At 33.0% G+C, this 72,089-nt stretch overlaps 1 protein-coding gene across 1 annotated transcript in view; it reads left to right on the top strand.

Moving 5' to 3' along the window:
• LOC143909826 (uncharacterized) overlaps nt 1-443 on the top strand; it is a 931-nt gene extending 488 nt beyond the window's left edge. Inside the window, exons 3-4 of the mRNA XM_077428040.1 lie at nt 1-159; nt 233-443. Of these exons, the coding sequence (XP_077284166.1) occupies nt 1-159; nt 233-427 (354 nt within the window). The 3' untranslated portion in view covers nt 428-443. The remainder of the gene's footprint in view (nt 160-232) is intronic.
• Nucleotides 444-72,089: the final 71,646 nt, after the last annotated feature.

The following is a 72,089-nucleotide window of genomic DNA, read 5'->3' as shown; positions in this document are numbered from 1 at the left end:
ATTTTGATAGTTATTGAAAAAGAAACTCCTCAAGGAAAAGTTATAGCATATACAATGGAAATAAACAATTTGTGCGATCATGTCAAGGAAGAAGGAATGCCTTGGAGTATATTTTTCGAGGCAATGAATTTAGATCCGTTAGCTTGTCCTATACCAGCTGTGAGTGCAGTTCAATTTTTTATAGCAAATATGTGTTTGCAATTTCTTAATATTTTTTTTGTTTTCTGTTAAGGCGACATATAAAATAGACGAATTGAAATTGGCTATGGCATTTTTGGACAGTATGTTGAATCAAGATACTGTCGGAGAGTATATGGCCAAAGTTGAGTTTCGTCGTAAAGGGGAAGGATTAGACGTCGTAGAACACGATGTGGCGTGTTACAACGTGGGCTTTAGCGTAGACGAAGTCAGAGATCAAGCTGAATGAGAATATTATACACTTTGACAGATATTTGAAAAAAATTGGTTCAATAAAATGTTTAAGATTGTGCTTTTTTATTATTTATTCTGTTTTTCGATTGAATCACGAGTGGTGTGGGAGTGACAAAAGGGCGAGAAGGATGTATTTTTTTTTGCGGAAAACCTGTGCAAAGTTTGCAGGGACATCTAGGTAGTCGATGGAACCTTTCACCCCTGATTTCTGTCGAAGGGCGTCCACTACGGACAAAACGAATCGGCGCCCTCGAGTTTACGAGGCCCTCGAATAAGGAACATGTTTTATCCATTCGTTTTTTAGAGGTCTTCTTCTCTTTCAGCGTACATCCACTCACCTGTTCGCTGGCCCTCCAATCAAATAACTTAATGGACGACAACGACCATCCTCCACCCAACGAACATTTTCAATTCCATTTCCTTCACATTTGATTTATTTATTTATTTAATGGTTTCCACTATGTTCCTTGAATTATATTATATAATTTCCAGGAGTGATTGTATATTTTTCCTTTCTTTCTCAAACTAAATTCGACAATGACGCAAATACATATGTATGTATACGGGTTGATACAAAAATTCATATTAAATTTACATGATTGCATGTTAGTATTTTGTTTCAAGCGTTTCCGACATGCAACCATATACACAATGTATTATTAAAAAATGCACGTTTTATTATTTTATTGCATTTACAACGTGTACAATAGACAGAATTATAAGTGTAACGGTATTCTTATAATTATCTCAGCGGAATAAAATTTTATTATTCGCTTACTTAGAACAATGTTTGCGCCAAGATTACAATGGAGTTTTTCGAGAAACGTTTCAACAATAAAACGTTATCCCACGGGAGACTTAAGGGCTGTAAGACAAAAGCTCCCCCCCATATTAATTATAGACAAACGTGATTACACGTTGTAACCTTTATTCAATATTGCCTTATAATAGAAACGTTTGTGTATAATAAAAATACGTATTAAAAATTTGACTAAACGTATAATTTAAATATACAATGAGATAATATAAAAGAACGGTTTTAAATATATTTTTTGCACAAAAGAAAATAAAATCAACGGATAAAAAAGTTTAAGTGTGATCTAATAGTTGTAAAGAAGGGGTAATTGAGGGTCAGTGTGAGAATTGTTGCCAGTCGTTAGTTTGGAATTGGTGTGGGGGAGATGCGATAGTCGGAGAGGGCGAACAGAATCTATAAAACACTTTTAGGTGACAGATAAATAAGTATATAGATAAAATAAAGCTCGTATCTTTTAATGTAAGTACATATGTACTTTACAGGTATTATGATACAATACATACATAAAGTTGGAATTGATCTTAGTACAAAAATAATTTGAAACCCCTGTCGTAATATGATATTGTTGATTGCAATCGATATACTGATTCAAATGTTTATTTCATTACAATCAATCATGCACAATCGTCTTAACAGAATGGTCCAAAGCGACTAGTGTGGTATACAGATTACGAATTATTAATTGTATATACTGGTATACACCCATACATTTTCATTAAACATGACATACATATATGGTCAAACATTGCGCAGAAGTATTGTAAGTACATACTATACAAGGCAAAAAAAAAAAACATCGATTAAACATTAAACATCGATCCACAGAGACATCTATGGATACATTTGCAGCATTTTTACAAAACAGCGAAATTCGAGATGGTGATAAACTCGAAATTTTGCGAGAAAATGAGTCAAGGTTGATATAAAATAGTGAATGTTCTGATCAAGTGGGTGAAGTAAATGCATTAAAATTGGGTATCGAATTGAGATGGATATTGAATATATGTATGTATTTGATATATGAAAATAAAATATGTGTATTTATAGAAATACAACGAATTGTATGAGTGTGCAGAAATATATTAATTTCTGGAGAATGGTTGCAAAATCGAGCCAGTACTGGATGTGAAATGACAGGCAAAGTCTAGCGTTTGGTATTTGGTCTCACTTCTCCGTCCAATAAATCAAAAATCTCTTGCGAACGACAAAGACAGAAAATGCAATTAATTTGTGTCTAGATCCACTCCAACCTCTTTGTCTAGACCGCAAACGGCGTGGCACTGTCGGAAAAAGCGTTATGAGGAAAATTTAATGGAAAACAATGAAGGCACTTTCCTTATGTCATTTAATTATCCGGAGAAAATTTATTACTATTTATACATATGCATACATATTGATAGTTAAAAATTCCAAGATACGTCAAATCTTTAATTGTCATTTCATGAACGTTCGTTTTATGTCTACCCTAAAAGCATTTATTTCACGCCGTGCCCCATATATTTATTTAATGACATTTGAATATACGAACTTCTACAAATGCATCTGCCAAAAACAACATAATTCGACAGAAAAGGTCTCCTGCGTATGTGTATGCAAATGTTGCATTCATACGCATCCGACGCAGATAAACATCCACATTAACTTGTAAAGCGAAATTGTATGCATTTCATGTAAAATGCATCTCCACATCCGACACGGTCAACTGGATACGAATGGACAGAACTCTCCGATACAGAATCCTATCTTAATTTTATGCTAAACGTGTCCATTTCAAACTGGTATATAGCGAGCAGCTCACGGTATGGTGAATTGTGAAGCACTTTTAATTAAATTTCACCCCATGTGAAAAAATCCTGGCTGAGGTCCAAATAAAAATGCAGCACTATTACAGAGAGAATCAACATAATATAAATATAAAAATAATGCTTTATTTACCGATATTTCTTATGTTGACAATGTGAAGTGCAATCGAAAAAGAACGACGATCATAAAGTCATAAGGTCGGTATTGACATTGCGAAAATAATAGTTGCGTTCCATAAACACGTTAGTGCATACATTATATGTATGTAATTCATGCACTGTTTTTTTATACGGAATCTCTTTGATACCGCAAATGTGCGTATACATATTTATGCAGAACGAGGTCATCGTGGGGTGGCAGCAGGCGATGCAGCTTCTGCAGCGCGTTGCATCGAGCTGAGCTCAAGATGCGCGGACAGTTGCACATTTGAAGAAGGGTGAAAATTTTGGAAAAGGGTGAATGTGGGGTAGCTTATCGCAAACGTTACAAAAAAGGGTTGGAATACATGTAGTAATTTATTGTCAGCGAAATTACAGCTCTTCGACATCTTTATTTGAAATTTGTAAATATACAATTTTATATCATCATTTATATGTATACTAACACACTTTCAGTCATCTATGCTTTGAGCAGCATTCATCCACTCAATTCACACATTTTTCTTACTTCATCCACTAATATTATTCGTGACTTTCTTTGTACTTTTTTACATTCTATTGGATACCATTCGAGTACTTAGATTGGACACTTTACGTCCATTCTACATGACATGCTAATTGTCAAGATGCTACACAATGTCCAATGCATTCAAAGTAGTATAGAACGATGCATGTTCAGCATAACGCGATAAGATAGGAAGTGGAATACGTGGGTGAGAAGTATGACAAGGGTAGTAGATATAGTGGTAAGAGTGAAGTTATTGAAATGGCAATGGGCGGGTCACGTAACTAAAAGATTGGACGAAAAATCGACAAAATAGGTGCTAAAATGGTACCCGAAAGAATGTAAAAGGTAAAAGGAAGATCGCAAAGAAAATGGGTAGACAACATTAGGAACATGTGTGAGGTGATATGCATGAGAGTTGCGTTAAACAGTCGAGTGGAAGCGTGTTGGAGAGGCCTTCATTCGTTGGTGAATGCTATAAATGATAATAATGATGATATCATCATACTAAAGTCATTTCTAACCCATTAGTTTCATTTCATATATTTCCCCGTTACACTGAGTATACAATCAAATTTCTCTGAATGGATGTATTGGATTTTGTGTAACACTTTGGCATTTAATGACCAAACTTTGGATCTATTGGCAAAACACATTGATAAAAAACTTCCTTCGACAAAATAGCATGTTTAATTTAAAAAATAATAGCATTTATTCACCTACGCAAGGTACTGCATCCCAGTTTTATTATTTTCTTTTCATCCTCTTTATTTCTTATGAACAAGGAATTATTTGTACTTGAGACTTTGGAACAAGTTGAATTATTGATATAAATTGGTACTTTGGTAACAGTTTAATTCAAAAGTAAATATTTACTCGTAGTAAAATACAGGGTAGTAAATTGTATCTTCAAAAAGTGACTGTGTGCCATAATGCTTTATATTATATAATTTTTAATTGAATTGTTCATTTTCAAGATACTAATCGTCTAATTGTTTCGACTCCACAATGAGCATGAGATAAATTCATATGACGTGAATATGTTGGGAATAAATATAATTTACATAAACACACACATTATATTATATTAATATCACAGAGTTGTGCAAAATGGTTATCGTCTTCTCACCCTGTACAACCGCACACCCAGAAACCCCAGCACATACGCGGTTTTATTTACACACAGACCGACATATTACTTGTCGTACCGCAGACTTGTCAACAAAACTTTATGTGACAGCCACGTTATTATTTCCCGTCTATGACAAAACAAACGACAATATACAGTCTGCGTGCTCAGCGTCAGATACGAACCCAAAACCTAAACTGAACATTTTAGATGACGGTCGTTTTGGGTTCGTGGCAGAAACGCCGATACGAATAAATGAGCGGACTCTTTGTCTCGAAATTTGTTTGGGATGGGCGCAACAGGCCTCCGAGCTACATTCGGCTCACCATCCGGTTCGCTTGAACTCATTATTGTGACCATAATTGTCCATTGTGCCGGCGGGACGGGCACCGAAAGAAAGGCACAAAAGAAGTTCAAGTGCCGCAAGAGCGGGTTGTGGGGTTGAATGCAATGCGAGAGGTGCATAATGCACCGATGGGGTTGTGAAAATAAAAACATGTTACATTGGTGTGAATGAGAGGTACGTCGGTAAATTTGCATAGTGACGTTGCGTATGCACTGCCAGAAAGTATTGCATAATTGTTGAATTTTAATTGAGGTCATGTGTATTGAATGTCCAATACATGAACGTGCATACGGTAAATTGAGATCTTTATCTTTTTTAAGCGTGTATGTCGACCGGTGAGTTGCCACTGCTAAATTTAATACTGGTTGTTTAAAGTGGAATATAAAGCGTTTCAGTATTGAGTAGTAAATTTCAAAAGGAAAGTGTCATCAAGTAGAGATTTATCAATTATCATTCATTAGTTTGATTTGGTTGATTTAATTGGCTATAGATTTTATTCACCCAGTATGGAAATATAATATCAATTATACATTTATTTCTACCACAAGTGCCATGACAGGTTGCTCCAAGGTGACATATATGGTCAATATTTTGCACAAAAGTACAAAACATTACAATACAATGCAATAGCGTCATCTATGGGCAAATTGGCACAATCAACAAATTTGATATACGTCGAATTTGCGAGAAACACATTCTACATATAATGCATATTTCATTTTAATATCAACAAATTCGATATGCGATAAACTAAAGGGGGAGAATATTACATACGTATGTATGTTCTGAATTATATAGTATTCAGTCGTAATTTCTTTCGTCACGTTTTATTAATTAATAAGATGATGATATGAAATTGTTTCCAAATTATAATAAATACTAATGGTTATTAGTATTAATTTTAAAATGAGAATCAATTTAAACCAATTACGCGATTAAATGATTTGTTGTAACTTAAACGAACATTCGCAATGAAAAAGTGATCACGAGCATGCAAATTGTAATTTTTTATGAGGCAATGTCATGATAATTGCTATCCATATATGTACATATTTATCTATAGAAAAAAATATTTATTAAGGAATACTTGGGAAAAGTGGTATAGCCGATGGACCCAAGGGGTTTGGTAATACATAAAGTACTAATATGTAAATCAAATATAATAAAAAAAAAATAATAATATATATATATATAAATAGATAATTCCAAATTTAAGCCACTCTATTTGAAAAGAAGGATACTCTAATTATTTTGAAGAAAATATCTTTTTGGAGTCTGAGAGTTTGACCTATCAGACGAGTGTTATTATTAAACTTACGGAGGTTTATCATAGGACAATATTGAAATGGTTATTTATAATTTTACCGACTTCAATTAGATCATCTCTCATTCTTATCGTCTCTAATTGTGTCAATTTGTTGAAAAACAAAAGTATTAGCTGTAATGTTAACTGATTTTGATATTCTTTAATCTATGTAAATATATTTTATATTACATATGTATGTATCTGCGTTATATGGGTTTAGTAGATAAATCAGAAAACATTATAGAAGGAGATGGCCTATTCTGATACGAAGAATGTATTAAAATATCTTATTAGAATAAAATTATATGACGCAAATGAAATCTGTGGAGAAAGTATCATAGGTATTCGTTTTTTACGCACTGGCTGCGGAGTAAGCTTGTAGCGCTCTTAAATAGGGATATACGAGATAACACCAAAGGCAAGCATAGCTGCAAAACGACGACATTGTCCACTACAATGCCTCTGAAAACTGCAAATCCAGCTTTAATAAAACTTGGAAACAAATCCGCATTTACTGTATGACACTAAACTGCCTTTGTGCCTTGCGTGCTGACGTTTATGACGAGGGGCAAACGCAATATGTCAACGAATAGTCTTACGGCTTTGCGAAACGTCCTTTAATCATTATAAATTACTTTATGGGTGTCGCAGTTGAGAATTTAATTTCAAAGGAGAATAATTTTAAAATAATAACAATATAAAATTACTTCGTTATTGTTGGTATTAGTGGTAAACGATTGATGAATTCTTTATGTATGGATTACGAAAGATACGGAGTATGTTGTTGGGGGTGAGTCTGCATTATTTCAACGAGAGGTATGATATTCTTTGGACGATAAACTTGGCCATAAATAGATTCCATTTCCTCCGTCATTATTTGATCTCTCCCCCGTTCTCCCGCCTCATTCTCTAGGAGTGTTTTGGTGTATGTCGTTCTGAATTTATTCGAGGCAATGTCGCACAAAAGAAAGCCATCAATTCTTTTGCAAACGCACTGGGGGAAAAGCTTCGCCGCGCTCTTCCGGTATGTATGATTGACGTAAAAGTTCAGACGAACGAAGCGTTATTAATTTGTCGTATGACGATTCCGGAGAAATATACGAAACTCTCAGTAAAAGTTTGTCTTTCAATCTGTATGAAATATTAATGTTATAGTATGTGCATAGGAAAATATTGTTGCGAGAAACATGTATTTGTGTATTTAGAGGAGTCAATTTTTTTTTTACTCCTAACTATGTACATATTTAGGCTCCAAATTAGTTCTTGGGTAGACCTCGATTGAAGAGAATTTATGCGGTGCTGCTGGTCAGACTTCGATATTTGTGACTCCAAGTCGATCGTTTCCTATCAGAGTTTGTCAATTTATCTGATTTCATTGTTGAAACGGTTCCTCATCAAATCGGCAAAACCATCCTACCTATTATTGATCACCACTATGTAAATAGGATTTCAAGTTTACAATCTATAAATTTATATATGTACAAGTTTAATACCATGGGTGTCGCTCTGGGATGAGACCTGTAATAGCATTATGGTAAAATATAAAAAAAAATCACAGTACAGCTGAGAAGAGATATTAAATTATGACGTTGTTAAGAAAGGAATAAATAAAGCAAATGGAATGTTGTAATTTTAAAATTAGAAACACTGTAATGACACCATTCTATTTTCTGAATCGAATAAGCAAATTTAAATTTTTGGAATGAGAGCCAAATAAGAATATTTATGTGCCAGATTGTACATTTTTTTTCAGAAATGTATGTTTATTATTTAGATTTCCGTAAAGATTCTGGCGATTTGAGATTCATTTGACCAGAAAAAGTATTTTGAGTATTCTGTCAACTCTCGATTTAGAGTTTTAAATTAGCATCAGTAAAGTTTTTTTGGCCAATTTCCTGATATATTGGCAAACTGGGTCTGCTCTAGAGTGTAGTCAATCATTTTATAACAGGCTTAAAATAATAGATCGATTGCTAGCAAGTAATTATTTATGTCTTTACTAGTTAAGTAGTTCGATCACAAGTGCCTAACTAATACTACATAATTACTTGTGATCGAACTGCCTAGCTGCTCATAACTACATAAATAATTACTTGCTAGCAATCGATCTCATATTTTTGAACTTGAAAAAAAAACGATCTAATATACTCTATACACATGTAGTATTGCAAATATAGCAAAATGAGAGAAAGATATTATAAATTGAGCTACCACAGCATTGAGATTTGATCTGGTTCGAAAGTTTAGTGTAAATTTGATAGCAAGAAGTCAATACATACATATACACATATAGATGTTGCCAAATCAAAAACACTTTCTTCTCGGTAAGCTCCAGGCAAAGCCTACTTTTAAAATCTATCTCCATTTTGATGAGAATGCATTTTGAATAAGTACATATTTGAATAAGTATGTACGTGCTCGTCATATTTGTCGGGTTGATCCGTCAGGTTACGACATTAACGGTCGATTTCCTATAATTTATTCATGAGAACGCCGATCAACCGTTATATTATAACCATGACGGATTAGTATCTGCTTTCAAGAGCAAATAGTTAATTACCATCCATTAATTACGCGCTGGTCCACTTCACCCTGCGGCTGCAGGTCTCCCGCTCGTAACGGTTAAAAGGGATTTCATTTTCACACCATATTTATAATAATTCGTTGGCCGTGTGGGCAATTTCGTCGGCGCATTGTGTTTGTGTACTTTGGCACAATATGAATCCATAAACAGTTGACGTGTTATGACTGTGAGGAACCGGTCCACGGACAGCGTACATGCCCATTGTCATTCTAATGGTTGCAATGCATATTATTGTTATACGGGGATTAAATGTTCGCATGTGTGTTGTTGTGCATCTGTACAATATGCATATGTCTGTCAATGGTCACTCTAGGGTAGTAAAGTAGAGCCATTTGTGGCGACAACATCGGTCGTTCTTGGGTGACAATTACCTATACACATCTACATACATATGGTTATTATACCCATAATATAATAATTCACTTACGTATTTTAGTTTCATATAATATATGTACATACTTACATCTTACAGTTTTCATTGATCAACAAAAATTAAATAATATTCTAATTTCATAGTATTTTAATTTTCAATATGTAATCTCAGATATATTACACACTCTTATTGTTGAACTTCAATTTCTCACAGAATGGGATTATACTTATAATCTACCCTTTGTGTCACCGTACGAGTCACACGCATAAAGCGCATCAAAGGACAATTTCACGACATAGAATGTTCAAACTTGTGTGAAATCGACATTTAAAAACTGATTAAATGTGTATTTATGTCTACATATATTATATTTAATATATAGGAAGATATTTCAATTTTTTTGGGAATTTTAGATTAGATTTTATTAATAGAAAAATATACACAATAGTATATGTACATATGTACATACATACATATCTATTTAATACTGAGACATAAACATGAATTTTGTTTGATTAATGTTATTTTTTACATATAAACTTATCATATGTTAATGCAGTGTAACCCTAAGGGGTAAAATTTGGTTTTTGAATTTAATTTTAAGAATAGACCTTACCTCAATTCGAAAAATTGCTCATTTTATGATATTGTCAAAAAACACTTAGCAACAAAATATCTCGTCTTTGAGTTACCAGAGCGGAAACTAATCAGTCTTTACTCTATTTGACCCACTTAATTTTAATTTGATAATTTTTGTTGATTCGCTCTTTTTTTCGATTTTGCGGTCTTTATCTCAAATTTTAGTATTGCTGTGCTCAAAGTGATTATTGAAATCTGTAGTTAGACGTGTTTTCTATTTATAGTGATTTTTATTGCTTTAAAATAATTAATTTTCTAGCGAATTTTAAAAGTCTAAAATTTTAAAAGTAACATTTTTTTTCCATGATATATTAATTTTTTTCACGACTTTATCTTTTTATCATGTTTATAAAGATTGGTTTTCTATTTCAATATTACGTACTAATTAGAGTGGCAAATGATTTTGATTTTGTTGCTCAGCGCAATCAATCCATGAGCGGTGCAAGCCTACTGTTACTTGATCTACATACATATGTATTTAATGTATAATATATGAATGTACATATGTAGTAATAAAAGTTTTGTGATTTTTTTTAATGTAAAATATATATTAATTAATTTCATGATGAAAATAAATAATAAAAACATGATACTAATTAATTATATTAGAGTACATACTATGGTAAAAATTAACATACGGCTACTTGTGTTAGTAAATATTGAGATATTTTAATTTTGAAATTGATTTATAAAAAATATAATAATTATATGTATAAGAATATATATGTATAAGAATATATATAATCTATTATTGGACTCGGATGTTACATATATTATTTATTTACTTTTTGTTTTTTTTATACCTATCTCTGTACATCCTGTCTGTTGATTTTTCAATTAATAAAATAAAAATAAAATATGTACATATGTATGTACATATATCTAAAATTTAATTCGACTGAAAAATTACAGAATGAGTAAAAATAATAAAGCCCTTTAAAACGTGTGCGATGAAAGAAATTGTGGGTGGGTTTTGGAGACTCACTACGGCAATCGCGATACGGGCAATTTCACATTTTCTCACTGCGAAAAAAATAACCAAGGGGAGTCAAAAAGACAGCATGTTTTTATACATGTTACAGGTAAGGATATTTTCGTTGAAACGACCGGTAATGTAAGCAAATCCTTACGTTATAAAAGCGAGAAGCGTAGCGGGCAATCATAATATCGCAAACCCCATGCGAGCCGCGTATACACATTTTCTGGTCCTTTTCGCCGGAGTACGAGAGCTCAGGGGAGGGCTGCTTATTGGAATATAAGAAGAGGGCTTTTATTTTTATTAAAATAAACATTTCGATATGTCGAGATTGTCTGGAGAGTCGGTATTTTTCGAATGGAGCAACCCCCGTCCGCCCTGATGGATATTAACATATTCAGACAGCACGAAAACGAAATATTCATATTAAATGCTCGTTATATGAAAGCAGTCAAAAAACAAATGTAAAAAATCTCTGTACTAAACATTATTTCATATCACAAATACATATGTATGTAAAGATAAAACGTTATTATAAATAAAATGGGATACAAATAAAAACATGTATGCAAAGGCATGTATTGAGTTGATCAGTAGCTTTAAGTGATTTTGGTCATTTATAACAAGAAATAGTCGGTAATTGAAATAAATAAAATAGACATAATAGATATAATAAAATACGTAATTATAGTTATAGTAAATCGTCACTTATATGTAAGTATAACATATTTATGTACATATGTAGATTGGTCTATATTTTATAGGGGACAATTTAAATGCGCATTTTATAAAACAAATGCGCCGAAACAAAAAAACGATTTATTTTTTCGGATCGGTACCGGTTTTCGTTCCGGCAAAAAATAAAGGTTTTTCCGGTTTTCGGTTCAGTTCCGGTTCCAAGTCGTGGTTAGCCCTTTTAAATGCATATTCGAGTGCACTCAGAAAAATAAACGCGCTAGTCTAAATTTGTCTGAATTTTTTCCATTTATTTCCCAGCAAAAACGATCATAGAAGTTCTTGCAATTTTGCATAGGAAATGCATATTGCTGTGTGTATTGTTAAATTTATAAGAAATGCTCATTTTTTATTCAGAATTCTGTTTGCAAACTTTCTCCTACCAGCTTTCCACTACGGCGCAGCTTTCTCAAGTTTTTCCGCATGGCTCTGCAATATGCAATGCTACATCTCTTTCCGCGAGCTTTTATAACAAGCTCACTATGCAAACCATTCCGTGAAGCTTTTTAATAATATACACGTAAAATATATTCGTATGTGCGTATCATGCATGAACTTACATATACATACATATGTACATATGTTCCAATAGCTGAAAATTATATTGTCAAAAGCACTCACTCGCAGAAAAATATTGAAAAGGAAAAGTTATATTGCATTATATTAAAATGCAGCGACTGATATAAATTGAAATAAAGCAATGCTTCTAAATAAAAAGTTCTATGATTGAATGCAGACGTCTATTCTCGGTGCGGCGTCAACAAACTATCAAGGCCTGTGAAATATGCAAGTGCTGCATAATAATTTGCAGGGACGTGTACTCCCCCGAGCGTTCTCCCAGGGCGCCGCTTTTAAAGTCGTTTATTTATAGATTTCCACTAAGTTTGATAATGATAAAGCGCGCACTAACAGATAGCTGAGTGTGGGAGATAGAGGGTGGCAATAGCGATGGGAACGGAAGGTGATATTCAAACTTTCTCAAATTGTCTCAGCAAATAAAATTTATATCTAAAATAATTTTTAGTAAGAATGTGATTTCAAAATTGAGCTTTTGTAAAACAAAACTGATTTTAAGAACTTGATTATATCAAGCTCTATGTGTGTACGTACATATATAAGCTTACAACTACAACTAGCCAGCAGCGTGGCTCAGTGGTTGCGTTGATACTAAACACCAAGAGGTCACCGGGTTCGATTTCTTGGGCTGACTTCTGTTGAGAAGAATTTATTCTGAATATGATATTAAAGGTCAGACTTCGATATTTGTGACTCCAAGTCGATCGTTTCTTATCAGATTTTGCCAATTTGTCTGATTTCATTGTTGAAGCGGTTCCTCCATCAAATTGGCAAAAAACCATCCTACCCACTAAGTTAACACTATTTGAATATGATTTCAAAGATTTATTATCTATAGATCTAACATATATTTGTCGCTAATTCCTATATATAGAATTTGTATAATGCTTACATATATACATATCTGTATTCTTATATATGTACATATGTACATATAAACATGTATAAGAATACAGAATAGCCAGCAGCATGGCTCGGTGGTTGGGCTTTTGCTTAGCGCCGAGAAGAAGCCGGGTTCGATCCCGATCGACCTCGATTGAAAAATAATATTTTCTGTAATGCTGCTGGTCAGACTTGGATACTTGTGACTCGTTTCGATCGTTTCCTATCAGAGTTTGCCAATTTTTCTGATTTAATTGTTGAAACGGTTCCTGATTAAATAGGCTAAAAACCTTTCTACCTGCTATGTCACCACTATATGATCATATACACTATGTACAATAAAATTTTATGTAAAAATTCAAAGATGTCTCGTTAATTTCGAGTTTTCAGCGACTTATGTAATAAAATAATGCTGTAATTTTTGTAATTCGCCAGGAAGGCGCATTGGGGTTTACCTGTTAGGCCTTCCTGGTATATTTGTATATATGTTTGTAAAAAAAATAATATATATAGTATTTGTATTATTTATATGTCTGGTCAAAGCGACGCGTTGGAGTATTCTGTAATGTCTCTGTGGCAAAAATATCTAAAAATAAATAAATATATTTAATTAGGTCAAATTATTAACATGTCCGGTACATCTGAAGAGCATATAAAGGGAAGAATCAAATTAAGATGGAGCGCATTTAGCAAATGAATGCTGTTTGCAAATAAAAAATGCCATATAGTATTTGTGTATTGAATACTATGTATAATATGTAGAATGTTAGACAAGTCTAATGCACTCAAAGAAGTGTGGAACGTTTTGTGCACGGTATTTCGAGGAGAAACAGGAAATGTAATACATGGGTGTGAAGTAAAAAATGAGAGTGAACAAAGTAACTTTTATCAATGATCTAGTTTTTAACCTGTGGGTTGTTTCGATCCGACACAAGATTCCGATGTAATTTTTAATGAGTTCGTTAATGATTAAACTCCTTTAGCTTCATGTCGGAGACCTTAGTTTACTTCAATGTTAGCTAACGTTAGGCTAACGCCGTATGTCGGTAAAATATCAAAGCGATCTAGTAGGTGGAAGTGGTTCAAAATCAGGTCACAAATTTATGAAGGGCAGGAATGTCACTGAATTAGCAGAGTGAAGCTGATAAAAACCTTGTAAAAAAGGTAACATTAGTTGCTGAGCAACTTAGCACTACACATACTCTTTATTTACTCTGTCCACTCATTTAATTTGAGATCGTCTTTGCACCTTTTTATACTTTTTTGGATATCATTCGAGCACTTGTTCTCACTCCAACCCATCAATTGTCATTTGAATCTCTCCACACCAACCCATTCATCAAAAAGACTTGTTTGCAAGTTAATGGTAAACGGCCTAGAATATGTGTTGAAACTCTTGGTGGACATCAAATTCGGTTTAACTACAATTTGAATTCCGTTTTCATATTTTTGTTAATAAAAATCCAAAATCAGTCCTTTGTGGTTGTCAATCAGTGGTTCGTGCTGTGAGAAATGTCGATTTAATCTTCCTCCAATGCCAAATTGATAGTCTAAGTTTGATAGTTAAAATTCGCCCCGGGACTTTATGGCATTATAAATGCCCCCGCTGCCGAGCTGTGCACTTGTTATGCCATCAAATTTATAATGATTGCTCCTTTACACAAAGACCGATTGTGAGAAATTCAAATTTGCAAGAGGGGATGCTGGGCGGTGGGAGGATGTAGAAGGGGTGGGTAAAACAAGGCGATGTAGACACTTAGCCTTTCCTCGTCACGTTTCAACCCACCACCCCCTCTATATTCTTTCACCTATTCTCCCTTCAATAACTTATTATGATAGATAATTTATTCCTCAATTTTACAGCGTCTGAGAATTTTAAGAGAGCGAGCGAACGCTCGGAAAAGTCCACTGGAAATTTAATCTTTTTTCTGGCACCTCTCTTCATCATCACGAAAAGTAACATTTTCAGTTTCGATGCTTATAAAAGAAATCCCGTGGAGAGATATTATATTTCAGTCCTTGAAAATTGAAGACTTAAAAACATTTAATATTGATTTTATTATTATTATGTACAATATAATATAAGATTTGCATTCAAAGATGTGATATAAAAGTATGCTTCCTAGAGAAATTTTTCGTAATCCGATAAGTGATAAAACTGATTAATTATGGCAATTAAAAATTTCTGCGCGGAAAAAATAAGAGTTAAACTTTGGATATATTGCTGGTTTTATGATGTGAAGCGACTAATTAAGATAAAGTTTAATTATTGCTAATTGCGGTTTTATTTTTAATCCGGTGCAATTTGCATATCTGCAGGCGCGTTGTTCGTCCCCCTTTTCGCAGATTTCACTCGTTTATCTGGTCATAAATATTGGTAGATAAAGGGAGGAAAAAGGAGTTTGACCGGAAAAAAATAAAACGAATTTGCTAAATACTTGCATTATTCAAGAAGTATACATATAATATAATAAACCTATATAATTAATTACTATTACCGTTTATTAGTTCTGCACAAATAATGAGTTTTAAACAAATTAAAAATCTGCTCATAATGTATGTACATATGTACATACACTTAGATATTCTACATATTTTAAAGCAATAATTATCAAGCTTTTTTAATAAAATTGTACATTATTCATTTTATATGTTTCGCATGCTATAAATTTTCCCTAAAGACAATGTTCATAGGTATTATATTTTTGTGTATTCTTTTTTTGGGGTTTTTTTCGTGAAATATTTGCAGGGCAGGTTTCCGAAATAATAACCTTCAATTAGGGAAGACACGATACTGGTCAGAACCCAGGGTATTTTTTACCCCTTATAATCCCTTTTAAGTTGTATCCCACCAAACGCTAGAGAGCGAAAATTATATATTTTCCTTCGTTAATATTTGCAAACACGTAAAAACTCATACTTGCATACATACATACATAAGCATACGTAAGCCTTGAATTGAACAGATATATGTATGTATGTATGTACTTATAGTGATATAAAGAAAATTTATTACTATTTCTAAAATACACTTTTCGCATTTGCATTGAGTTTGATAAAACAATTTGCTTTAATATAATATAAAACACTACATCAAATCTGCGACAGAGTGCTATGGATATTTTTTTTGTATCGGATATATTTATCATCATACATATGTACATACATATGTATATGTGTATAATTTCATACAATGGAATAAGTCCTATTCGCAATTTCGCCGACCGCAGGACACTCGGGTATAATTTATTTGATTGCGTCGTTGTAGTCTTATAGGCTTATAAGTATACCGGGGCCGTGGAATTCATTAGCTAGTGAAAAAGTTTCTTTTCGCATAAAGCCTTAATAAAAACACCTATTTCTCTCGGGGAAACGACGAAGCGACGGTAAAATATTTTTTGGCAAATTTTATTGCGAATAAATTATTGTTCGGTTCGTGTACACTAACGGCCGCCTAAACAAACCGAACCGAACAAAGCCTTATATATGTTGTTTGGACAATGGTTAATACTTTTATACCGCAATGCATCCACATACAAATAAATATATGTACAAGACGAGCTTTTCATCTAAGCGTTCAGGTCTGTATCCATAGTCAAGAGAGGATGTTTCGGGGGCAGTGTCCTAAGCCCAAATTTTCGGGGGTGTCCAGGTTTCGGAGTATAATATAATACCTACATGTGTGTATATATATATATATATATATATATATATATATCTAAATGACTATTCTATTTATATATATATATATATATATATATATATATATATATATATATATATATATATATATATATATATATATATAAATGATTTTTCTATTTTTTGTAATATAAGAAAAAGTTATTTTTTTTATTGTCAATCATTTATTTAAATGTAGCGAAAAGAAAAAATCACGCTTGGAGACTGACATGATTGAATTTGACTCAAAGAAAATTAAAATGTTTTAGAATTAATTGTGATTCTCAAACTCCTAATATTTATAATGTAAATATTCAAATCGCAAAAAGCATTTATATTCTTTAATAATTGAATTGAAGGTCAGTATAGTAATTGCTTTAATAGCAAGAGTTCAAAATATTATGCAGAAAATTTTATTCATATATTTATTACTTATTTTAGCATTTATACTAATTAAAAAAAAGTCGTCTTATAAAACGATTTATTTTTAAAATAAAATTGTAATTTGTAATCATAAGAACATTTGGAGATGTAAAAAAAAAGTCATCATCCTATTTGGCTTATGAAAGGTATACATACATAATACTGGAGTTACGTAAGTATATATGTACGCAGTGGAAGCCTTTAGTTGAGAAACACTGAGAAAGCTCGGAATTATGGTTATTTATTATGCTTCCTATTTGTGTACGTAAGTTCGTTCGTTTCACTTTGCGCCAGGATTTATTCTCCTTAGAAATATTAAATTGCATTGTACACGAGAAATTTCATAAAGTTACAGCAATTTTTCATCCAGATTGAGAAATAGATTTCAGCAATTTAATTGCCATAAAAAAACATATTAATTTTCACTCAAATAAATAACAAACCAGAATGTACATACATACATATGTATTGATATCAATTTTTTTTATCGTATACTTACCTAGCGGCGAATACATATTCATTACGGCTCACAGCCCTTACGTTGGGGTGGGGTAGTCGGGGGTCCTTCGGGGCCCCCCAGCGCGGAGTTTTAATGTATATATTTTTTGCGGGCCCCCCTGGCCAAAGTACGATCTGATATCCCCGACACCGCAGAGTATCGTATACATTAGCTAATTTGGACGTTAGTCGGCTGCGAGTTCGTTTATTTGGTTCTCGTTTATCCAGGACTGGACTAGGGTTTACTACCATCGTATGTACGTACATACATACATACATACCGCCCCCTATTAGTGTGTATGTGTCGTGGCAAACCTATTGCAATTTCCCTCTAAACGACATCCGCGATAATTCAAACGGTCAAATTGGCTATCTACATTAACGTGATTGCTATATGTATGTATGTATACTTTTTGAAAATATAGGTATATGTACATATATATGTAGCTACAAAATTTGAACCGAAGCACTTTCATTGACAAGTTTAAAATCGGAAAAGCTCAATATGTAGAGACCAGTATCATTTTATAATCAAATCTACATTTCTGTTAATAAAAACGACGAAAAAATTAGATAAAAGTGAGTGCGAGGAAGTTTTTTAATTTTATTATTAAATATGTTAATTATGCAAGTTCGTTTAAGTGAAAAGTAAATAAAAGCTTTAAATATATCAATTTTTTATTTATTTAGTGCATTAAAATTCATTCCTATTAAAATAAGTTTTAATAAAAAAATGTTCGTATTGCGTTGAATATTATTTAAATGCAAAGAAAATAAGGCTTTATCTTCGGCAGGTTTAAAGTATTACAATATAATTTTGATAATATTATTGGAAGATATCAGAGATCGTTAACCATTAAATGAAGTGACTGATTTTCAAACTGAGTGCATGCAATATTTTCAAATATTTTTCTTATAATTTATTATTGTTTTAAGATTGTCATTTTATACAAAAAGAAAAATACATGCATACAAGAAATTTTTTAGACGTTTGGAAAAATTTTTTGAGTGACTTTTCAGGTTGTTTTCAAGTCAATGGTGATGTGGAAAAAATAAAAAATCACCAAGAAAAGTACCGTGACAAAAATGTTGATAAAAAAATTAGAAACCTTTGCAATAACATTATTCGGAAATACTTTTTGATTTATTTTGAAATTTTCTAATTCTTAGAAACATTGTGATTTTTTTATATATTTCTGTATGAAATGATTAAATATTCGTATTTAAAGTACCAAAAACGAATTCAGTAGAATTTCACTCGTCACTCGACGCTCCGTGAGAACGGACGTGCCGAAGACGTACTCTCTGTGCGAGCGCTCATAATACAGCGATACGCCATACCGTCAAAAAACCCACACCTTTTAACATACAAAACAAACACCCCCCACAAAACGAACACCAAACGAACACATGTTGGCACCATGCGAGGATCCAACCTGAAAAAGCGAATTAAGAAGACACTGATAACTACAACCGAAGCTCCTCAACCAGGCTGCTCTCAGACCGCTCAGATGGAGACCGAGTGGCAGTTTCCAAAACATACGGCAAAGAACGTGAAAGATGTTGCTCCTGAATTTAAAATTCAGGAGAAAAACAAATTTGAAGGGCTCTTGGAAGTTTCCGATGTCCCCAGAAGCGGTGGAAGAATCCCGCCCATCATCATGACAGCTACTGGCACTCACGGCAGCATGATCGAGTCGATCAAGAAGTTTATAAAAGACTTCACAATGACTTACATTGGTCAAAATAATGTCAAGATACAATGTAAAAGTCTTGAAGACTTTAAAAAACTTCGGGATGGATTGACACCAGACCGACAATTCCATACCTTTTCCAGGAAGGAGGAAAAGGAAATAAAAAGTGTCGTACGTGGCTTGCCGACATTGCCGGAAGCTGATATTAAAGATGACATCATCAGACAGGGATTCCCTGTAACCAAAGTCATACAGATGAAGACGAAGGAGCCTAGGAGCAACGCCACCGAGCTATACTTGGTGTTCTTCGAGCCATCGGTATCGGCAAAGAAGATTAAAGAAATCCGGTACATCTGTTACACAAAGGTCAGTGTCGTTAAATATACTAGTAAATCACAAAATATTACTCAATGTTTCAGATGCCAAGAATATGGACACGCTGCGAAAAACTGCAATCGGCAGGCCAAGTGCGTCAAATGTGCCGGCACTCACCTCACCGCACAATGCAATAAAGGAATAGTTACCCCTGCTGTCTGCTCAGGCTGTTCAGGATCTCACCCCGCTAACTTCAAAGATTGTCCAAAAAGACAGAGCTATCTGAAAATGCTGGAATCGAGGAAGAATCGAGCATCAATTGTCAAAGCAAACCCTTGGAAACTCCCAGTGGCGCAGCCACAAAATATCCCGGTCGTTAACGATCATAACTTCCCAAAGCTACCGACCATTAAAACTCCTTCACCAAATATCCCAAATATCCCTAAAAAACCCCACCAACCAACCAATCCCAACATTCAACCAACAACAGACCTAACTTCCATGGCGTCTATGACGAAGATGTTGAAGATCCTCCAGGAGATTCGTGCCAAGGCCAGCGGTTGCACCGACAAACTAGAGCTGGCACTCATGCTTGTCGAATATCTCGATGTCTTTGATTAACGGGAGGCGCCTGAACATTCTAGCTTGGAATGCTCGTGGACTTAAGAATAAGATTGACGAACTAGAGTCGGCGATCGGTGAGTACTGTGTTGACATAGTTTTAATCTCCGAGACCTTCTTAAAACCTCATATCCGTATTAACCTACCTAACTTTAACTGCTATCGCGAAGACCGAGAACAGCATGGAGGGGGAGTTGCCATTTTTATAAAATCGTCAATTAAACATTGTCGCGTAATAACTCCGCCACTAAAAAATTTAGAACTAACCGCCATCGAACTAACAATTAACAACACCCATCACATAGTAGCATCCGCTTACAATCCTCCCCAAAAACGATTATTGGCATCCGATCTTAACAAAATATTTAACATTGATAGTTCGGTAGTGGTAGCTGGTGACTTTAATGCCAAACATCCGTTATGGAGTTGCGTAAACACTGACCTACAAGGCACAACTCTTTATAAATACATTCAACTAACAGATACAATCTTACTTCATCCGGATACATACACACACTATCCCACAAATAACTCACAACCATCCACACTAGATCTTGTCCTCGTCAAGAACTGCCCAAAAATATCGACACCAAATGCCCTTCAAACCCTGTCGTCTGATCATCTCCCGATAATCTTCTCAATCGACGGGAAACCCGAGGAAATCATCAAGCATAGTTGGGATTACGGGAGAGCTAACTGGCAAGAGTTCAAGTCGTACATAAATGACCAAACCATTCTAACTTCTACCAGACTCACAAACAAAACCGAAATCGACAGCTCCATAATACACCTAACGGAATCAATAACTCGATCCAAACACCTTCACATACCTAAGACACAATACATTGAACACAAATTAGAGATAACTGACTTTGTTGCAAATCTAATTAAAAGTAAAAATAAACTCCGTAAAATTTGGCAAACATCAAAAAATCCAGCATTGAAAACATTAATTAATAAGCTCACATATCAAATTAAAATTAGAATCAAAGAAATCAAAAATGAAGCTTGGTCTAAAAAATTAGAAAAATTGAGCTCAGTTGATGGCTCTCTATGGAAATTAGCTAAAGCGATTCGCAGGACAAAAAACTCGATTCCTCCATTAGATGATGCAGGAATCTCAGTGACGCGTGATTGCGACAAAGCAGAACTATTATCAAAATCCTTCCAAAAACATCACACACTCACACAACATTACAATCACATACCAACGCATAATAAAGTCAACCGGTCCATTAAAATCATCACAAAAACTCCCACTAACAGTACTAAAAATATAAAATTGGTGCATCCGTGTGAAATCCAAAATATAATACGTAATTTAAAAAATAAAAAGGCACCTGGGCGAGATTCAATAGATAACATCACAATCAGACAACTTCCATTTAAAGCTTTAGTCTCACTATCTAAAATATTCAACGCATGTTTACTAACCGGGTATTTCCCAGAATACTGGAAAACAGCCAACGTAATTCCCATACTTAAGCCCGATAAAAGCTCAAAAAACCCGGCCAATTATCGACCCATTAGCTTACTTTGCACGCTTTCAAAAATTCTGGAAAAAATAATCTACACACGTTTACTTAAAGTCGTAAATAATAAATTAATAAATGAACAATTTGGATTTCGCACTGGACATTCCACGACCCAACAACTAACAAGACTAACTGAACACGTGACGAAGAACTTTAATATGAAGAGAAGTACCGGAATGGTATGTCTCGACATAGAAAAGGCCTTCGACACGGTTTGGCACGATGGACTCATTCATAAGCTCCTTATTAACAAAATACCAAACTACCTAATTCTCATCATCAAATCGTACTTAACTCGTAGAAAGCTAGTGGTTAGCGTAAATAATGAATTATCGTCTCCAAAAATAATCGCAGCTGGCGTTCCGCAGGGGAGCTTGCTTGGCCCACTCTTGTTCTCCATATATATAAATGACATACCTATTCCAAAAAACTGTCACATAGCCCTATATGCAGATGATACAGCTTGCTTCACAAGTAGCAAAAAACCAGACACTATTCTTAAAAATCTTGAATTTGCAATTAAAACAATGACTGAACACTTCACTAAGTGGAAAATTCAAATTAATCAAACCAAAACAGACGCCATATTCTTTAGTGTTAGAAAACATAAGCCAAGTTCAGATCTGAAAAACCCCTCTGGAGAAAGTCTGAAATGGCAGTCAGTAATAAAATATTTAGGAGTAACGTTTGATAAAAGAATGAGATGGGCACCTCACATTGAGGCAGCGAAATGCAAGGCGATGCGGGGTATATCCTCAATATATCCAATATTTAATCGCCATAGTTCTTTATCAACGCTAAATAAAATAAAATTATATCGCGCGCTCATATTACCATTATTAACCTATGCGTCACCTGTATGGAATAACGCCTCGAATAATAACCTTTCCAAGCTCCAAGTAATACAAAATAAATCCCTTAAAATAATTTATAATACACCCATATATACTAACCTAAAAAAACTGCATGCTATATATAATATTCCGTTTGTTACAGACATTACTAACAAACTAACCAGTAGATTCTATGAAAGAATCACTAATAACCATACTAACACACTTGTGAAGAGTCTCGGTGATTACAACAAAATGTCTATACCCTTCAGGTATAAACACAGATTACCTAAACACAATCTGCTTTAGGTCATCGACTTTAGATAGTCTTTAATTAATATTATGTATTAGATGTATTATGAACATTTATAAGGATTGTAAATAGGTTTTTGAGCTCTTTTTCCTATTATGCTTTAGATTAACATTAGAATAATATAATACTGTAATTACTAACCAAATTAAATTAAAATTGTAAAATAGAAAATGATCAGTAGATCAGTAGCTATTAAAATAGATATAAGATGTATTGTGAACATAATTTCGTAATAATAAAAAGCATTTAAAAATCAAAAAAATACAGCCGAAGAAAAATGTGCTAGGCCACAATAGTTTTCACCGAAAATACTCGGGTATTTTTTCAAATACTACAACTACTAGCATCGCATCTAAGAATTGCTATTTTGTTTTACCGATATCGTGTTTTTGGAATTTTTCTATAAAATAAGATGCACTTAATTTAAATAAAACCCAAAACAGAAACGGAAACAATAAAAACAACGCTACGAAACCACTTCTCTCGAAACTCTGGTTTGCATAAAATGGACAATTTAGTATTTTTTTTAAATAATAGTGCAACCAATGAAGAGAATGCAGGATAAAACAATAGAGGGATTCCTAGTAAGCTGTGATGCAGGTAGTGACTGTCAAATATCCGAGTATTTTCGCTCAAAATCATTTTTCAAGTGGGCTTAAACATTTGTCCACGGCTGCATGTAATATAAAACATTTAATTGAAGTATGTATACATGTACAAATAAGGTTAGATATTACTATCAAAATGCAAGGTAATTCATATAAGAAATTTCATTACAACATGGTATTAAATATACAACTTCGTTATTTATCGTTCCAGTTCATTGAAAATCAATCGAACGTGCTTTCACTGTAATTGAATACGTCCAAGTACATATAGAATGCCTTTCATTAAATGTACAAATACGTGCATATTAGGGTATTTATATGTAATATTAAATCTCACGAAAATACGATTGGTTGACAGTGCGGTGATAAATTGCCGCTTTCGGTATTTCATACAAAATAACAAACCGGTGCGAATTTTAATACTGCGAACTCCTCGTACGGCGATTTATCTGCGCGAAAATCTCTTTGTGTCCGCAAATATCCAATACATGTCCGCTGTGTACGTATCAAATGAAAATGTTCAATTTTCGTCCGTGGGTGGGTACACAGTTCAAATTGAACGTCTCGCTCTCAATGGCGATCCATCTCCTTTAGCGTCAATCCCCAGATGATTACCTTATTGTGGATAGTCCACCTCTGTATAATCGAGTATGCTGATAAGCTATCTGGAATCTACATTTATTATAAACCGTTTCGTATTGTAAAAACTGGAATTGAATTCAACGATGAGACGATATTGGCCATCATATAATAATTAACTGTACTTTCACACATCTACTATGTACATACGTACATATATTTTGGATCGATGTTTTTTAAACCATTTTTGATTCATAGACACTTTCAGAATCTCAATTATTTGATGTCATATTTATAGTAATTGCATATTAATTTTTGAAGCCTGATATTTTCCGACGAAATTTTCTTGTGAAAATGAAAATATCTGAGTTTCTTATATAAAAAGATTAATTTCCAATATTTGGATTGTAGTTTGGACCGCTGCATTAGTATCACTGGAATTAACAAACGTTTCATATATTACGATCGTTTATGGGGAAGTTATTAAATAATATCTACTTGCGAAAAGCAGCATAGGTGATAGACCCAATTTTATTTTATATTTTCCCAATATGCCGTTACAGGTCTGTCCCTGAACGACATACATATATGGTATTAAACTTTTACATATATAAGTTTTGATATCATATTCAAATAATGGTGACATATTCGATAGAATGGCTTTTGGCGATTTGATGAGGAACCGCTTCAATAATGAAATCAGATAAATTGGCAAACTCTGATAAGAAACGATTGACTTGGAGTCACAAATATCCAAGTCTGCCCAGCAGCTCTATAGATAATACCCGGAATAAATTCTTTTCAATGGAGGTCAACCCACAGGATCAAACCCAGCAACCTCTCGGTGTTTAGAATTACCGCAATCATCAAGCTATATTTGATGGCTATTTGAATAACTGTGTACATACATAAATAATTAGCCGTTTATTCTTGCTCAGTTATTATATGAGATAATTTCGGATTTATAACTATTTTAAAGTCTATTGCTAAAAGTTTTCGGAATAGTCAACACAGTTCCAAGTCAAAATTATTATGTTGCAGAAGAAACAACTGTTTAAAAACGTATTGAAGGTGATTATTAAATAATAATCCTAGATTTTTATAGAAAACCGTTTCAACTTAAAGGTCGTTTGTAATTCAGAGCATTTTCAATAAATTCATAAACTTTAATATTTAGTCTTTCATAAAATAAAAATTATACGAGTATGTATGTAATTAAAAAGTTGACTAAATTTAAAATTTCCATAATTAAACTTTATTCGAGTATCTCAAATGATCGATTTAACGACCCTCGACCCTTATTAGAGTTTCTCCGGTGAAAAAAGATATGGAAAAAGGTTGTGATTATGTGAAACCCTATTAGAGGGGATTAAGTCGGCTTTCACATATTGGTCCCTGGGTGCTTTCTCTCTTTTAACACCTCTCTACTTATTATGATTCTTGCAAGCGAAAAGAAGATTATACACGCCATTCGCCGAGATTACGCGCTCAGGGTGGTGGGATATTTTTGTGATTAGTAGTTATAAGTGGAGGCTGTTATTTCCTGTGTGGTCCCTAGGGACCGGAAAGGTCCTTGTGCAAGCGTTGGCCTTTGTCCTGGCCACTTCCGCAGAGGACTTAGCGCATATACACACGTTTTCTTCTATTCGGCACAATGGATGTCAAGGAAATATTTCACGTGAATTATGTCACTATCAAAGGGCAGAAAATATGACCCCTCCACCTTTGACGGTATTAAGTAATGACATGTGCAGGGCCCTTTGTGTTGTGCTACCTTAAAAATTATATTAAAAGATTCCGTATAAAAATATAATTAAATTGTATTGGAATTCAATTTTAAGGATGTGCTAAATTAACCAACGTTTTACCCTTCACACGATTAACGTTTAAATAATCGGAGGTATGTTTACTAACGACGGGTTTTCTAAACCACTCACTGAGTTTGTGTCTACATATGTATATGAGTAGGAAGAGTGAGTTTTACAATAATAAACGACCCTTGGTAACGGTCGAAGGATCATCTCCTTTGAAATGGTTAAACGTAGCCTACAAAGCGTTTAATTACAGATATGTTTGAGAGAAAACTCAGAAAAACCAATTATAGGATTGCGAGAGAAAATTATCAAGCTTATATTTTAAACTAAATTGTTAATAAAGATTATGTTTAACAAAAATAAGATTTGCGATTTTTATCATATGGTAAATAAATATTACATGTACATATTTATCAACAACATCATCATCATTTTACACTATTCAATATCCTGTCTTTTTTTGCGCAACATTCATCTATCCCACCCATATGGTAGAAGACACTCAAAAGTTCGGCACGGCACGTCTGGGTAGACTCCTGCTATAATAGGTGTGTCTTCTTGTCATGTTGATTCGAACGATATTATTCTTTAAATAAATCAAATTTAATTTAATTTTATAACGTCATATGTGCCATGATAGGAATTACCCTAAAGTAACACACATGGTTAGATAATTTTTGTACATAAGTACTAACACGTTTTCGAATGTAACGGGTCATAGAATACAATAGAGACATCTATGGATAATCAATATTATTTTAGATACACGTCAAATTTGATAGAAATATATTATGCAGGTAGCATTTTATAAGATTCAACAAATTCGAGATGCTAATAATTCAAATATAACAAGAAACGGTCGATATTTGTTTTAATAACCACAACATCTCGCCAGCAATGTGTTTGGCCGGGACTTGAACCACGACCTCTACTGTTATTAAATAGCATTATCAGTGCACTACGCTGTGGCTGAATCGATCAAACTTAAATCAATACAAGGATATAATATCACCGAAAACATTCAAGTGGGGGTTACTTTGGGAAGGATCATGACGGTAGGCATGCCAGCATGTTTTTTTGATGAGCAATACTATATTAAAACAAAACACATGCAGTATATCACACTGTGATTCTGCGACTTTATACATTCTCTCGGGTACCACTGCAGCACTTCTTATGTCCACTTTTCCATTATTCTAGCTGCGTTACCGGCTCATCGCCATCTCAATCTCTTCACTCTCTCCATTACATATGTATATCAACTACCATTTTCATACTTCACAACCACGTATAGCGTTTTCTATCTTTCCTCGTTATACCGAATATATAGCGTGCCATACTTTTTTGATTGCATTGGAATTTGTGTAGCATTTTGGCGTTAAATGTCCAAGCTTTACATACATACGTCATCAATGGAAAAACGCATTGAAGTGAAAATGGAACCTTTTCAGAAATATTTCATTTAAGTGATTTGATTTGAGTACTTTGAAAGAGTATGCCACATTTCGTCTTGAATTGAAAACTGTAGATTTGCATAGCGTAGAAACGAACAAATTCACATTCAGCTATGATAATGACATTCATCATAAATACGTTTAGGTATTTATCAACTTTCAACTAAGCCCAACTATACGTACATATGTATATGTGTACGTATAATAAAACTATTTTAATAAATTATATACGCAACTGAAGGGATATATATATATCTGCCCATGGAACTTTTAATAGACACTTTTAAACACACTGTACGTATTTGGAAAGATAATATCTCTTGAAAGTACCTCTGCATTCGAAGGTTTGACCTGACTACTGTGGGGCGACTAACCCTAGATCAAAGCACCTCTCGGGAGTTCTCTCATTTTGATAGGTAGAGAGGGCCTCGGGCCTCACTTTAACACTCCTGCCTTCAGATATCCCATCTATTTTCACGCCTCGCGTTTTAATCTACGCTCAAGGGTGCCAAATTGTTTTCGGATCCTCGGCTGGTACGTCGATTTTGATTTACATTAAAATGTACATACAAACATACATACATATGTATTTATGTACATTATATATATATATATATATATATATATATATATATATATATATATATATATATATATATATATATTTTTTTTTTTTTTTTTTTGACGCTTAAAAGCTTTTTTTGTTCATACATAAATAATGTTCAAAATAAATCTTATCTCTATTTAAATAACCACTGCTTCAGTAATCATTATCTATTTTATACACTTTTTTTGTTTGTGCTTATAAAAACATCAAAAAGGATTTCTTATAAATGTTCATAATACATTAAATAGATGCTTTTTAAAGTCGACGATCTGATACAAATTGTGTTTTCATAATCTTTGTTTATAATTACATATTAGACATATTGTTGTAATCACTTCATCATCATCATCTATAGCTATTCACCATCCACTGCTGGATGAAGGCCTCTCCAATACGCTTCCACTCGTCTCTGTTTTGCGCAACTCTCATACTACTCACCCCACACTATCTTTCTATCTCTCTTTCCTGTGGTCTTCCTTTGGTCCTTTTGCATTCTCTCGGGTACCATTCTAGCACTTATTTTGTCCACCTTTCGTCTATTTGTGTAGCCATGTAGCCCGCCCATTGCCAATTCAATCTCTTCACACTATCCTTGTCACACTTCTCAACAACGTATTCCGTTTCTTGTTTTTCCTCATTAAGCCAAGCATACAGCGTTCCATAATTATTTGAGCGCGTTCGACTTTGTGTAGCATATTGGCGCTTACATACATATGTAGTGTCCAAGTTTCATATTCATACGTCATCACTGGCAGAACATATTGTTCGAAGATCTTTTTCTTCAAGCAAAGTGGCATTATTGATTTAAAAACGGCATTCATTCGTCCAAATGCACTCCACCCTAATACGTATCTTTATTTCTTCGTCTTTATTACCGGACATGTATATTATTAGTCCTAGATATAAATAATTATAGACTAAAATAAAATATGTATGTAATAAATGTTGATTTGTAAAAGGTATTAAGTGTATCGCACCGTAGCCCAAAGGAGTTGTCAAATATCGCATAAAAATAATTTCGTACAAGATCGGCTTTTGATAAAAAGTCTCGAGTACGTGAACATTTTTCTGAATTTTTCTGCTAGGAATTCTCTCTTACATTTTCGCGCAGACGCTCATGAGAGGAAGCAATAAGAAACGAAATAAACTTTAAAATTATTGGAATAGAAGTCGGTGCAATATTCTCACCGCCGCGCTACCGTCTGAACGAGTGGTTTTCCTCTCCCCGTTTTCATTTTCACGTTCGAGCGTGAAAATTGTCAGGACAAGCCAAGAATTGATATGTATTTTAATTTATGATTGCGGGGTCAGTCTCCACTTCAAAGGACTCCTTTTTGGCCGTGGGGAAAACTATAATTATAGCCGGACAATGAGTAAGTAATTCGGGGGTGGGAGGCCGGCGGTTTCGGGTCCTTTCCAACTTCACAATTGAAATTAATTGATTTTGCACTCCCGTCCAACGCATATGAGAAATTTGTCTTTATTAAATAACCCCTTCAAAATTGGGGTGATCCATTTCGTGGCCGTACAAAGCCGTAAAATCATCGTGACTATGTATGTATGTATGAATGTGTGTGCGCGCGATTATTACAAAAGATTCCGACCCTTCGAATTACCAAATTATGCATGAATTGAGATGCAATGTTCCATTATGGTCGAATTTCGAATTCTCAAAACGTACGTCTTTATATAAAAAAATACTTTTCAATATAAGATAATGCGGAATATTTCCATTTCGTTGTGTATTTTTGTTTGGTCGAGTTGAGCTACAGCAATAACGCTAAAGCTTCTATTTGAATTTTAGAATAAAACGAACGAATCTAAATTCATAGAAATGTTCAGCATAAAATACTCTTTGATATGCCTGTTTCTATTACATATTCTTATTCATAATTTTTCGAATCTACATAAGGTTTTTTTTATTGCAAAAGAACAATATGTGGATGAATATTTGATTCGATTTTTGAATACTTGGGAGTAGCGGCATAGTTGATGATTTTTTTCATTAAAATCAATTGAATTATTGTTTTTAAATGCATGTATTGATAATATGAATATGTAGTACTATTAGTAAATTTTTTTTTATATTGATATTCATATATATGATAATTCATATTCATGAATTATCACGAAAAAATATTTATATTGCTTAGATCTTATATACAAAGCTTTGTTCAAAGTCTTAATATTCAAATATATTATAATAGAAAAATAAAATAAAATAATGGAACAAAATTAATTCAAATTTCTTAAAAATAAAGTTTTAAAAACGCAGACGCACAGAGTGGTACGCGAGAAGTGTTTTTTTTTTATTAATATTTTTGCTCAAAAAACGTTGGCATGCCTAGTCTGTACCGTCACGATCCTTCCCAAAACCCAACCCTGTCGTATTTTCGGTGATATTTTATCCTTGTGTTGATATAGTGATCGATAACGGTGATGTTGTATGATGTGGAACGAGGAAATATAGAAAACTGGATACGTGGGTGAGAGAGAAGAGATTGAAATAGCAATGGGTGGGTAACGCGACTGGAACAATGGGCGAAAGGTGGACAAAAGAAGTGCCGGAATGTTATTCGAAAGAATGTATAAAAATGCAAGCACACAAAATGGTACGACATGCAAAAGAAAGCGTTGGTATGCCTATTCTTTACCGTCGCGATCCTTTTCAAAGCACACCGCCTGGAGTGTTTTCGGTAATATTTTATCGTTGCATTGACATAGGTTTGACAGTGATCGATAAAAATGATTCTGATATTTGAAGAAATGTAGGAGAGACTTGTCGCAACAATAAGATTGTAAGATCGATCGATATGTTTTATTTTTTCTTATGTATTTGATCTTTTATGTATTGTCTGGCCACAGTGTCATATTGGGGTGACCTGTAAAGACTCTGTGGTATACTTGTATATTAAAATAAATAAATAAATAAAAATGTGTCGTCTTGGGTAAATTCGTGTCATGACACATAAGATGTATGTATGTAATAAAATAACGGTGATTCCCATATTTGGAGAAATGTAGGAGAAACTTGTCAAAGTAATAAGATAATACGAATTAGTAATGACACGAAGACACGCCAATCACAGCTGGAGTCAACTTCGGCGTGCAGTTTTGAGTGTATTCTTACTATCGCGATCTTAAAAAAGAACAAAAATAAATAAATGTATTGCTTTAATAATATTTATATTATATTTAAAATATGAATGTATATAAATATGTACATATAGATATGCGATTATATATGTAGCTGCATTTTCGATATCAAATATCATGTACCTCGTTATAAAAGCTTATACTCGTTTATAAAAAATATAAATTCGAATAAATTTTTCAAGCTTTGTACGGATCCAGCAATATTTTGTTATAAAATATCGATGGGTACTATACAAAGGCCCTTATTTGGATACAAAGCTCTCTGGAGTAGGTACATAAAGGGTTAGATGTATGTATGCATATATGTATCTATGTACATACATATGTGTTGTTTAATGTTTGCCAGTCACTCTTAATAAAGGTAAAGAGCTGCATGGTCAATTTGGCGAATTAGCTTTCAAGTAATAATTCAATTATGGCCATGGAAACGGGCCTTCAGGACGAGAGCTTCCACGATAGCCTATTAAAGGACAGGCCTTTGTTTCGCAGTCGAACCAATTACCAAAACCCGATTATCAACTTTGAACCGTGTCCCCTCTCACATTTCATCAAAGATTCTAAAATTTTTAAAAATCATTATAAACGCATGCACTTTGAGACGAAACGTCGCACGGTAGTCACAAATTGTGCATATCCGGTTTGCAGCATAATTAGGCCTAATCTCAGCTGGACGTTAGATATCGCATTACAGGCTTGAGAGCGTTTCCAAAGGAATGCAACTCCTTTGATATTGAATAATCGTAATAATTGCATTCATAGCGATATGATTCTATGTATGTATGTATATCGCGAATAAAAGGTTTGTCCAGTCGGAAGCGTTATTGTTTGAGCGGACGCAGAGAAACCCACTGACGTTTCTTTTATCCCCAACTTTGTCTAGGACTCGTCTACAGAACGGGCACAATACAAATAAAGAAATGAAATATGATATTATTTCGTTTGGTGAGCTCGCCTTATTATTTTATTCCCTGTGTTGTATTTTTTTTTATGTGAATTCCGCTTTCGGGGGATACGGTCGTATTATTCCCGGGACGTATTGTAGATACTTGTCAAACGGTCAGTCGCGAACAAACGGGGAAAAAGAGTTATGCTCTTTGTATCCGCCTCATTACCTATTATTATTTTCAATATCTATCTTAAAACTTGTAGCCAGGTCAGCGATGACATATTTAGTGCCCTTTAATTCCATTATATGTATAATAAAAAATATTTTTTGGAGTACCTGGATGTGTTTGCATACATTTTATACCAAACCACTTAACTTATCAGAAACAAATTAAATTAGTGCCTAAGCATATTTGAGTGCATACAAATCATTTAGCAAAATTTAAAAGCAATGAAATGTTTTCTTTATTTAAACAGCTGACTTACATTAGATGAAAATTATTGAAATACATATATACATATGCTAGTCCAAGTCTACATACATTTCGTTGGTTCATACAGATACTAGTCTGTTCATAAACGAACTAATATGGCCAGTTATATTGTAGACAAATAAATAAATAAATTAATTAAAAGTTAGTAATAAAATTTTGCTTGAATTTTTTCAATAAAAAAATCTATGTTCTTTATCTAATATAATAAATAAAAGCTTTTTGATGTCAATATACATACATATTTATGTATATGTTACAGTCCAAGTGTAGATTTCGTTCGTTCATAAACATACTAGTTTGTTCATATACGAACTTATCTGACCAGTTATAGTGTGCAAAAATGACGAATTCAATCAGTTAGTAACAACGTTTTTGCGAGTTTTTTTTATTAAAAAGTCTCGCAAAAACGTATAAAAAGCTTTAAAAAATGGAACTGAAGTTACAGTTTGTTTCATTTATAAATGTTTGTGTATTTTGATTTTTAAGCGATTTTTATTAATACTAAATTATGTTCACAATACATCTTATATCAATTTTATGTAATAGCTACTGATCTACCGATCATTTTCTATTTTACAATTTTAAATTAATTTTGTTAGTAATCATAGTATTATATTATTCTAATTTAATATGTAATACAGCATAATAGGAAAAAGAGCTCAAAAACCTATTTAAATGTTTGTATATAATTTCATCTATATACATATATTATATTACTTTTAATGTAGAATACATATATTATAAAACAATATTATGTAAATAATAAATGTGTATTAATAAATTTATAGATGTAATTATTCCACCCACTTAGACACATAAAATATATTTTTGAATACATTCATTTTCTAAAGTATTTTTTTTGTCTAAATTTTATAGTATTATTAATATACATATACAAATTTTGTATTTGAAGCAATGATGTAACTGTATACGCTTGCATCCGGTGCATTCAAAGATTTCATGTTATTTATAATTATTACGTTCGGTGACCATTGCGGGGAGTCAACCGACATATAGGGTGCTTTTTAACAAATGATTATTACTATGTTTCGAGTTGTTCGCCCTACATTGCTGGACAAACGTGAGAATTTATTTATATGTATATTATAAGGGGGAACCCTTTTCGAAAGATTGAGGAACAATGGAAACTCTTCACAATAATCACATATCAGAAACTATTGGACAGAGTTTGAACAAGGATGGGACACTTCCTGATAAAATTGGATTATTATACATGTACAGGGTATCTTTTTGCTGGATAGCGATCTTATGATGTAAATTAGCTACAATTTGACGGTAGCCCGAGTAATTCTACTTAGGATCTTATTAGGCAAAGTTTTGACCCCAGGGCGGTTACCTTGGCTACAAAGACACCCGTGCATATTATGCAATGTCCTAAATTTGGGCCTATTGTGTTTGTTTGATCTGAAGACGTAATCCGTAATGACCGGGGCCGAGATGCCCGGGGGCGAACCCATTTTCCTCCCCCGTTTTGTAATCCTGCACGGCGAAATTTGGGTAGTTCCTCTCCTCCATTATGTTTTGTGTGTGTGTCGAATTTCAAGTATCAATTATTGGGCAGGAGAGAGCTCGTCATCCGTGAAATGGTACTGCACTCCTCTAATGGCCAATCAGTGCCATATTATGCATGGACAGATGATACGGACCTAAACAATCGCTCCGTAAATATTTGCATGTTATAAAACGGTGTTCTCAAGATTGAGAACTTCATATGTATTTAATATTTGCGTGATATACATGTCTTATGTATGTACATATGTAGGTACTAGTATATAGTACAGCATCAAAAGCTTGTGCAATCTTGTACATCTGAACAAATATCCATTAACGGTTAGTCATAGAAAAGAATCGAGTATTTACTGTATGTTTGTACATATGTAGGCTTTGGGGGAAATAAAAAGCTGAGTCTGGTCAAGCTTGCAAAAGCTCCTTGGTAGTGAGCTTTCAGGTCGATTGAGGGTTTTGTTGATTTTCACGTTAACTCCCAAGTGGCGCCAATTTCTCTTTTTTATTTTATATATTTCCATTGTAAAAATGGTAAAAGAAATATAATATTAAATGAGATATTCATAAAATAATTTTCTACTAATTGATATGTAAACCAATTTAAAGTTTCATTAATATAATTTGAGTTAAAATAGCAATAAGACAAATTGATTTGTGCCTTTTCGTATGTATAGATTCGACATAATCCACTTAGCAAATATGTTTTTCATCGAAAGTCCGAGTACATTGGCTTTCCTTCATCCGTCTAACAGGCTTAGTTTGAGCTTTCACCAATTACTCTAAGCTTCGTTTTTTTGGACTTGGGTATTCCCTCTCCGGTGCAAATACACATAATACAGTTCGAGGTGAAAATATACGTATCGATATGGAATGTTTATTGAGAACTATCTCATAGCATTTTCCATTAAACATACATTTAGTATGAAAGTAATTACTTAATATCTATATTTTAATTTTTCATGGGCTATACCAAAATTAAATACGAATGAATATATATATTTTTATTTCTGTTGTTTCATTGAAATAAATTAAATTTAAATTGATGTTTGTATTCAAGTTAGAATCTTGGAATCGCAATGAAATTCTTAAAATATTTTAAATAAATTTTATTTTTACTGAATAAATAAGGCTTCTAAATATAAAGTTTAAATTACATAAATACGTACATATATACATATGTAGATGAGTCGAAGTCTTAAGGTCATGGATCGTTCAAGTGGAGAAAATCGATGTGGTGCAAGGTTGGCTAGGTTCAACAAATATCTAATTACCAATCAGACAGTCTATACCGTGTGTGTGGTAGTCAGGAAACCAGCTTGTTCAGATAATGGAATGTGAAATGGAATGAAAAGCGTTAGTGGTTTGATTCCATTGTGAAGAGATTGCTCGGTGACAAGTGAAGCAGACAACAAAGAAACGAATTTCAAATACACGGAGAATGTGTTGTAAATCTATTAACGTTTACTAAATATTAATTTAACATGAAAATATAAAGTCAAATTTGAGACACAACTACATACGTTTATAAGTAACCAGGACACGAGAATATGTCGTATTTAAAATCACTATATATCAAGATTTATAAAACAATAATAAGTACATATATCATCTGATGCTTTATGCTAAAAATGTATTTTATTTATTTCTTTATAAACTCGCATACATATATTAAATGAAAGATATACCCTAGGGGTTTGCTAATTAAAAAGTGCTTAAAATACAAAGAAGAATAAGAAAAATATTAAAATGCATATAAAAGAATAAAAGTAAAGAGAAAAAAATAGCAGTAGCCCAAAAAGAAAACTACATTAACCCATTAATATTTAGGAAATCATCAAGAATATTTTTTAAATGGTTTAGGTTATTATGTAAAAGTTACCACTTCATTATATACAAGATTACAAATTTTATCCACTTTATTAAAAAAAACTTCATCTATTTTACTACGTACACAGATAAAGTAAAAAAAAAGAATCTGTAATTTTTTTTGTAAGATATATCTACATATTTCGAGCAGGAGAATTTAATGACTTTTTTTAACATTAGGAGGAAGGATGACTATACGTCCCGTTTTGGCCGGGGCAGTCCCGGTTTTTACGTGCTTTGCGTTCGTCCTGTCGATTTCGAAAAATTGTTTGATTTTAGAAATCAATTTGTTTCCAAAAACAAATATTATTATATAAATATACATTTACATACAATATAATGATTTTTAAGTACAATTGAAATATTTTGTTGCATGTGTCTGAAAAAAAAATCACTATGTTCTTATCTTCAACATAATTATTTTTAAATAACTTTAATTTATTAAATATTTAATTTTTAATCTTGTATCGTTTTCTTCTTTTAAAGAAATGTACGTTCTTGTAAAAATTATATTATGTAACAAAAGAAAAATGATAATTAAAGAAATTTGATTTTGATTTTTAAATGCTTTTTATTATTACGAAATTATGTTCACTATACATCTTATATCTATTTTATTTAATAGCTACTGATCTACTGATCATTTTCTATTTTACAATTTTAAATTAATTTTGTTAGTAATCATAGTACATATTATATTATTCTAATGTTAATGTACAACATAATAGGAAAAAAAGAGCTAAAAACCTATTTACAATTCTTATAAATGCTCATAATACATCTAATAAATAATATTAATTAAAGACTCTCTAGAGTCGATGACCTAAAGCAGATTGTGTTTAGGTAATCTGTGTTTATACCTGAAGGGTATAGACATTTTGTTGTAATCACCGAGATGTTTATTAGTGATTCTGTCACATAATCTACTGGTTAGCTATGTCTGTAACAAACGAAATATTATACATATATGGAATGCAGTTTTTTCAAGTTAGTATATATGGGTGTATTATAAATTATTTTTAGGGATTAATCTATTAATTAATTAATTGATAATTAAAGAAATAAAAATCTTCAGTTGCACATAATTTTTAAAATCAAAAGAAAGTGGGAAAATCTTTATGGAAAATTTGTAGTTTTTTTAGTTGTTAATTTTACATGTTTCGGAAAAAAAAAATTTGCCTGCGGCAGATAGCCGTCAGATGTTATATTAATTTTGTTATCTTATTTCTATTTTCCGTGTACACAATAATTGTACATTCTGAAAACAGGGTGGGAGGGGTGGGGGGACAATTTTTCAATCGTTGGAAAATTGTAGTGGTTATATATAAGTTTAAAAAACCTCAATTAGATCGCCTTTCATTCTTCTCGTCTCCCATGTGGAGACATTCATTCTTTTAAATCTCATATCGTATGAGAGTACTTTAAGTTTGAAAGGCATTTTTGAAAATTTTTTTGAACCCTTACATGTAATATCCTTTTAAATTTTGTATGAAGTCATACATACATACATACATGACCGTAATAAACGAAACCATTGTCAATTCCAACAATTTCAATGATGAAATAAATAGACCATTGTAAAAAAAAGCAAGGTAGTTTTATCGAGTCAAATTTTTATACAAATAGTTATTTATCAATAAAGCTTGGAATTTATTTGGAAATGTGCTTGTTATACACATACAGATATAGTACACACAAAATAATGTACATATATATTGTTTCGATTCATATGTACGCAAGTGTAGTGGTAGACAAGCCGGGAAATTACTTTGTAATTGCGCTTAGGCTATTTCGTCTATTTGCCACGGGTGGGCCAAGAGAAGATGGAGGGAAAAAAGGTGACCGAGGAGAAAGTAAAAGGAAAAGCTGGAAAAACTAATAAGAAGAAGCTGGAAAATGTAGTTGGGGTGGGGGGGAGAGAGGGTGGGCTGTCTCTGCTTGTTGCAGCGTGAAATAAAATTAATGATTTGAAATTCTCAAGCGGGACAGGTTATTTGTTTGGTGGCGACAGTGGTGGCCTTTGTTTACCATCGGACAGAAGGGAGATTCATTGTCCTTGGATGTCCACCTGTCGATTGAAAAGGACTCTTGTGTTCTCCTGCATCGCCCTGCAAACTTTTTTCGCTTCTAATTTATTAACCATAAATATTTTTTAATCTATTTTACACCGGTGCGAAATTGAATTGAATCCCGAGAAATGTCCAGTGAGTAACGTGCGACTGAAATAAAATGGACGTGTAGTATAAATAAAGCTTCTTTTCGTGCAAATTGTCAACAGCGTCCATACGTTCGGTCGAAGATCAATCAAAGTATCAACAAGATGGATGGCCTTCGTCCATTTGTGGATTAGAAAATAATTTCATCGATGAACGACCTGCACTAATCCGGATTAAAGCGACGGCCGTAACTAAAGATCGACCGATACTTGATACGTGTACGCTGTGACATTGAGTGTTTACATTTTTCATTGAGAACATTCAATTTGTCACCGAACTGGGAAAAAAATAGTGTAATATTTTTGAGATGAGACTTCGTTGGGAATTTATTTAAGAACGTTGTGGAAATATTACATAGCATAAACAAGGAGTGCATATGTATGTACATACAAATGTACATACATATGTTACAGTACAAGTGTACTTTTCGTTCGTTCGTGAACACTAGTCTGTTCGTACACGAACAAATCTGGCCAGTTATACTGTACACAAAAAAAAAAACAAATTGAAAAACGAACTATGTATGTAGTTTTCTATGTAGCGCAAACTATTAGGTACAAGTTTAAGTATTCTTAATCGATTAAACCATCCAGTGTGAATGCTTATTCTGGGTTGCAATATAATAATAATACATATTTATATAAAAACGGCCGACCGATTCCTATTTCAGTTCCGGTTCTGATTTCTATCTCAGTGCCGGTTCCAATTCAGATTTCTATTCTGGTTCAAATTCCGGTTCCGATTCCAATTCCTATTTCAGTTACGGTTCCGATTCCAATTTTGATTCCGATTCCTATTTCAGTTCTATGTAGTTCTCGATTCCTATTTAAATTCTGGATTCAATTTTGGTTTTTGTTCCGATTACGATTCCGGTTCTTATTCCAGTTCCGAATGCGATTTCGATGCCTATTCCGGTTCCGATTCCCGATGTCTATTCCAGTTCCAATTCCGATTCCCATTCCTAATATGGTTCCAATTTCGATTCCGACCAGCCAGGATTACGACTACGATTACGACGGCAATTGTTGTATGATATTATTATTATTATACATATAACATGATTTTAATGAAATTATTATACGTTATAAATATTATTTTTAGTGCGATTATTAAATATTATTATATAATAATTATTTTTCAGAAACCACTCGTTGAAATATCAACGGGCACAGCACTAGTTTTTAATATTAGCAGAAACGGGACTTATAGCAATGTTGTTATAAAGCGTAGCTTGGAGTTTTAAAATCTCAAAGGTTTTGACGGCTCAAAATTTTTGACAGCTAAAAGGTTTTTTTGACTTAGTACTTAAACTAAAACCAATAATTCGTGTATGAATAAACGAATAGGTTCATTAACTAACCGGAGTCACCGAAAATTTGGATATATAGATACATATAAAAACATCAAATTGGCAAAAACCATTGGAAAAGACTTCGATAATGGTTTGATGTAGTTTATTGAAATGTAAAATTTGCACGTGGTGGTTCAGCGGAGCGTACGGAACACAAGTTGTCCGTACGCCGTCTGCTCGAACTCTGTTGACCGTCGCGTATTTCCGCTTGGGCCGACACTAATGCCAACTCGTCAATAATGCCAATCGACAATCAGTTAATAAGACTGTTTGCCACACGTCATTACAAAAGTCGGAACATAGTCCCACATAGGAAAACTGTTGAACAATACAGTTATTCTACAGAGTTACAGCATTACTGACGAGTCGTTTACAATAAATCATAGCTCTTAAAATAATTAAATAGAGGGTGAATAATGAAACCTTTGCCTCATCCAGTGTGAGGATAAAATCAATTTATTGGTTCAGTAATATTTCAACTTATAGGTATACCTCTGGTGAATGTTGTTTCTATTTACATTAAAGTTTTTGAAATCTCCTTTGAAGCTGTGAATAAGCATTACAAGATAAGTTTACTTTAAAGAAGAGAGAGTGGACTGTATATGGTTTAAAACTTAAGCATTCCTCATCTTGATGTTAACTTAGACAATACAATGTTGACACTGTTACAGTTGTCAAGACAGATCAGCTATTACCGATCAACTAAACTTGATTAGTGAGTGTAATGCTCCTAAGTTAACTTGATTTCATCAACAAGTAGCACAAACATTGCTAAATTAAAAGTAAATTGGAAAGTCATTCATTCATTCCTACAAGCAGGAAATGAAGGCGAACTATGATTATAGATGTCTCTACGTTACATCGAAATGTTCAGTATTATAATATTTACTTATTCTATGATTCACATAAATACTATAAACAGTAAGAGTTAACTTATGTTTTCATAACAAGAAACATAAGACCTGCGGATGACTCCCGGCAGGTTATAATTAAGTAGACATGAAATAATTTAAGATGCTCCATTAAGTGTGGCTTGGAGACTAACATTAACAAATCATGAATCTAATTTTAACTGTCAAATTTGAACAGTTTATTTTAAACTCGGATATAATCCTTCCGAGTGATGACATGAGACAAGTCTTATATTATAAAGACAAAATGATTAGATTAAATTCGGAGATATATACTGCCGAATGTTAAAATGAAAATAGCTTAAATTATACACACAACACAATTAAAGTGAATTACGGAGTACTACTATTAACATTGACTGATTTAAACTCATGATTACATCTAATAAGTAATATGAGTTGGGGGTAGTGTCTTCGGGTTAAACTAAGCTACCGAAGTTGACGGAATTGAAGCTGCTGTTTCTCCTCCCTCTTGCTGATCTTCCTTCCTGTCAAGTGGTCCTTGTGGTAGAATCGGCAATGGCGCCACTAGATGACTGGACCGACGAAACTCTCCGCTGGCAGTAAAGACGTCGACGACTCGAACTCTGCCATCTGGTCCGGGATACAATTTAGTGACTCGACCCAAGACCCATCGGGTTGGCAGCATGTGTTCCTCCTTTAACAGGACCATTTGACCCACACTCAGATTGTTGCTCGAGTCCTTCTTCCATTTGTGTCGTAACTGCAAAGAATGTAAATATTCCGCCGACCAACGTTTCCAAAATGCTGCTGTGGTCAATTGTATCTGAAGCAGATTGGCATGGACATTAGTGTTATATTTAACCTCCATTGGAAGAGCGAGTAAGGATCTGCCAATTAAGAAATGTCCAGGTGTGAGGGGTAAAAGGTCTAGTGGATCCGAAGACAAGGGACTAAGAGGACGGGAATTCATGCAAGCTTCTATTTGAGTCAATACCGTACAAAATGATTCGAAATTTAAGGTGGTGGCCTTTAACACCTTGTTTAAATGAATCTTCATGGATTTAACCGCTGCTTCCCACAGCCCTCCCATGTGAGGCGCCCTTGGCGGGTTAAACTTCCAACGAATCCCTTCGGAGGCTACATACCGTAGTAGCTTCTCCTCATGAGGACGTTCGTAAATTAATTTTACTAAATTAACGAGTTCACGACTTGCACCGACAAAGTTAGTAGCATTGTCGGAATATATCGTATTGGGCCTGCCACGTCTGGCTACGAATCTTCTTAAACAATTTAAGAAATTTGAACTCGTTAAGTCTCCGACAAGTTCCAAGTGAACTGCCTTACTGGAAAAACACACAAAGACACAAACGTAACCCTTAATTATCTTAGAATTCTTATTGCAACCACTCTTCACAGGAAAAGGTCCTGCGAAATCTATCCCCACATGACTGAAAGGAAAATTCGCAGTGGTACGTTCAAGCGGGAGTAATCCCATTAATCTATTGTGTGACAGTGGTTTATTTCTGAAACAAATGACACATGAACGCACCACTCCTTTGACAGTATTATGTCCGGCCAATGGCCAATAGGTCTGCCGCAATAACGACAGTAAGGCTTGAGTACCCAAGTGAATATATTTCAAGTGCGCATCTCGGACAATCATGTGTGTAAGTTTATGCTTATTTGACAAGATAATGGGTGACGTTGATAGAGTTGTTCCCAGAGGAAGTCTACTTCCAACACAAATTAAATTCTCGTGGAATAGAGGGGACAATTTAGCTAATTTACTGCTACTGGGAATTGGATGTCCCTTGCTCAGCAAACGATATTCCAATGGAAATGATTCCATTTGCGATAACCTTATCAAATTATTTAAAGCATCTTTTAATTCTAAAGCGGACGGTTCGTTATTTTCTTTAACGTTTAATTGTTTATTCCTTAGTGGCCGACGAACATATGATAAAACTCGAAGGAGTCTTGGAAGATGAGAATGTTTATCTATCCAATTATTTTCCCTCACAAGGGTAGCGTTAGTGACTACCCTTCTCTCTGGAAGATCTATTGTGATCTCAGGAGGTCTTCGAGGCCATCGTGATTCGTCTAATTTCAACCAACTAGGGCCGTCCCACCATAACGAATTATGATTTAATTCTGATGGTTGAGTCCCTCGAGAAATTAAATCTGCTGGATTGTCTGTAGAGGAGACATGGTACCACTCAATGGGTTGAGATATTGATTGGATTTCGGCCACTCGATTGGCAACGAAGGTGGTCCATTTACATGACTCTCCTCTAATCCAATGCAATGCGACGGTTGAATCCGTCCAATAATATTTTTCATTAATATGAATTGTTAATTGGTCTATTGTTGACTTCATTAACTTTGATAATAACATAGCGGAGCACAGCTCTAAACGCGGAATAGTTACAAAACTGAGCGGAGCGACTCTCGAACGAGAACACACAAGATGACATTTGGAATTTCCCAATTGATCAGTACATTTTACATAAATACAAGCACCATAAGCTTTCTCGGATGCGTCACAAAATCCGTGTGCCTGTATATTAATGACATTATTTAGTATTATCAATCTAGGAATTTTATAAAGTTTCATGACTGTATTGGATAATTGACAATCTTTCCATTTTTTGAAGATTGTCTGAGGAATGAATTCATCCCAACCAATGGTTTGTTGCCAGACAGATTGCATTAATATCTTATAATTAATTAACAATGGAGATAATAGTCCTAATGGGTCGAAGATCTGACTAATTACTGATAAAAAGTTTCTTTTTGTTATATTTTCAGTCTCGACTTCGGTTTGAACCTTAAATACAAAAACGTCTTCCCGCGGTTTCCAAAATAAACCTAAAGTTTTGTGTGATTCGTTAGAGAAGTTAAAATCTGAACAATCGTCAGCTTTAACATCCGTGATTATATCGGAGTTGTTCGATGTCCATTTGCTTAAGGGCATACCGGCTGATAATAATATGGTTTCCAGTTGAACCTTTAATAATTTACCAGCTTCAATAGTATTAGTTCCCGTGAGCAAATCATCAACATAAAAATCACGTTCGATCACTTTACTAGCGATGGGATATTTGTTTCTATTCTCCTCTGCTAACTGATTTAGACATCTAGTAGCTAAAAATGGGGCTGAAGCAGTTCCGAATGTTACTGTATTAAGCTTGTAATGCTTGAATTTACTCTGGGGATCTGTTCGCCAAATGATTCGTTGTACATTTTTATTTTTCTCTGCTATTTGAATCTGTCGGTACATCTGCTTAATATCCGCAGTAATCACGTATTTATGGAGTCGAAAGTTGAGTAGTAAACTTAACAAATCTGATTGGACATTAGGTCCCACCATCAAAATATTATTTAGTGAGATATTAGACGTTGTCTTTGCGGACGCATCAAAAACTACACGATATTTAGTGGTAAGGCTAGACTCCTTAACCACGACGTGATGAGGTAAATAACAATGAACCTCATGTGCCTCCGGAGGTTCACACTCTGACATATGTCCTAAATTTATGTACTCTTCTAAAACTTTATTGTATTCCATTTTTAAATTATTATTGGCTAAAAAACGTCTTTCCAAAGTTTTGTGTCTTTTCTCCGCAATGTGCAATGAACTTCCTAATACTACCGGGGAATTTTTATATGGTAAAGCTACACAAAATCTACCGTTTTTATCTCGTGATGTGTGTGCTTGGAAATGTTCCTCACATCTTTTCTCCTCAAGAGATTGATGTTTTACCATAGGAACCTGGTCGATCATCCAAAAGTTTTGAATGTGACTGTCTAATTGACTTAAGCCTATGTGGCTCTTCCCTGGAGCATTATTTACTTCGGGATATGGACCAACTATTGTCCATCCGAATTCGGTATCCTTTAAGATAGGCATACCTTTTCCTAACTGGATGGTTCCTGCTTTCATAGCATGAACGCAAATCTCGGCGCCGAGCAATAAATCGATTGGCGTCGGTTTATTCCAAAGGGGATCTGATAACTTGATTCCCGCTGGTATTGAAATTAACTGTTGATCCAGTTTCACAGTTGGAATTTCGCCAGTAATTTCTGGTAATACCAAACACAACACTTTGGTTGAGTAATTAGTGGTTGAAGACCTTATGGTCACCTTGGTGATGTGACGAATGCTACTTTCTTGATTAGCGATACCTACAATTTTTTGAGAGATTTTCTCTAACTTGAAGTTATTCTTCTTAGCGAAAGATGTGGTAACATAGTTGACTTGTGAGCCGGAATCTAATAATGTGCGACCCTTAACGACCGTTCCATTGGACGTTATAATGTCTACTTGTACCGTCGGTAAAATTATCTCCCTTTGAGAGAAATGAGTAGAATGAGCATTAATTGACTTCCTTCCCGTATTATTGGAACTAAATGTATCGTCCTGATGCAACAAAGTGTGATGGTTTTGTTTGCACCTTAAGCAATTATAGTTAGACTTGCAATTTGTTATCTTATGCGATGAATTTAAACATTTAAAACACATGTTATTAGATTTAACGAATTCATTTCTTTCCATACTGGATTTTGCTTTGAATTTATCACATTTGCCTATGAAATGATTATTTCGACAGAATGCGCATGCGTTTACCTTACTTGATGGGTTTTTGTTCGCGACATGAGTTCTCATGATTCTTTGACGACTATGAGGGAATTCCTTCACCGTAGTTACAGATGCAGTAGATTGTAATACATTACATCTATTCTGCAAGAATGTCTCTAAACTTTCATATGGTGGCATTTCTCTGCTAACCAGCGATATTTCCCAGTCTCTTACTATATTAAAAGGTAATTTCCTTAGAACTAAACATGTTACCCATGGATCTAAAATTTCTCTCGCGTAACCCAACGATTCAATGTTTTTAATACACACTGTTACCTGATTCAATAGATTTCTCAATTCGATATGTGATTCTCTTGTGATTAATTTTAAGTCACAAAGTGAATTAATCCTAGTTTTGAGATTAAGTCTTGGTAAATTATATTGCTTGTCTAAAATACTCCAAGCTATTTCGTAATTGTCTGAGCTAATATCTAAACCTGATACAGCTGCCAAAGCGGGACCGATTAAGGATTGATGCAAATATTGCAATTTCGTGACATTCGAATATTCCGTTTTGTTTCCTATTATATTCTTAAAAGCTTGTTGAAACGATTGCCATTCAGATGGATCTCCCTGAAATGTGGGAATGGTTAACGTCGGTAACTTATCTCTAGCAAATTTAATTGTTGCTTGCTCTACCTTTAGTTTACTATCTTGAAAGGATTGGCAATCTAATGCTGCTTTAAGATTTTTAACTGTTATTGTAATTGCATCGTACTCTTCGTCTATTTTGGCCGCTTTCGGTATGTCTGTAAGGTTATCTAAATATTCGTAATGGAGTTTTCGGACATAATCGTATGCTTCTTTAATGGTTTGATACTGTCCTTCATCTAATTCGGAGGATTTATCTATTTTTCCTTTTAGTCTTTGTACCGCGCCTGAATACCTTAATTCTATTGACGTCATTATAACTTCTACTTTATTTTCCTTCGCTAATATTTCTATCGATTGAGTCTGACTTCGAGTCTGATGTATTCTAGAGCTTGACCTGTCTCTAATAGGTTCTACGTCCCTAGTTGGATTTCGACCTTTATGCGACTTGGAAGTCGAAGCTTCTATTTCCTCGTTTTCAGCACTTGACATTTGTTTCAGAAAGTTGCACTATTTCGTCTCATAAATACAGTTGTTCTCTACTATAGCTGTCAATTGAACTATTCGTAGAGATAAGGTAATAATATTCAATGATTAACCGTGAATCTTAATATTCTACTTTAACTATTATCACCAGAATCTATCCAACATATTTTGGAAGAAATTACAACCCTAAATTGGTGGGTGCTTGATTTAAACCACTTTGGGGCTACAAGTCTTGTGATTTATTTTAAATCACCACTGTTTCATCACACATTATGAAACAAAGAGATCTACCGATGTATGAATATGCCGGTATGTACTTGATTTAATCCACTTTGGGGCTACAAGTGTAATTCCACATTTATCGTGGAAGGGGGGGGGGGGGAGGGTGTTTCTACACACATTAAGAAACAAAGATCTACCGATATGAATATACCGGTATGTACTTGGTTTAAGCCACTTTGGGGCTACAAGTATAATTCCACATTTATCGTGGAAGGGGGGGGGGGGAGGGTGTTTCTACACACATTAAGAAACAAAGATCTACCGATATGAATATACCGGTATGTACTTGGTTTAAGCCACTTTGGGGCTACAAGTATAATTCCACATTTATTGTGGAGGGGGGAGGGGGGAGAAAGTTTCTACACACATTAAGAAACAAAGAGATCTGCCGGTATATGAATATACCGGTATGTACTTGGTTTAAGCCACTTTGGGGCTACAAGTATAATTCCCCACGTGCTTTGCTAATTTTACACTACATCTGATTTTACACTTTTAATACGAAATTCGATGCGACCGATGAAACATTCCTTCGTAGCGCGATATTATTTTATACAATCGCGTTAATTAATTGTTATACTTTAAAACATATTTTTAAAAACTGACCTACCCACATGATTGCCTTTTGAACAGATTGCCTGAGATTGAATACATTCACTTACTTGAATATCCTTTACGATGTTTATGTGATCGTTCCGATAATTTTGGATTACCTCTGTGTCCCATGCGTCTTTGTAGGTTATGTTTTTATTTATATATTTTCTGCGTCAATCACGCGGTCATGTACCTCTGTACATCAATCAATATATTGCTGAAATAGAAGCAAACATGTTATTAGTATTGGAAAGGTATGGATAGTAACAAAGGAACGATACCGATTTCTTAATTGACATCCATTTTTTCTCGACCACGTTTTTTCCTATTGGTTTGTCCGTTTGGTGTTGTGGCCTAGGTTACTGGTGTCCGGTTCGAAGTGACCATCATGGAAAAGACTTCGATAATGGTTTGATGTAGTTTATTGAAATGTAAAATTTGCACGTGGTGGTTCAGCGGAGCGTACGGAACACAAGTTGTCCGTACGCCGTCTGCTCGAACTCTGTTGACCGTCGCGTATTTCCGCTTGGGCCGACACTAATGCCAACTCGTCAATAATGCCAATCGACAATCAGTTAATAAGACTGTTTGCCACACGTCATTACAAAAGTCGGAACAACCATCCTATCCACTGTCACAAATATCTGAATTTGATTTATGTACAATATGTAAAAAAAATATGTACAATTATATATCCACATATGTCTCTATGGATTAATTAATTAATTAATTGTTAATGTCATGTTCTTCAGTCTCTCGAAATACAGTGATTTATGTATGCAAAAAAAAATGCTTCAATGTTTGTAGTTAATTGTCTAGGAAGGCGCATTGGTGTTTACCTGTTAGATCTTCCTGGTACATATGTATATATATGTAAATGTAAAAAAAATAAAATATTTTAATTTATGAGACAATTTTAATAATCAGCCTCAAAAAATTGATACGTGCTTGAATTTTTTTTGAATGAAGCAAATATTGACATAGATTTCCAATAATATAGTTTTTGATATTAGCACTCCTATTATAATTATATTACAGTTTTTGAAATCAACAATTGAACAGCTTCATATAGATACATAATTATTCAACATCAAAAACGGGTAATCTTCAAGCACCCATTATCAAAATTCACACCCCCGACAGTCATTTTCGTGACGTGCAAAGTCAAAGTGAGAGTGATTTGTCAGAATTGTGAAGAGTCACGGTGATTTGCCATAAAAGTCATCAAACTTTCATTAATATTCGCCGGGGCAGCTGTGCTGGCCCCCGTGACAGCTTACAGACTCCGCGGAACACATTAATTAAACGGGCAATCAATTCCCAATTGCGGCCCATCATATTACAATAACGGAGATGAAAAACTAATCAACCCCCTGACAGCGTCGGCGTTTCCGAAGGAGAATTTTCCGAATATTTTGAACACAAATTATACCCGCCCGCATTGTCGAATCGCTTCATCGACATTTTGCAACAAAGTAGGTACTACGTACATATGTACATACAAGAATTGAAATAATTTAATTAATTTTTATAATATAATATATTATTTCTACTGCATCGGCATTGAAGTATTCTGCCCACAATGTGGGTAGAGGATTTTGTAATAAATTAACTAGCAATTACGTGATTAATCGGCATTCATGTAGGGGGCAGATGCAAAGTAAGCGATTCGGAGCTTAGCAATTGATAAATTTATTGGACCGAGCTGAACGAGAGCTGATTTATATCAGACCAGAGGTAATAAACGCGACTGAATCGCCCCATACTATATATACTAGCGTATGCTTTAATTAAAAATCGTATTTTCAGCGGCTAAAAAACGGTGAAATCAAAATGATGCATCATAAAGGAAAAAGCACATACATATGTACATTCCCCTCTAAAGTTCATAGCTTTGATTTAATTAAATATCGATCAAATGTTATCCTCCCGTCTTGAAGCGGTAAGTGTGAATGGGGTAGGTATGTAGTACAATAGTTTTCGGGTAAAGGATGGGTAATAAATTACCCCGACCGCTAAACATCCAAAACAGCAATATGTTACGACCGACCGTGTGTTACGCCAACTGCGCATTAACCTGTAAATGCGCGCAATTGATGCGCTTACTGCGTAAGGATCAAAAGGGGGAGAGGGTGAATAAGTACACCGGGAGATTTTCTTCAACGTTTCTATAAGACCCCTCCCTTATAGGGCGACCGGTGCACGCTCCTTAAATTCGACCCCTTTTATATTATCTTATGACATAACGAGTATCATTACTACTATTACGCCCTTCTGATATTCCTTTAATACAATTTTGGAAATCAAAATGTTAAATAACACTAATAAAAATTATTTTATTTTATGCTATTTGGAGTTCCATAATTTTGGGTTTTTAGATCAGTCTAATTCTTCAATGCACAGTACATATAGTAATTTCACTCTGCTAATGCCACCGTAGGTTTGCTCGGTAGCAAAGAGTCTTGATCCCAAATATATTCTTGTCGATACCCTCATTCCTGAGGATCGCGACCTCTATTTGGTTTTCCAATGAGGAGTTTGGACGCTTCAGAACATTTCTCTCCAACACTATATGAGTCAAGTGACAGCTATGTTACATATATGTAGGTTATACACGTTACGCCAAAATGATTTAATAGTTGGGCCACGAATATCACCAATGTATTACTTTATTTAATCTATTAGTGAAATAAAACGTTTTGTGAGAAAGTATTCAAGCTTGTTATATTAAGTAAATGAGAGTGAAAAAAGTAGCTGTTATAACTGTTTAGCCTGTGAATTGTAAAGGGGTGGTAGAAATACGCGTTTGGGTGGCTAGCTGTCATCACAAAATTCCGATCTAATTTTGAATGAGTCGGTTGATGATTAAGCTCCTCTAGCTTCATGTCGGAGATATTAACTTACTACAATGTTAGCTAATGTCGGTAAGATATAAAATTGATTTGAAGAGTGGAAGTGGTTCAAAATCAGATCAGACGGACCGGAATGTAACTGAACCAACTGCGTAAAGCTAATAAAAAGCTTGTAAAAACATCGTGGCTGAAATGGAATCATCCATCATGTTTAAACATTCCGGGTCCAAACTACGCCCTAGCATATAACACTTGAAATGCATACTTAAGTTGTTTTCTATACAGATTTATTTATATCGTCGTTGACACTATTGTCTTGTGCATATGTTCATTCGCATTTTGAATATTATTACAATTATAATCGTTTACGTTATAAAGGTCATTGGCAGCACGTCGTACAATGTTTCACACATTTTTTTGCATAGTTGAAAAATGCAACCGATTATGTCACGAGGCAAAAAAACTTGCCTTACTCTGCTGAAAAATATCCGCTGGCCACTGCGCTGGACTCCAGGCGTCCTGTTAAAAATGTATGTTTTAAGTTAAAATAATCCAAAATCTGCGTTGTTTAAAATTGTAAATTAAATTGATAAATGAGGTTGATAAATTGTATAGATTATTACTGCGAGAAAAAATGAATGTATAGATTATTGTAATAATCTATATACTACTTCATTTTTTCGTGTATTAAACGTCCAATACTATAAAATACATATACATATGTATATGCAAGAAATGAAACAGCTCAAGCAGAGACGTTATTCCAAGGCGGATATCATTCTTAGATTGACCATTGATCTCTCTCTCTCTCTCTCTCTCTCTCTCTCCCTCGCATCTGTGAGGCAAGCGTACAAGGGGCTTCCCGTGAAAATAATTATTTATGTTCATAATGATCAAAGTTTTTATTTCGTAATCATAATTAAAATCATAGACGTTTTGATGAGGAATACATAAAATATGAAAATCATATTTTATGTATTCATGCTTATGTATTTAGTATATTAGAATAAATAAAATAAGTAAGTCCTCGTCACTCGTTATCCATCACAGTGTGGTAAGTGTTTATACCGTTATGAAGATTATGGGAAATATAATCTCAGAATTTTTATCGGGTTGCCCCAAATCGACATTTTTGGTGTTTAACTTATTTCTAATATTATGTTTAACTAAATCATCTATGTATATACATATGTATTTAAAATTGAATATCTGTTTGCCTGTCTATCTTTCTGTCTCGTATAGGCTCCTAAACCACTCAACCTATTACGATGGAACTTTCAGGATTTGTTGTATGCATGTCCGGGAAGCTTACTGTGAAATAAAAACCTCTTAATAATAATATTTGTAATTAAGATTTTACCGACACGAAGCTGGAAGCGCCATTGTGTAGTCAAGGAAATGTGTTCGTTGGTAACCACGTTACCAGTTGGTTTATGACGACAAGGCGTTGAAGAGACGTTAGTAGAGCTCCAACCATCACTTGAAACGGGAAACGAACGGGAACGGGAATTGCATGCCTTATTCTGGCATTGCAACGCATGCCGGTTTCAGCTAGTTGATTATAAATTTAAATTATACATTTTCAGTTTTTTGCCAATTCGGTTTCAACGATGACCTCAAATAATATAATAAACTATAATATGTAATACATATTCTATCATTAAAATATTATACCGCATACAAAACCCCTTTCCTATAATTATTTAATTTACGTGTGTATTGAACCGATTGCGACACGTGAATCACCACGTACATAAGCATATCAAGCTTTTACAGACAACTACGAACGTGTATGGGTTTCGTCTGATCCGGATAGGTACATCAGCCCTCTAGTACTTTTCACCCCTATCCATTTTGCAAGAAATGCGCCGTATTTTGACCCATTTATTTCTAGGCGTGAGTCATCATCATACAAGTCCACGCATTCTGTTCCAGGTCACCGGAACAAAGCAGATGTGCCTTTTCTTCATTCACGCAAGAACAAAGAATCTTTTCAAATGAGCACGTGCCATTCTCAAATATAATAATAATAAAAATCGTTTCGGGGGAGATTTTTATGTCTTTACAGCATGAGCTGTTAAGTACGGCGGCGGCCTTATTCACGGAAGCACATAAAAATAAATAAAAGGAAAAATAACGCGTCGCCTATAAGTTGAGAGTATGCCGAAAGGGGAAATCATCTATCAGTCTACGTCATAAAATTAGATACAAAAGTTTGAATGGTTGTCTATATAAATCAAATCCGCATAGATAATTGTGTCCTTTGAAAATCCGAGGCTCAAAAATGACCATTAATTCTCGACGAATGTGTTGAAATATTTCAAACGAGATATTCAACTCAAATTAATAAAACAAAAATGCATGTATTTGAAAATTTAGTTTTCTGATGCAACTCTTCAACCCTTAATATAGAGACGTCAAAGTATGACAAAGTTGCACGTAATATATTTCGTGCTCGCGGGGATTACGAGGCGATAAGGCTAGAGGGTGGTTGGGGTGGAGGGAGGCAAGGAGTTGATGTGGTGGGGGTAGGGTCGAGCCCGGAAAATCGCGATCGTATGCTCGAGCGGATTTTCCCGAAAGGATTTTCCTTGCGAGGTTTTCCCCAACTTAAATCTGCAGTTACACCGCGGTAACACGTACTTAATTTAAACTGCTCGCATATGGAGTTTATGGCCTTAATATGTCGAATATCGATATTCAGCAGGGACGCAGTCCGAAGCCATTCATTTCATGAAACTTTTATACAGTGAGTTTCCAAACACTTGAAAAGAAAGGAATTTTCGATTATTTCACATTTATAATATACTATTTTTATTGTTATTCATCCACCAAAAGTAAACAGCTAAGAGCTGAATTGGTCGCTTGTCTACTGATACCACTCAGCAATAATAAAAAATCTCGAGTTCGAATTTTCGCATGCTCACAAAAATTCATCTATTGTTACTACGTACAGAGATAAAGTAATAAATTACCGGAACGGAGATTAATCAATCTTTATCAATTTTGAAACAAAAAATTTGAATATGATTTTCGTTGGCTTGCTCTTTTTTATAAAATGTAGGTGGTTAAAAAATGCGCAATTTTAATAGATTTTTGGCTTTTGTGGTCTTTAACTCAAAATCTAGTATTGCTGTGCCGTAACTGAGTATGGGAATATAGATGGTGATTTTTAAAACTCTTATAACTAATTATCTAGCGAGTTTTAAAAGCCAAAATATACTTTTTTTTCCGTGATATTATGAGTTACATATTTTGCTAATTTTTCACATTATAGCGTTTATGAGGATTCATTATCTATCTCTATATGTTTTTATTTCTATCTAAACATACAATTTCGAGCGTTTTGGCCACTGTGGAAAGATTCACGCACGATGTGACGTCATGGTGGCAAGTGCACGCGTACTAATGAAAGAGCGCATGTGCATATGAAGATTTTCGGAATCGTGATATTGTGACAACAATGACTCGACAATACGACACGACGCAAACAATATTGTGCCGTATCGTCGCGCTCTGTCATGAATTTATTCTGAGTATAGTCTTTAATTCTGCTGGTCAAACTGGGATATTTGTGACTCAAAGTCGATGGATTACTATCAGAGTTTGCCAATTTATCTGATTTTATTATTGAAACGGTCCCTCCATCAAATAGGCAAAAACCATCCTACCCACTATGTCACCACCATTTGAATATGATTTATGAACAAGTTGAAATCCATAGATGTCTCGTTAAGTTTGAGTTTTTCAGCGACGTGTGTAATAAAAAATGCTGCAATGTTTGTAATTGGCCAGAAAGGCGCATTGGAGTTTACCTGTTAGGCCTTTCTGGTATATGTGTATGTAAAATAAATAAATAAACTCATTAGTTACACTAATATGATTCATTATTATAATATTGTGATTCATAATTATAATATTTTCACCATTGTGGCGCATTAGGAATTCCTGTAATGCCACAATGGTCTGAACTTTAAAACAAATAAAATAAATAAATAAATAGTGTAGTTGTACCCGATAAAATATCATCGCATGAATGTTGGCATATTAAGTTATTAAATAACAAAAAAAATAAAAGAAATGTGTCGCTCCTGCGTTCGATCCGCACGCGGTCGAATGTTTTTCAATTACCTTTTAAATACATTTAATTTAATATTCATACTAAATTTTTTAATATGAAAAAATGGTAAAAGTATCTACCTACCTATGTATATATGTATATAAACAATATAAAACACCAATAGAAAAATTAGTTAATTAAATAAATTTTCAATAGATGGCGCTGAATGCTCAGAGACTTGCCTAGAGGAAACATTGGTAGCAAACAGTATATACATATGTATAGAAGTTTTTTGCTTTCGTTAATAAATTCGTACATTTTATTGTCAGTGTTTTAGCTGTAAACTACATATGTACATATATCGAATCCAAACGACTATTATACTATGACGAGCATTATCGCAGATACACGGATACACAGACACACAGAATAGCGATATTATACAAATGATATTATATTTTAAATTAAATTTATTAATAAAATGTCAACTTTGGGCTTGTCAGAATTTTGACAAATCAACCATTAATAAAAAATGAGTAAACTTTCAGTTTATGACTATTTCGATATATATATTGTATATACATACATACATATATATATATATATATATATATATATATATATATATATATATATATATATATATATATATATATATATATATACATACATATATATATATATATATATATATATATATATATATATATATATATATATATATATATATATATATATATATATATATATATATATATATAAATATATATGTATATGTATATGTATATGTATAGTTCAGTGTTAATATTAATTCAATATACATAAACGATTTAAAATCAGAAAAGCCCTATAATATAATCAAATCGTATTCGATTTCATAAAAATCCATATGGAAATAGGAGTCTGCAGTCACCCCTGAACGAGCACGCGTTACATTGCAGTTGCGATATTGGAAAGACTTATGAAGATAACACTGCAAAATATTATGTTCGAAGGTTTAAGTCGCCACTTTACACCAGATTGCCATCACCATATTTCATCAGATGACGCGTCGCGGAGAAATTGAACGCTCTCCATCCTGCATGATATATAGGAAATTTATTAAAATCACAAAGTCATCCGCTAAAGTATCCAGAGTCAGGTGAGAAAAAAAAGGAGAATCCCACAGAAGATGGCTCGTTTCCTCGAAGAGACGCGAACCGTCGCGCTGCCGCGGCTTTTACTGTCGGGGAAATTGAGTCGTTCGTCGAAAGCCTTAAACTTTTCATATTTCGCTTGTTGTATCGTTTTCCCGGAATATGCAATTCGACGCGGCGTTAATGGACGGTGAACGACTGCAGTTTTATATTCGGCGCACATGTGGATGAAATTGCAGTTGAGCGACTTTACGGTGTGCGAGGCAATAAAACACACTGACTTATAGATTTTATCTGCATAGAAATTTAAAAATATGTATTTTATATGAAATCGATAATTTTTCAATATACGCTTTTATCTATTCTTCGCTCCGCATCGCGTAAAATACTGCGAATGATTTATCGCACGTGTGAAATTTAATGTTACATAGGCCACTTTATAAATTTAATATCTGTAGTATTGTTTCATGTAAATACATATTTTTTTGGTAAATGGAACATTGAAAAATAAAACTGATATGATTAATAATCATCTTAATGCTTACATTATATTTAGAATGTACTTTTAGCCAATTCGTAGTACACATTGAACTTGATGATTGTACTAAAGACGCTATTGTATTGTAATCTAATATATAATTTGGAGACTTTTTATGTTTGTAAGCTTCGATCTTTGGGTCGTAAATCCGTGTCGTCATGGAACAAATAATTCGATTTCTTTCGATTCGAAGTCCCAGGGGGCAAAGGCGGCGAGGGCGAAGGTGCCAGATTCTGGTATACATATAATTTCGAAAGAGACTTACTATATATGTTTGTTTGTTCGTGACAGTCAATTTAATAAAAAAAAAATTATATAAAATAAAACTATTCAAATAAATTTAATAAAATGTTTACTATTAGAATAGTCATGTTTAAGCGGTTTATATTACAAATACCGAGTGAAGACGGGTAATGATAGTTCATAATATAATACTTTGTATTGTTCAAAAATGTCATGGCATCTATGATAAAAAAAGTATGCACATACATATATGTACATATATATTAATAAAATATGACATTCAATAAAAAAATAGATTAAATCCACGTGAGCATGTTTTGGATGTTGGTACTGGTGATTATTGAGATATGTCAGTTATTATTATTATATTTCAGTTATACTCGGGTCATTCGGGTCAAAGACAAACGTTCAGTTATACATATTTGAACATATTAATACATGTGTTCATGGCCGTTTACCGTTAAAAAATGGACAAAACCCAAAAATTTATGTTACCATCCAATACAAGTAAATCGATTGATCAGTGTATTGCATATATCTAACATTTAATATTTGAATTAAATGTTCAGTTTATTTTGTCAATTCGTTCGTTTTTTGATATATGAAGTTTCATGGCACTTTTATGCATAATAACACGATTGTTTGAATCAAAATTTTTCTTATATTATAGAACGAACAATATGATGAATCGAATTAATGTATCTATTAATCAAACTTATCAAATTGAGCATTGAGTTTAAAAGTTACTATCAAAAGCTTAGTTGCCTTTTTATACACTGAACTTTTAGTACTGTGATGTAAATTCTGTACATATGAGATTCTCTGATATTGCTTATTTTTTAAAATTTAATCAATTTATTGAATTATGTATTTTTATATATTTTAAGTTGTCATATGTATGGTTTAAAAAATAAATATTAAAGAAAGCAATCTCTGATTGAAAAATTGTAGTCAGATATTCAAAACTAGAAAATAATTTTGCCCGCACGTTCTGTTCGTATGAATCGAGGATCGTTATCGTTGCGAAAATGAATAAAAGAAAACGTATTCCCTTTTGTATATCAGAAATAATTTCGCGTTATTTTCACCGAGCGAAAAAAGAACGATACATATTTTTAATACGCGTCCCGGTAAAAAATGGCATGTAAAAAGATCGAGTGGGGAGGATTTATTTGTTTGTTCGTATTGTTTTTCGTATATAACGCGAAGAGGCGAGGCTGTGCACAGACAATCGGCTCTGCGGGATTTTATGTGGCAACGAATGTTTTCATTTTGGCCTGATTGCGGCGCAAATGCGCCGTAAATCAACCGATATTGCCTTTCGAAGGACCGCGAAGGGCGATGCGCGAATTCGCGAAAAGCACCAGAAAATCGGAAAAGCGCGAGCAACACGCCCATGGCCTGCCGCGACCGTTCGCGAATGCGTTTTTCACAGTTTTTAAGGCTGTTGAAGTGTTCCATATTAAATTTTTTAAATCATATCAACATATTTATGACATCTAAGACTATAAGACTTCAGATACATGTTCTGTTATTGCGATGAGTATTTATTATTCAGTCAACTTCTCTTTCGTTGATAGAAAGTTAAAAAAATCCCCTTTTATAAAAGATGTATTTTTCAATATTTATTTATATATAAATTTATTATACATACAAAATAATACCAAAGTCGTTTTTCTAAGTAGACAAATAATTTATAAGGAAATTATTTTCACTTCATTGATTTTTCTAAGAAAACAAAATTTATGGCTTATGAAAATTTGTATATATTTTTATAAAATAATATGATATACAAATTTTATACTTCAGTATGATAAAGTGATTCATATAATAAAGCTACATATATGGGAAACGGTTAAAAATAATCGTGCTGACTTTAAATATAATATTTATATCTGAAATAAATATTCTATTTATTTATATGACTTTAGCTATCTAGCTAATTTAAAAATACATTCTTAATATAAAATATAAAAAAAAGCTTGATCAATTCAATATGATATTTTTTTACGAAAATATACATATGTATGTACATACATGATTTATTTTATCATAATAATATACTATTTCATTCTAAGCATTTTTAATAATATTTTTATAAAATTAAACTTTTTGTTTATGAAAATATACTATTTGAATATGTAAATATATATATATATATATATATATATATATATATATATATATATATATATATATATATATATATATATATATATATATATATATATATATATATATATATATATATATATATATATATATATAATATGTGTGTATATGAATTTGTGGAAACACATTTTTTTATCATCAAAAAAGCACATTGAAAAAGACAAAAAACAAAGCGAAATATTTTTCTGCTCAGGATAGGATAACGCGATCACTTTCGCCTGACGTCCTGATGAACAATTTAATGATTTATCTGCCCATAAATGTCACTCTCTGTTGAGTGATAAAGCCTGGACTTAATCACCTTAATTCGTTGGGGTTCGCGTTCGACGCAATGGAGAATACCTCTTTTTTATTATTTTCACCGTAATATCACCCGATCGTTGATTCTGCAATATACCGATACTGAACATCACACTCACATCCATTTAATTAAATAACAACTCATACATACAAAGAGTGAACGGTTTACGAGCGCATAGCACAATAATTTTATTCATTATTTGACAAAATTGGCTGGAAAATGTTTATAATTTATTTAAAAGGGTATTATTATCGATGGGGTTCGAAGTCCTTATTAGATTTGCTTTGATTTATCATTGCGAATCGCAGCCTGTAATATTGAGAGTTTCCTATTACGCAAATAGAAAAGGAACTCATTTTTCACATTTAACAAATGATAAGCTTTAGCCGTAACTTGACGTCGCCACTCGAAAATGTAAATTGGGGGGAAAGTAAGGGCAAAAAAAGAACGCGCGTACGTAATCCACATGTGTGCATACACGTATACACACACGAGATAAAATCGTGTCGTTCCCCCGGGGGTTGAACCGAGCGCAGAATCGAATGGCACAAAGCATAAATCAAATTTTACGTACGGCTTTTGCAACGATATTTAATCTATTCTCTGATTCGAAACGAACGAAAAATAAAAAATAATAATTCGTATCGGCAAAAGTAATTCCGAGTTGAACGCGAATGCGCCTTTTCGCTTGTGGTGGAGCAAAGTGTACTGCACAAATGTTGTGCAGATTGCATAAAAGCTCACTGCGCAGGCGGAATTATCGATAGTGAAAGTGAATCGATATATGCAATGCAGTGCTACATATTTACAAACTTTTATTCCAAATGCACTTTTTTGATAAAAATATGAATTTAGTGTTGCTCAAAGACTCATTTAAATAAAATATATAAAACATAATCTTATTTTGATTTTGTCTAATTTATATTTCGGGTATTTTAGTTACAACAAACATTTTAAAATTGTTGAATATTTATTTAGCAATCTCCGCTTATAAAAAAATTTAACGTCAATGATCTGTCCGTTAATTGAATTTTGAAATATAAGTATATTCGAATGTATGTATGTATATCTATATTTTTTTGGAGAAAATAAAGTATGTACATATATAAAGAATCGTTTTATAATAAGAATTATACGTTTAACATTTATTATAAAATATTAGCATACAAAATTTAGAGTCTTGAGCAATCACATTCATTCCACAGTATAGAAATTTAAAAGACATTTAGAGCTCGAATTAGTACGTACAGAGAAAAAAATATATTGAGATAGAAAACCAATCCTTATAACCGTAGGAAAGTAAAAGAATATTAGCAATAATATCTTAGTACATCACGGTAAAAAATGTGTAAAAGAAGCATATTTTTGACTTGTAAAATTCAACTTCTAAAGTATTCTAAAGCATTGAAAAATCACAATAGAATACATATAACATCTGATTTTATATTATAATACTCACTTTTGGCACAGCAATAATAGATTTTTAGTTAATGAATGTAAAAGCAAAAAAAACTGTAAAAATTGAGCATTTTTTAAACGCTCATATCTCATAAACAAACAGGAAACAATAAAAATCATTGTCATATTCGAATTTGGTAACGATTGATAAGTCTCCGCTCTGGTAATTGTTTGTCGTTGACATAAAATTTTAATTGCATATTTAAATAGTCGATATTACAAAATAAAGAACAAAAGGGCAATTTTAGAAAACAAATACAAAATCTAAAGGACAAAGCAGTGAAATAAAGGACTATCCTCTTGAATAAAGGACGAATGATCAGTGTAATTACATATATCTGAACCTTAATGTAAGAAGTAACATAAGTCATATTTTCACGTATTTTTTAACATATTGTCACTTAATGAAAAATATGAAGCACTATATTTTTAATGACATAGACATGTATCTAGCACACATATATAATTTGTTTTACATGAAATGAAATAGGTGTTTAATAAATGTTGAATTTCAAGTAATTTTAGTTTGAATTTGTCAAACTTTGAGATATAAATTTTGGTGCAATACTTCTTAAATTATATTCAAGTATACATATCCCTTATCATAGAATCCTGTGAAAGTTTATCAAAAGACTAATGTAACGTAATGTCATTTGAAAAATTTCAAATTCATTCACTATGCCTGTAATAATGTCAAAGTTTCTGTTTTTTTTTTTGATTTTAAATGCTTTTTATTATTACGAAATTATGTTCACAATACATCTTATATCTATTTTAATAGCTGCTGGTCTACTGATCATTTTTTATTTTTCAATTTTAATTTAATTTTGTAAGTAATCATATTATTATATTATTATATTGTTAATGTACAGCATAATAGGAAAAAGAGCTCAAAAACCTATGTACAATTCTTAAAACCGTGTCAGGTATGTTTGAATGTATGTAAATATAGATAATGCTTAGAATAAAAAAAAGTATAAACATTCAACAAATAGAAAAGGAGGAAAAATTTTCCATGAATAAGAAAATTTAATTAAGTAAACAGTTTCAAACATTATGTAGTAAAATACTTTGTTTTGAGAGACAATATCCCAAACCAATTAACGTGCGAAGTGCAAGGTGGGCCTAAGTCGAACAGCCCACTCTAAGCCAAGTAGAGCTTTTATGCAAATCGAACACAAACTATGTGGGAGAATATGTGAGTATGTGTACCGGATAATTTCCATTTGCCAATATTATCCTGATGGATGTACCTAAAATACAGCCGTTCGATGTTACTTATATCTCCCCGAACACGTACCGACACGACGTCAGCGAGTCGCTCGAGCGGGAATTTTAGGTGAAACTGTGGCTCGCAGCGTCCGCTCCAGAGGCCCTCAAAGCCGATATGTGGGGTGCAAAGTAATTTTGCTCGCATTGTCGCAATATTTCATCGGAAAAGCGCTGCCGTGCGGTGCGCGTACGCGGAACGTGAGCCAAAAGCTCGCGCGAGCTTTGAACGCCGACGACCGTATTAAATTTTAAAAAGGTGCTTTTAAAAAGACAACCGAGGAATCTTAATCGAATCGAGACGGTGGCGACCAATACTTCAGACGCCGCATTGATTTTCTGTCAAAATAAAAATTGCGTATACAAACTGTGTATGAAACAACGCTGGCCCGAGCTTTTGACCATCCAGATAATAAAAAAATAACAAATAAAAATAAAATTCAATATATTGATCGAATAGTAATGTAATGGTTTTTAAAAACAATACAATCAATACAAAAAATGTGCGATCTATAAAAATGTATAAATTGCGAAAAAAGTATCTTTAGTATATGTATGTATATATATAAATGAAAAAATAAGACTTAAGTTTATGGAAGAAAAATAGAAATAACTATTCAGGAAAAAAATTGCATACAAGTACATGAGCAAGCTGGTTCGTTTGTGGATTTGTTCTTTTGTGTACAGCATAAATTACCAGATTGGGTTGTTAATGAAACAAGTTGAATAGAAGCTTTTAATAATTCATTAATGAAGTAAAAATAAATATGAGGGATACTGAGATCCTATAATGTAATTTTTATACGATATGGTGTGAAAAAGATAAAGGTATATATAGGCGTTAAACAATTAAAATCTGACAAAACGAGTGGGGGGCGGAAAGTCAAATAAACTCGTTATTCAAATAAACTATAGGCTTTTTGCAAAGATTTAGCTGTCACCTTCTTTAACATGTCTATGAAGTCTATATGTCACTATCGATTCAACGGAAACAATTGAAATTTCTATCGGGGGCCAAACCTCGCAAAATGGCAAAGTTTCAAAGCGATCGGAAGAGTTTAGGAAGGAATATATGTATTGCGAACGCACTAGGTGAAATTAATAAAAACCTTGTAAAAATCTATTATTAAAAATTATTACATATAAAAAAAATGTTTTTTTTTTAAACTAGTCTCTTCTACATTTTATTTATAAAGTTAAGACAATATATGAAAAATAAATGTACATAAAAAAGCCTAATTGAGAAATCACCAATTCCCTCCGTAAACTTTGATCATGAGTATGGCAAAGTGTTCAATCTGCCATAGCGAGATTGAATACTTTGACATACTATAGTTATTTTTATAAGCTTCACTCTGTTAGTTCAAAGACATGCCTGCCCGTTAAAAATGTAAAAAATCTGATTTTGAACCACTTCGCTTTGATATTTTACTGACATACGGAGGTTAGGTAACATTGATGTAAGTTAATGTCTCCGACATGAAGCTAGAGGGGTTAAATCATTAACGAACTCATAAAATTACATTGGAATCATATGTCAGATCAAAGCGATGACAGCTAGCTATCCAAACGCGGCGTTCTACCACCCTTTCCCAATTCACAGGCTAAACAGTTAAACAGTTATAACCAGAATTAGGCGGCCAGAATGCTTTAGCCCACAAAAATGGTTCACTATTGTGATTAATATTTGTCAGTTTTTTTTGGTCTCTTGCTTTGTAGGACAATAGTGGACAATTTGTTGTCCTGGCCGCCCAAGTCTGGCTATAACAGATACTTTTTTCACTTTCATTCACTCTCATATCATATAAACTTAAAATTATAAGCTTTTATACTTTCTAAAATACGTTTTTAATTCGATAAAATATTTTAGATAAAGCAATATATTTGTGAGATTTGTGGCCCAAGTATAAAAATGTAACCTCTACGTATCTGTTACTTTTACAAAGCTGTTAAAACTCGTCTGGTGTGTGATCATCATAGATTTTCTAATGAAAAATTCGATAAATTCAACAACAGCTTGAATTAATAGAAAACAATTTAGACATATGTAGATACATATGTCTAAATTGTTTTTTTTACTAATCAAATTACTAGTAAATTGAAAGCAATACAAAAATAAACAATGAAAAATAATTCCAAGTTATTTTTCATGCATTAATTATGCATTCAACAAAAATCATCATATATGTAAATGAACGTCGAATAATATATATTTTGCCTATTATTTCATTACTTTCCACCTGTATTATTTCAACTGCCGTTCGTATAGTATAATATAATATTATAGAAACCATCGCAATTTTCTCCACGTGTATTTATCCTGAAGCGTGTCGAATTATTCGTGCTTTATTACCACCGAAGTTATTTTTTTACGAGTGTCTCGCGTGTGGGGGGTTTTCGTTGGAATTTCAGTATCGCGGAAAATTCGTAAAATTCGCGAGTACGTAGCGCTTTCAACGCTCATTTAAAGTAATTTATTGAGGACGCGAAAGCCGATTTCTGGGTCCTCTCGTTGTCGACCAGAACCCAATCTCCATAATGTCAGGGGATGTGCGACAGAAGGGGTCGAAACCCATTCGCCATTATATTCGGCAGGAATTGTATGGTTGCACACACACACATACTCGAAAGTATTTATACATATGTACTGAAATGAAATGGATGCCATGGGGTAAGGAATTAGAAAAAATAAATAAATTTAATGGATACATAAATATACCAAAGAGCTTCCTCAGACGTATTCCGAGTTTATTAATATATATATATATTATTATTATTGGAACCCTTATTATGAGCACGTGTACTTACGGGTATTATACATACATACATACATATATAAAATAATACAGCATATATATATATATATATATATATATATATATATATATATATATATAAATATATATATATATATATATATATATATATATATATATATATATATATATATATATATATATATTATATATATATATATATATATATATATATATATATATATATATATATATATATATATATATATATATATATATATATATATATACATTGCATCATCTTCAAATTGTATTTCAAGTTTCAATTCAAAGGAAAATTCAATTTAGACGTATTCCGAGTTTATTAATATATATTATTATTATTGGAACCCTTATTATGAGCACGTGTACTTACGGGTATTATACATACATACATACATATATAAAATAATACAGCATGTGCTTAGTTCATTACATATCATATTGATCTGGAACAAATTTTGTACCCACACATATATACATATATATATATATATATATATATATATATATATATACATATATTTACATACGATATTTATAATCTAGTAGATCTTTCGGTATGTATTTACGTGAAGTATCTATTAGACTGAACAACAATGGGATGTTTTAAAAAATATGTAACATTTAGAACTATGTAGAAGACAAAAGAAGTGTTCGAATGCTATCCAAGAGAGTGTAAAAGGTTGCAAAGAAGACAACAAGGGAGATTATTTAAATCAGAGACGAATAGAAGCGTGTTCGAGAGGCTTTCATCTAACAGTGTATAGCGAATAACTGTAGATGATGATAATGATTTAGAATCTAACAAGACGATTAACTAGGATTGCATCATCTTCAAATTGTATTTCAAGTTTCTATTCAAAGGAAAATATGTATCATATTTTCGGCCTGACAACAGTTAATTTTTTATTGTATAATCGACCGAGAATTTAAAGCTAGTCTGTTATATAATATAATTGCGATATTATGTTCGGATGTTTATTTCAAGGTGTTTTGTATATAAATAAAAAAATCCCGAAAATGTATTAATCTTTGAAAATATTTACATAATAGTGTAATAACATTTTATTTACGATGTAGTTGTTGCTTTCGGCCGGTATACATAAAGGGTAATCAAATGATACTTTGAGGCGATGAGTTTGAAAACTTTGCCGCTATATTATAATATTAGTTTATACGAATGTCGTCTGTAAAAGTTAATAAATCGAACTTTGTCGTGGTGGTGTGCCAAGTGTGTCAGCCAAGAGGGATGAAACCTAATAGAGAGAAGGCACGAGAGGAAGCTCGCGAACAAAAGCTTCGCCAGCCAAAAGACAATCGCGGCGAAAGCTCGACAAGTTTTATTATTATTCAGTAAGGGGGGTGTTGGGGGGGGGGTGTTGGGGGGGGGGGGGGGTGAACGCTCTCATTAATCACAAGAATGGAAAACTGATTTTAAGGCTTTGCCGTTGCACATTTTCACGCTCGATAATTGCAAACAAAAGTCTTTTGTCAGGTATTGCGTGAAGCGCGCGATTCGTTCATACGTTCGTATTGAACGGGTGAGAAACGATCGACTTGGATGAATAATATGTGCATACATATAAACAGTCAAATTATTCTGAAAATAGGATTAAAATCTATAAAGAATTTTAATTCAAAGTTTTATAAATAACGACATAAGAGTAAATTGTGATAATAAGTGCGTATGAAATGAAAAACCACGCTTTTGCGCAAACTTTTATAAGCTTAAACTTCTATAGTGTGTGACTCTTTTGACTCTTTTTTTTATTATAGAAAAATTTCCGGGGTTGAAGACTTGAAGTGCCTAATTGTAACGCTATGTACGCTGAAGATTAAGATTTTTTGCGAAAACGAAAATAAGCCAAATCTTGCGTAAAATATATCAAAAAGAATAGAAAAATAATTAAATAAAAAAATAATTAAAGGCTTCACATATGTATATATGTATGTATGTATGTGTTCTGTATTACGTTTTCATACAAACTGATTTTCAGCACTGTAAGGAGTTGACTATTTTATAAAGAATCACTTATTTCATACTTATTTATACATACGTATATTGTTTATTTGCTTCAATAAAAAATTGTAACTAACAATTGTTTGATTACTGTCATTTACGAGATTTTTTATATCATTTTGGTAAAAATTTGAAGCAATGTTGTGAACTGCTGTAAGTCAGCAGGTCAATAAAATATTATTATTACAATAAATAATATTATTATTAGTTAATAAAATATAGCCAGTAGCAAGGCTCGATGGTTGCATTAATGCTAATCACAGAGAGGTCCGGGATTAAAGCCCTGGTTTGACCTCGAAAATAATACGCTGTATGATTCGGAGTATTTCGCGGTGCTGCTAGTCAGACTTGTATAATATATTTGTGACTCAAAGTCAATCGTTTCCTATCAGAGTTTGCCAATTAATCGGATTTCATTGTTGAAACAGTTTCAAATATATATATATATATATATATATATATATATATATATATATATATATATATATATATATATATGTATATAAAAAAATAAAAATAGTAAAAAAATAAATCTACATCAAAATGATACTTTAAATTTAAAACGAAAACATGAACATGTCTATTATATTATTATATAGATATTACCTTTGAATATGATACTAAGATATCGCGCAAATTATTTTAAATGTAAGTGAAAATGCGTCGTTTATCGCCCATTATTATTTTAGTTTAATTAATAAATAAAATTAATATACAAGCTATCGCATTTCGAGGGGTATCCGTTGGAACCTTTGTCTCGGGCTGGCGTGAACTTCACGCTTATTACCCAAATAATAATATAATATAATAATAATATAACGAAACACTATTATCACACAGTGCAAGTATACATACATACATGTAGCTAGGCGTATAAATTTTCCACGCATAATCCGATATTAGCGGATAAAATAAATTGAACACGGTTTTGCCGTCTATAAAACACTGGAGGGGTGCTTTTGTATGATAACATTGAAGGCGTTGTTCGTAATGACGCTTTAATATGCTTTTGCGAATTATTCTCTAGAATTGTTTACCAACGAAGCATTATAATCGTATACAGAGATCCTTCTGAAACTGTCGAGATATCAATGTACTATTTGCGTCGCTTTACTTATTCTAATGCGTCTGTTTGATGTAAATTTAATTTTAGAAAACTTGAAAGTGCTTGAAATTGTATGAACAAAAAACCAAGTTATTTGGAAGTCTATTGAATTTATATAGGAAATGTGGCATCATAATCAAATTTATACGACGCTTGTATTATATTATATCACATATAATACACCAAAGTAAATTATGATTCAATTTATTTATATGGTTTGGTGTTTCTTTAACTAGTTAGCTAAGATATTTTCAATTATATTTCCAAATTTTGGGATAGTTTTGATAAGGTTCTATGATTATTACTAACAAAAGGATTATCCACAAAAGTGATATTCACACTAGTATTGCTCGCATGCAGATTCTGCACACAGAAAGCTAATAGTAAATAAAACCAATGTATGTGGGCAATACTCTTGTCGGAAATAATCTAATCTTTTGACAGATATTATATGATTGTGCCCGTTTTCCATTTTAAAAGCGAATCAATCATCCAATATTCTAATAATGTTATTTTCTTTATTTTATTTTCGTTATTTTCTAAGTATTTGCTTAGTATTTTACTTACTTAATAAATACATGGATACAATTTTATTATTTTACTCAAATTTTGAATAAAAATATCAAATAATATACTGGTTGACGGAATATTGGCCTAATGGACATTTGACCGACGGATGCTTGGCCGAATGAAATTTTTAATCATTTAAATTTATGTTTAAAATATCAAATTTTAATGAAGTCGATTTAATGTCTGAAAAATGTATCAGCTTTCAGTAAGTTTGATACCCAATCGGCCAAAAGTCCGTTCAGTCAAATGTCCGTTCTGTCAAGTGTCCGTTCGTTCAATTGTCCATTCAGCCAAATGTCCGCGCACCATTATATATTACCAACCTGAAATCAACTAAATATTTAGATATGTACATATAAAGTATACGTACATATGTATGTATGTATATAAAATAAAAAAAATAATGATATAAAAAATTCATACCAAATGTAAAATATCATCAAGAATATATCTCATTTACATACATATATATTATATTTGATATAAAAATTGCTTTTGCATATTTATTTTATGCAATGTATGTATGAATGTACATACATATAAACTTTATTAATTTTGACGTATGGATTCATGTTATTTAGTTACGTATACATACATATAATAGTTAATACAAACTTTAATACTATTATTAACGTCTAGTTTAGATTGTACCAAACTAAATTGTATAAATTTATGTGGGTAATTTACAAATTAAATATAATTAGCTCATGATATTGATACAAGATAAAACTTTCGATTCGAAGTTCACAACGACTCAATTAAGTACACGTTTGAAGAATCGAACTTGACTTTGACATTGAAGATAAGGTCACGTTAGCTCGCCAAGCACAACACAACGAAAGGTATAATTACTAAAAAACCAAAGAAAGCCCCCAGAAAACGCAAGTCTGTCTACACGGGAGTTTTTCTTATAACTACTAGTTTTCCTGCCATTTTGATTGTCTGAAAGTAATGGAACTTTAATATTCGCACTCACGCGATACGCCTCAGACACGACGAGGTCGTTTCGCGTGCCCTCTCACCATCCTTACCATTTTTCAAAGACGAAACGATTGTGATTAAATGATTGATAGAAACAACATGACGACAAAATTATATTTTACGTGATCGCATTATCATTCTTGTACATATTTTTATATGTACGTTACGACCAGACCAAATCATTACGTGTCGTGGTTTTCGGTTGTAACACGTTCAAACCACGAACCGCGATTAACTGTGAAATTGTACCAAAACATGATATTCGCGAATTATGTGCACATAATGAAAACATTTTCGGTGTAATGCAATGTAATTGCAACGTATGGAAAGAATTGCATGCGGTGCAAGTGAAAAATATTCCCAAATTAATAATACAATACGTTGTCTGTGATTGATATTGAGCTCAAGTCGGGTTTCGAGTATTTCAGCAAACCGAGAAATCAAAAAGTGATGAAAAAAAATGCAGTGCTCGTGGTTCATGTTATTGACTGAAGGACATTGTAAGATAACCATAACAATACGTCTGAGTGGATCTGACAACATAGAATGAGAGGATTTAAAGGTCAATGGTTGTTTCAAATGTTTTTGTTATATGTATTTTCTTCTTAATATTGACAATGCAATTAATACTTCTCAATTTTCATTACTTAGTATTTATATTAAATATATATAAAAATATGATAAGTACATATATGTATAATGTATTGACATAATATCCATTGTTTGACATAATTTCAAGTTTGATATTTTGTAAATAGGTTTTTGAGCTCTTTTTCCTATTATACTGTACATTAACATTAGAATAATATAATACTATGATTACTAACCAAATAAAATATAATTGTAAAATAGAAAATGATCAGTAGATCAGTAGCTATTAAAATAGATATAAGATGTATTGTGAACATAATTTCGTAATAATAAAAAGCATTTAAAAATCAAAAATCAAGTTTGATATTAAAATTAATTTAAAAAATCAAATTTAGGTATGTTTTTATTTTGTTTTATTACTATTTAATAAATTATTTTTGATCCACAAATATATTCAACGCATCATAATAATAATTGTGACGGTGCAACAGCCCCGGGCATCCGATTTAGGGGGGGGGGGGCACATTTGTAAAGTGTACATTTTCTGATTTATGTCTACAGATATCAATAAAAAGACATCTCGATAAATACAAAATTTTCGCTTGCGGCGCTAAAATCAATTTAATTCCTGTAATTGCGTCTTAAGAAAAATCTATTGAAATTCGCACGTTTATTTCAATATAATATATATTATGAACACTTTTGGATACTGATATTTCAGCTGTTTCGAAAAAGATAAAATATTTTTATAGAGGCACAATCAAAGAGTTGGCCCAGGGCATCGCAAGCCTTCTGCATGCCATTGAGTAGAATCAATTTCATATTATGTTATTGCATTAAAATTGTTTTATTTTTGGCAAGAGTTTTTCACGTTCCTAAATAATTTCTCTTATCAATACTATGAATTCAAATAAAATATAATAGTTTTTTCCATTTCCTTGAATAAATGTGTGTTGATTTTAAATAGCAAAATAAATAGTTAGCAGTATAGTTTGGTTACGATGCTAACCACAGTGAGGTTTCCTAGATTGAAGAGCATTTACGGAGTATTTCTGCAGTGCTGCTGGTCAGACTTGGATATTTGTAACTCCAATTTGATAGTTTCCAATCAGAGTTTTCCAGTTTATTTGATTTAATTGTTGAAACGTTTCCTCATCAAATTGGCAAAACCATCCTATTCACTATGTCACCACTAAATTAATACGATTTCAAAGTTATATACATATGTACAAGTTTTATACCATAGTTGTCGCTCAGGGCCCGTAATGACATCATGGTAAAATATAAATTTATTTAAAAAAAAATTCTTATAAATATAAAATAAATAAATATGTAACATTTGGGGAAGCTCAAGCTATATCGAGTTAAATAAATAAAACGCGCATAAAACAAAAAAAAAACTAACCTCAAGATAAGTAGTAATAAAAATATCAAGCTACGTAGAATAAAAAAAATAGACAAGATAAAAGATGAGTAAAATCAAACAAAACGTACGGAGAATAAGTTCGGGGCTTTCCATAGACGAGGCAATACAAAAAGACTGGAGCGAAACATCAGTCGGATATTTATCAATTATGAAATTCCCAACGGTTCCCTTCAAGTATAATACTCAGACGAAATCAATATTTTCTAGTGCTCAAATAAATTCACAAACGGGAACATTTTTTGCTTTCACATTTTACTTCGACTTTTTTCACATGCCAACGTAAGTTTTATTTTATTTTTTTATATACATATGTACGTGAGCAAACAAAATAAACGTATATATATACATAAAGAGGTATATCGCAATATTCTATTTTATAAAGCATCCCTACCATCCCGTCTAAAACACGTGGCAACTCCAATTAAACAAATTGCACTCGAGATTGCTTCCGCTTCCGCTTTAATTATCACCTGTCCCTTCTTATACGACCTGTCAATAGCATCTCGAACTTGCTGTCAAAACCCGATGATGCACACAAGAAAGGGGATGAACTGCCACGCATAATATATATACGTATATTCTTCTGCAGAAGGAATTGACACCTAATTAAGCTTTTGGATCTAATACTCGAAATATGGTAATGGGCACACTCAAGAGCTTTTAGCATGTTTGGAGGGAAAGCTCTGAAAAGCTCAGAGCTCGGTTTATCGCAACCTGTACGCAGACTACTTGACATTCTGGTCAGTTTTAGTATCCCGGGAATATTCAGCAAATTATTCAGAGGGCGAGGTAAGGAAGATTCAAGTTACAAAGGCGAGCTGAATTTCGGCTGAATTTTCAAACTATACGTCCATGATTAATATCGGCCCACCCTGTGTCTGACCCCTAATCGAATGACCTTTAATCACAACCATTCATACACACCGAAGATGAAAGCTGAGAAGGAAGTCAGGGGTTAATCTACATATTACACAGTTCAAATTCGAACCTGCTGCGGAATCTCACCCTCTGATTCGCCATTCATATTCATATTCTGTCTTTCCGCATCTTTGAATTTTCCAACTTTATTGTTTAGCGCGTGTCAAAAGGGTTCGCAGACGTTTTATTAAAGCGTCATTGTTGCCCGTTTTCCATTCTCAGTGAAAGTTGGTGAACTTTCGTTGATAATTTATACAATTTCGGTAATTTGTTCGATTCGAATGCGTTGCGCAAACTGTGCTGCCTGTATAAAAGCACATTGACTTTGCTTAAGAAACAAAACTTTACAATTTGGGCGACTTGTTTGAATCAACGTTCAGTTGACAGACTTGATGAGTACCGAAGATAATTCGTATTAAATACCTTGTTAAAATTTTACAGACTAAGGTCTTC

The sequence above is a fragment of the Arctopsyche grandis genome, chromosome 3, assembly GCF_051622035.1.
Source record: "Arctopsyche grandis isolate Sample6627 chromosome 3, ASM5162203v2, whole genome shotgun sequence".
NCBI lineage: Eukaryota > Metazoa > Arthropoda > Insecta > Trichoptera > Hydropsychidae > Arctopsyche > Arctopsyche grandis.
This window is presented reverse-complemented; position numbering and strand designations above follow the sequence as displayed.